The sequence below is a fragment of the Panicum hallii genome, chromosome 8 (assembly GCF_002211085.1).
Source record: "Panicum hallii strain FIL2 chromosome 8, PHallii_v3.1, whole genome shotgun sequence".
Lineage (NCBI taxonomy): Eukaryota > Viridiplantae > Streptophyta > Magnoliopsida > Poales > Poaceae > Panicum > Panicum hallii.
Window position 1 is genome coordinate 16,829,028 of NC_038049.1, and position 72,089 is coordinate 16,901,116.

The window sequence follows — 72,089 nt, forward strand, 5'->3', positions numbered from 1 at the left end:
GAAGAAAAAGATTGAAGCTTACTCTTGTAGTTTTCTTTCTTTATTTTAGAGTTTTTTCTTCTTTTCTCAAAATTCTCTTTTGAGATTCAGAGTTTAAAAACTCTTGTAACCCTTAGATGTATATATATCCACTTATGGATATAGATGCCGGTTCGTCCCTTCATCGAAAAAGGTAGGACCCAGAGAATAGATAAAGCATTTGTTTGTGTACTAACTTGCGGCTGGTGTTTGTGTATTATAACTTCTGCAGCAAAATTTATTTCCACTAATTAAGACATATGTACTACAACCAAAATTGACATCAGGGATGATCATGTAACGGAGTAATGTGATAGCCGAGTTAGCAACAATAGGGAACACTCAAGTGCAGTATATGCTATTTCTGTCTCTATTCACCTCGCATCGTCTGCTGTCCTTTGTTATCTATCCATAAATAAATAAGAAATATGTGCCAACAATGCTTGCAGAGGGAGACAGATGGTATCGATTTACGCGATGCATAGCTGCTTAATTGCAAAGATGAATGCAGGAAATGTATATGCATTGTTGTCATCGATACGAGAGGCATGCTGATGTATGTATATGCGTGCGTGTATATATAGAACACCCTATCAGCGCAATGTCTAATAACAAGCGCAGTAGTGAAGGTTCTCTTGCCCTTTAATTTCTTCTCCCTCTGATCTGCAGGTTGGTTCTATGCATTATTAGCCTCAAAACAGTGCATTCCAAGCAATTTATTTAAATGTTTTCAATGTTTTTCTCAGAGAAACATTGAAACCTGTCTTTGTTCGTCACTCATGCATGTTAAATTGCTTTTTACTGTTTTGAATTCGCACAGGATTTGGGGGAAACATGAACAACGTCCCGAAGCTGCAATCGTGGCCGGACTTGGTGGGCCAGCATACTGACTATGCCACGAATGTTATACACCAAGACCGGCCGGATCTGCGTGTTGTTGGCCATTTAGAGGGTCATGACCCGGAGCCAGAAATCGAAGAATTAGACCGTGTCATCATCTGGCAATTCATTGACACCAGTTTCAACTCCATCGTATCTCGAGTTCCAACGCAGGGGTAGCTTGCCCTTTTATTCTGGCTCTTCATTTGAGCCCTATACTTTAAAAACTTGGATAAACTAAATAACACCACGCTGCAATTGCCATGCATTCAAGCTTTTCTAGTTTACCTAGCTAGATCTGCTTGCCCGCTGTGTGAACCTTCCATCTTCATACTCATGTTTGTTTATGGTGCCCGGAGTACTTTGTTTGTGCTACCAAATTAGTAAATGATGTGTTCTGCCAATTAATTTGATATCCATCTTTTCTAGAGTACGTGCACACATATGCACATCATTACTTTTGATTCACTGGTGCTTGTAGTACTCATGTTTGCATTAGGTAGAAGGCAGCAGACGGTAATTACCCCTTCTGCTGCAATCTTTGTCTCTGCTTTTGTTGACAATAAAATTTGACGCCTGGTGCAAATGATCATGTGATTGAGTAATGTAGTAGCCAAGCTACAGGTATTTTGAATATTTAATTGTTCTAATTAATTAACTACAAGAGAACGGTCTATCGGTCAAGAGCAAATATAGCGGTCACTTTAGCTTGAATCAGTACCCGGTTACAACTACCATATCCGTGGTGATGATATTAGTATTGGATTGTGCTAGTACCCGTTACTAACGCGCAACGATTAGTACCGGGTCTTGGTATGACCCGGTACTAATAGTCCTCGGCGGAACTAGCACCTGGTCGTGGCTTGACCCGGTACTAATATTCGACACGTTAGTACCGGGTCAAGGCACGACTCGGTACTAATGCTTGGCGGGCCTATTAGTACCGGGTCACGCCAATGTGTGCAAATGAGTATCAGGCCTATGCAGCAAATGCTAACCCGGTACTAACGAGTGCTCTTTGGTATTGGGTTCTAGCATGACCCAGTACTAATTAATTTTGCGCCTAAAAATACCAAGCACCCTCGCCAACCCCGAGCGCCATGAACTCAGTAGTTGTTCATGGCAGCTCAGTGAGGGGATGGGAGGGGGAATTTTTTGACTCAACCAAAGGAAAAAAAAAGGTTAACAATTTTTACATGCTCTTATTTTTTTAGCTACAGATGTAGCTAGCAACTAAATTAGTTTTGAAATGTTATAATTTTTAAAAATGCATTTTTGTTATACATGTGATAAGTTAGCTATAGTTACTTTTTTTTTGTATGTATACATGTAGCTAGCAATTAAATTAGTTTTGAAATTAAATGTTAGAGTTTTTAAACATGCATTATTTGAAACATGCATTAGTCACTTATTTCATTTTGTATGCATAGGTGCAAGGTAGCTGATAAATTAAACTTGTAACATATTTACAGAGATGGCTCTATGGGCATTCGGTCATCAATTTCACAGAGGCGTTACAGCATCTAATTATATTTCACCATGATTTCATCCATAACATTCAAAAGTCTCCACTATATGTCTTAGTAGTCTTCATAGCAGTATCTATAAAACCCTCTCTGTATCATCCATTTGTCCGACACAAGCAATTAGTAGATTTACTCTTTATTTTTCAGATGAGTCATCAATAGATGTACAATGCGGACCGGCGCATCATCGAGTTTATTAATGGCATGCACAAATTCATCAATCCATCCAAGGCCCACAAGCTGACGGGTTTGATTCGTTGTCCATGCCGAATCTGCAAGAATGAGAAGGGTTACTCTTCAACAGGAACACTTCACGCACTTGACAGTCACTTATTCCAAAATAGTTTCATACCTAATTATATTTGTTGGACTGAGCATGGAGAAAGAGGGGTTATGTTGGAAGATGATGATGAAGAAGAAGAGGACAACATTCCTAGCTTTGCTAATGAATACAATGCCTTTGAAGATAGTACAATGGGAGAGCTGAAGCAGAGTTTGCGGAAGATGACCTTGGTTAGGTGTTGGGTGATACAAAGAAAGAGTGCGAAAGTGAAAAGGAATCTAAAAATTTGAAGCGTTTGATGGAGGACTACAAAATATTGTTGTACCCAGATTGCAAAAGGGGATAAAATAGTTGGGTAGCATATTGGAATTGTTGCAATGGAAGGCATCAAATGGCTAGTCGGATAATGGATTCGAGGAGTAGTTGAAACTTATAAAAAAGCTACTCCCGGAGGGTAATACATTGCCTGAAACTACGTACGAAGCAAGACAGGTTGTCTGTCCTCTAGGACTAGAAGTACAGAAGCATCCTCTATCGTGGTGAGTATGAAAATTTTGAGATTTGTCCGGTATGCAAACCATCTTGGTATAAGATCCGACGAGATGATCCAGGTGACGTTGAGGGGGTGCCTTCCAAGAAGAGAGTGTCTATCACGGAGATGTGGTATTTTTCATAACCCCACGTTTGATACGTTTGTAAATGAAAAAAGCATGCTAAAATACTGCGATAGTACAAAGAAGATCGTAAGCAAGACCAGATGTTGAGACACCCCGCTGATGGTAAAGTAAGACTAGATGTTCCAGTGGAGAAAAGTATATAGAACATTCCTAATGTTTGCAAATGATGCAAGGAACATAAGATTTAGCTTAAGTACGGATGGCATGAATCCTTTTAGTGAAATGAGCAGCGGTCTTAGTACTTGGCATATCGCACTTTGTATATACAACCTTTCTCCTTGGTTGTGCATGAAGCGGAAGTTCATTATGATACAAGTGCTTATCCAAAGCCCAAAGCAATCTGGTAACGATATTGATGTGTATCTAAACTTACTGGTTCACAATCTTCTATTGTTGTGAAAAGCGTAGGCTGTTAGTATGTGGAATGCGCACAAACAAGAACATTTTAACCTATGTGCATTGTTGTTCATAACCATCAAAGATTGTCCTGCACTTAGTAACATGTCTGGATAGTCTAATAAGGGATATAGGGCATCCACCCATTGTTTAGACGAAACTGACAACATATATATGAAACACTTTTCAATGAATGTATGCCGGCCATTGTCGATTTCTTCCTGCCAAGCACCCATTAAGAAAGATGAGTCTGCATTATAATGGAAAGGCAGACCATCAAACTATGCCAGGTACCATTATGGGAAAGTTGTATTTGAAATGGTCAAAGATATAAAATTAGTCTTCGTAAAAGGAATTGGTAGCAAAATAGTGCCAAGTGATAACGTCCATGCACCTCTATGGAAGAAAACGAGTTTCATTTAGGACTTATCTTATTCGAAAGTCTTAGAGGTCCAAAACACAAATGACATGATGCACCTCATGAAGAATCTTTACATGAACCTGTTTGTCTTCCTTGGTACGTATGGGAAGGCAAAAGATACACCGCAAGATCTGAATTGTATGAAACAACGAGCTGCCCTACATCCATTAAATTGTGATAAAGGACGCCATGACTTACGTCATGCCTACTATACTCTAAGTAAGGGAGAAGGGAAGTATGTTTTAATGTTTCAACAGTATCAAGGTTCCATCAGCCTACTTCTCGAATATAAGGAGATTACTAAATATGAAAGAGAAAAGTCTCACACACCTAAAGTCTCATGACTGTTCACGTGATGACACAATTGTTTCATATCTATATTACTATAAATCTTTCTATCTATGTCAATTTGTCTTCTATATCTATACCTATTTCTAAAGCACGTAAGGTTTCCACCTAAATTTTTGGTTGGTCGGCCTTGTGTTATTGACAGGTGGGTCTTAGTCCACCCCGTATGCGAGTCGGACTAGCCGTCCGTCCACGACTCGATCACGTAAATCCCTACACAAATTAATGTATGGGCAACTGTACGTATCCAATACTTATACCAACTTTATCCGTAGCAATGCACGGGCATATTTGCCTAGTACTATAAAAACGAGTTCTTTCGAAAACAATTCTAAGCTAGGTATATTCCTCTTGATATTTTCTCTAAGAGCAGATGAATCCGAGAAACAATAATAGACTTTACTTTTGATAATTTTCTTTCGTTTGTCTAACTTCTCATTTTATTTGTGATAATCCTTTGTGCTGAGAATATTGTAAAAACTTGGCTATGTGCAGTAGTGCCAGAAGCCTGAGAAAATTCCTTTTAATACTCAAGTTTTCATTTGGTAGGACCCAGAGAATAGTTAAAGCATTTGTACCGTCTTACGTCTGGTGGTTGTAAAAGGAGTTGGATAGGTACCAATAGCTAAACTGGGGTAAAAATCGGATCCAACGGCCTCTTTATTTCCCAATCCTTGCTATATCGCTAGCCATCCGTGGCGCCCCGCTAGCAATCTTTGCCGAGATCCACACGGCCCGCACGCTCCCACGCCCTCCCCCTACTTTCCCACGCACCGAGATCCACCAGCAGCCATGGCATGCCCCTCTCCTTTCCCTCACCAGCAGCAGCGCAGCAGCCTCCCTACCTCTTCCCTTTCTTATCCACCAAGCAGGCCCAGGGAGCCCTCCCTCTCTCTCCCATGGAGCACCTCCACCAGCGCTGCACCAGGGCCCGCCGCGGGCGTGGCCAGCGGCCGGGCCCGTCCTGGCGCGGCTGGGCTCGGGGCGGCAACGCAGCCGACCGCGACCAGGCAGCCAGTGCGGGGAGGCTCCAGGCGTGGCACAAATAAGAACATTTTAACCTATGTGCATCGTTATTCATAACCATCAAAGATTGTCCTGCACATAGTAACATGTGTGGACAGTCTAATAAGGGATATAGGGCATGCACCCATTGTTTAGATGAAACTGACAACATATATCTGAAACACTTTCAAATGATTGTATGCCGGCCATTGTCGATTTCTTCCTGCCAAGCTCCCATTAAGAAAGATGAGTCTGCATTATAATGGAAAGGCAGACCGTCATACTATGCCAGGTACGGTTATGGGAAAGTTGTATTTGAAATGGTCAAAGATATAAAATTAGTCTTCGGAAAAGGACTTGGTAGCAAAATAGTGCCAAGTGATAACGTCCATGCACCTCTATGGAAGAAAACGAGTTTCATTTAGGACTTACCTTATTCGAAATTCTTAGAGGTCCAAAACACAAATGACATGATGCACCTCATGAAGAATCTTTACGTGAACCTGTTAGCCTTCCTTAGTACGTATGGGAAGGCAAAAGATACACCGCAAGATCTGAATTGTATGAAACAACGATCTGCCCTACATCCATTAAATTGTGATAAAGGACGCCATGACTTACGTCATGCCTACTATACTCTAAGTAAGGGAGAAGGGAAGTATGTTTTAATGTTTCAACAGTATCAAGGTTCCATCAGCCTACTTCTCGAATATAAGGAGATTACTAAATATGAAAGAGAAAAGTCTCGCACACCTAAAGTCTCATGACTGTTCACGTGATGACACAATTGTTTCATATCTATATTACTATAAATCTTTCTATCTATATCAATTTGTCTTCTATATCTATACCTATTTCTAAAGCACGTAAGGTTTCCACCTAAATTTTTGGTTGGTTGGCCTTGTGTTATTAACAGGTGGGGCTTAGTTTATTCCATATGCGAATCGGATCAGCCCTCCGTCCACGACTTAATCACGTAGACCCCTACACAAATTAAAGTACGGGCAACTGTACGTATCTAATACTTATACCAACTTTGTCCGTAGCAATGCATGGACATATTTGCCTAGTACTATAAAAAATGAGTTCTTTTGAAAACAATTCTAAAGCTAGGTATATTCCTCTTGATATTTTCTCTAAGAGCAGATGAATCAGAGAAACAAAAATAGACTTTACTTTTGATAATTTTCTTTTGTTTGTCTAACTTCTCATTTTATTTGTTATAATCCTTTATGCTGAGAATATTGTAAAAACTTGGCTATATGCAGTAGTGCCAGAAGCCGGAGACAATTCCTTTTAATACTCAAGTTTTCATTTGGTAGGACCCACAGAATAGTTAAAGCATTTGTACTGTCTTACGTCCGGTGGTTGTAAAAGGAGTTGGATAGGTAACAATAGCTAAACTGGGGTAAAAATTGGATCCAACGGTCCTCTTTATTTCCCAATCCTCGCTATATCGCTAGCCATCCGTGGCGCCCCGCTAGCAATCTTTGCCGAGATCCACACGGTCCGCACGCTCCCACGCCCTCCCCCTCCTTTCCCACGCACCGAGATTCACCAGCAACCAAGGCGTGCCCCTCTCCTTTCCCTCACCAGCGGCAGCGCAGCAGCCTCCCTGCCTCTTCCCTTTCTTCTCCACTAAGCAGGCCCAGGGAGCCCTCCCTCTCTCTCCCATGGAGCACCTCCACCAGCGCTGCACCAGGGCCCGCCGTGTGCGTGGCCAGCGGCTGGGCCGGCGCCGGCGCGGCCGGGCTCGGGGCGGCGATGCAGCCAACCGTGACTAGGCAGCCAGCGCGGGGCGGCTCCAGGCGCGGCACGGCACGGCCCAGTAACCCGCTTGCGGCAGATCCAGACGGATCCCGACGGGGCGGACGCCGGCGGTGCGCCTCGCCATGCGGGCCACCAGCCGTGGGCCAAGTCGGGCGGGGCCGGCCACCGACAACCGAGCCACCCCGACGCGGCCCCTGCTGGTGTGGGGAGTAAAGAGGGGGAGGGGCATCGGCTGCTGGTGCTTGAGGAGGCAGAGGAGAGGGGCGCCAGCCGTGGAAGGGGAGGTAGAAGATGAGCTGCTGCTCCTGCCGCGCGTGAAAAGGGAGCTCGCGTGGATGAAGAGTGTGTTGGAGTGTACCCAAATATAGAGAGGTATCTTGGCTAAATGGAAATATGAAAAATGAGATTTGGCTAGACTTTTGGAGTTGCTCTAACTTCTGCGCTGCAAAATTTATTTCCTCTAATTATGACATCTGCACAACGAAAACTGACATCAGGGATGATCATATAACCAAGTAATTAATGTGGTTGCCGAGTCAGCAACAATAGGGGACACTCAAGTGCAGTATATGCTATCTCTGTCTGTCACTACAGGAAAACGGCTAACTTCCGAGGGCCAGAATAAAATTTCGACGGCCCCGTCGGAAGTTAATTAACTTCCGACGGCTACCAAGCGAGCCGTCGGAAGTTTACTAGCTTCCGACGGCCGAAGAGCAAACCGTCGGAAGTTTCTTAACTTCCGACGGCTGCAGTTCCAGCCGTCGGAAGTTCCTTAACTTCCGACGGCTTAGGGCGTGCCGTCGGAAGTTAGGTGCCACGCCGTTACACCCGGGCCGGGCTCGCGTTATCTCCTGCTCTCCTCGTTTTTCACCAAATCTCATCTCCCGCCGCCGCTTCGCCGCCTGTCCCCGCCGCCCCGGGCCCCGTCCGCAAGTCGCAGCACAAGTAGTGGCGACGACAGCGTGGAGGTTGTAAGGCTGCGTGAAAGAGTAAGACAACAGGAGCTACAGCAGCAGTGGTTCCAAGCTCAACTTGCACAACAGAATGCAATACTGCAGGTAAATCTTAATTGTTAAAACTTAGGTTAAGTTACATTCTTGCTGACAAATTTGATCTTTCAGCAAATAGCGAGCCAACAGAATATACAAGTGCCACCACTGGTACCTCCACCTTTTGCATAGGCCGGTTGGCCATCAGCTTCACCTCAGGTATGATAGTCAATGATTCAAATGTTAGTTCATAGTCATTGCAAAATATGGTCACTCTAAATAAATATTATCCAATTAGTTATCTTTCAAACTAATCTTGTCCATTTATCTTTTATAGCCTTTTCACACCCCACCACCTAACCTTGCGGCACCGGGAGACTCACACGTTCATCCAACATCGAATTGGGCGGATCAATTCATTGGAAGTGGCGGATCAGTTCAACCAGGTGATGGAGACGACCAAACTTAAGTGAAACATTGTTGTTCTATGAATTTGTATGAAGTTGTATGAACCAGGTGATGGAGGCGGCCAAATTTCATCGAACTTGTATGAAGTTTTTGAACTTTAATTATGAACCTCTGAAGTTTACGTATGTGGATATATGAATTGTGTACTTGCATGCAATTTCTGATCGTGAATTATAATTGTGGATGGTGAATTATAATTGTGGATGAAATTTGATTGTATATAATGCTTGTGGTTGCTTTTTGGGCTCTAAATTGCTCTGTTTGCTGGGTGACCTTAACTTCCGACGGCTTAGAACAAAACCGTCGGAAGTTAGACGTCTCAAACTTCCGACGGCTAGGCAAACCGTCGGAAGTTAACAAACGGACGTAAGCTGCCGTTTGCCAGGCTAACTTCCGACGGTTTCACGGGCCGTCGGAAGTTTGAGAAACTTCCGACAGTTTTGTTCTAAGCCGTCGGAAGTTTAAAATTTCCGACGCCTTACAGCCGTCCAACAGACTTCCGACGGCTTAGCTCTAAACCGTCGGAAGTTAAGTAACTTCCGACGGTTTAGCGCTAACTTCCGACGGTTTAGCCGTCGGAAGTTGCGGTTTTTCCTGTAGTGTGTGTATTCACCACGCATCGTCTGCTGTCCTTTGTTATCTATCCGTAAATAAATAAGAAATATGTGCCAACAACGCTTGCAGAGGGAGACAGATGGTGTCGATTTACGCGATGCATGGCTGTTTAATTGCAAAGATGAATGCAAATGTATATGCATCGTTGTCATCGACACGAGTGGCACGTTGATGTACATGTATGCGTGAGTGTATATATAGAGCACCCCTATCAGTGCAATGTCTAATAACAAGCGCAGTAGTGCAGATTCGTTCTCCATCTCATCTGCAGGTTCGTTCGCATGCATTAACCTCGCAACAGTACATTCCGTGCACTTTGTTTAAATGTTTTCGTTATTTTTTTAAGAGAAACATTGAAACTTGTCTTTGTTTGTCACCCATGCATATTAAATTACTTTTTGTTGTTTTGAATTCGCAGGGGATTTGGGAGAAACATGAAGAACATGAACAATGTCCCACAGCTGCAATCATGGCCGGACCTGGTGGGCAAGCATACTGACTACGCCGTGAAGGTTATACACCAAGACCGGCCGGACCTGCGTGTTGATGGCCGTCTGGAGGGTCATGACCCGGAGCCAGAAATCGAAGAATTAGACCGTGTCATTGTTTGGCAATTCATTGACACCGGTTTCAACTCCATCGTATCTCGAGTTCCAACCCAGGGGTAGCTTTGCCCATTTATTTTCATTTGAACCTGATACTTATGGAGCTTGAATAAACTAAATAATTGGACCCAGCAATCGCCATGCATCCAAGCTTTTCTAGTTTACCTAGCTAGATCGGCGTCCACGGTGATGTCCATGATACTTTTCTTGTTGCACCAAATTAGTAATAAATTGAATAATGAATCATACGTGTGTAAGAGCATGTAATTTACTATATCGTTTCCAGATCTACGTGAATGCATATGCACACCGTTACTTTTGATTCACGAGTGCTTGCAATACTCAAGTTTGGATCAGGTAGGAGACATAAAATAATTATAGCAACAGCACCAATTTGCGACCGCTGGATGTGTATTACCCTTTCTGCTTCAGTCTTTGTTTCTGCTTTGTTTACCATAAAATTTGACAACTCCGGGGGTGATCATGTGATTGAGTTAATGTGGTAGCCGAGTTACATGCTGTATTTTGAATACTTAATTATGCTAATTAATTGTTCCATGGAGATGGTGATGATTAGATGATCAAACTAATTTGATTTTGGCCATTAGTAAAAATTTTTGGTTGATAATATAATGATCAGTTTAATCAAAACAGTAGCAAGAGAAACTACATGCCTTTCAGATAGATTATGCGGGGACAATGATGTTTAGAAGTAGAATTGGCACGATAGTAGTTAAAGTATCACCTTAGTATTTAATTGATCAGCTAGATAGCTGTGATGAATATAGATTGCTAATGGCTCAGCTGCTTGACGACCATGAGACTCAGCTGGTTCGTCTCAGTAATGTAGAAAAAAATTTCCAGCAACATTCCTGATGCGGCATACAAAAAGTTTCCCAGTAGCTTGCCAACAAACGCCGAGCAGCCAGTCCGTTCGTCGGGAAAAATTTTATTTTCTCTTGACACGCTCGGCTCAACATGCGGCTTCCTCAGCACCTGGACTCTATTCTTTTCTCTTGACGATCTGTTCGCCTGGGATATCGTTCGACTCGCGGTATCTTCGTCTGCGACTTGACGTGGCAACTAAAAGGTCATAATCATAATCATCAGGGAGGGTATTTGGACAGTGCAGAATGTTGTACTTGATCATAATCATCACCTAGCTTGTTATTCCAAATAAAAGGTTTAAGCTTGGTTCCTAACAAAATGTTGTAGAAGTGGACATGCAACTAATTGGCCACGTAAGGGAAGGCGTGATGAAGGCAGCACAGGTTTACGAGTTTTATGAATGAATTTTATGGAGGAGCTGACAAAGTGCCATTCTTAAAGATGGATTGCACCAATGTGATTGGTTACCAATGCAAGAAGTACTTAGAATCCAATAATACGCAAACACTACTGCAGAAGATGCTTTCACCAACGGCCTATCACCGGCGGATGACGTACTTTCGCCACCGGTTTAGTAGAAGCTGGGGCAGCTACAATTAAAACTGGCGGTGATTCTTCTTTTCACTGCCAGTTGGAGGCTAAAACCATCGGTGAAAGTATCACCATCGGTTTTTCACACCACCTGGTGTTGTTCCTCGACGCGGACCTCATCCCTTCTGTTTATTTAGTGATCTTCTTATTATGGATATGTGCTGTGCGGCTTTGGATATGTTGCGCCGACACTGGACATGCGATCGTGCCCTAAGAGGGGACGTTTCATATTGCGCCGACACTGGACATGCGGTCGTGCCCTAACAGGGTACATTTCTAGATACGAGTCAGTGTGCGGGTATATAGTGCATGGCACGTGTGGGTACAGATGGGATACACGGCATGACATATGGCGCCAGAACTAGACGTATGGCCATAGATCGAGTTGGACCGACGAGGACGTCGGTTCCTTTCAGGGGGTGTATGTGACACCCGGTCCAATTTGGATATGGTCCAGTAGTGGTCCATGAGTGCTGCGTGCACATGTTTGCATGGCATATGGCGCCAGCACTGGACGTATGACCATAGAGTTGGACCGAAGAGGATGTTGGGTCCTTTGAGGGGTGCATGTGATACCCGGCCCAATTTGGATATGGTCCAATAGTGGCCCATAAGTCTTTGACAGCCATAGTACCTTCGGGTTGACCCATGTAAAGGGAGGACAAAAGTGTAAGCAAGATAATATATATGTGGGTCCGCCCCTCGAAAGGGCTGGGCTGTCTGGCTTTGGAGGACTCGGTGTGACAACATTGTTTACATTTTTTTGTTTGGTAGGTAGTGTCATCCCAAGTATGATATCAGGCTATCAGCATAGTCCCAAACCTATGAAGTTAAGGCCAATATTTCTTGGGAGAAATATTGAAACACGTCTCTGTTCGTCACCCATGCATGTCCAATTGAATTCGCAGTGGATTCATGAGAACTAGCAAACCCACGATCACACATTATAACTAACAAACCCACGAACACACATTGCAACAATTCAATAAAATGAACTAACTTACTTAAGAAACATCTGGTTAGTCTTAGGGAACTTTTAGAAGCTCCTGCCTGGATGTTGTAAGGCAACCATGAGAAGCATAGATCAAAATAAGCAGAAGCAAGAGGAGGAGCAGAGGAGGGGGGGCCTTGGCGGGCGAGCGGCTGTTGCAGGGAGGAGCAGAGGATGGGGGGCGACCGGGAGACGCGGATCTTCCTCCGAGGATGGGGGGTGGCGACTGGGACCGGCGGGGGTGGAGGGCGACAGTGCACAGGGCGTCGGGCCGGCCCGAGGAGGAGGTGTAGAGGGGGGTGCTGGGTGGCTGGCGTGGGGTGGCGGCCGGGAGTCGGACTGGGAGGTTGGGATGGGTAGAGAAGGGAAACCCTAGAAATGTTTTATATATACAAATAGTTGGACCCACATGTCAGCGGGTCTGACGGGTTTGTAGGTTTGGGTATCAATTTTTCAAACCGGTTAGTAGATATCCGTTGGGTTTAGAATTATACACGCACCCGTACCCGCAGGCACAAAGCTGGACCTGTATCCGTGCTTGCCGGGTTCGGTATCCGCGGGTATGCGGATATTCTGTACGCGTTGCCATCTTTAGTGGATAGGAGGAGGGCATCGGGGCAGAGAAGGGGGTAGGCAGCGGGCTGTAGCAAGGGAGAGTGCGTCGAGGCGGAAGAGGTGGGAACCGTCGGGAGGCTTGCGGGGTGGGAGGCGGGTCGGGGGAGGCTCAAATCGCACGGGGAGACGATCGGATGACTGATGTGCTGAGTTGGCAGAATGACCAAGGGAGGTAGGGGTAAAGATCACATCAAAAATTTATCTCCCAATTAATTTTTTTCAGGAGTAGAGATACACCAAGATGGGCTAGACGTGCGGGTTGTTGGCCGTTTGAAGGGTCATGACCCAGAACCTGAAATTGAAGAATTAGACCGTGTCATCATATACGTTGACGTCCATTTCACCGCCAAAGTGTCTCGGATTCCAATCAGGGATAGCCTGCCATTTATGTTGGCTCTTCATTTGCACCCGATACCTCGAAGGCTGGAATAAACTAAATAATGTGAGCCCACAATTGCCATGCATACGAGCTTTTCTAGTGTACCTATCTAGATCTGCTTTTATGCTCTCAACATTCCACCATACTTTGGTTGTGGTACTAAATTGATAAGTGGACTAATATATATATATATATAGATATGTAATATATATATATGCACACCGTTACTTTTGATCCATGTTTGATTGTGTGAGTTTCATTCTACATAAATGATGTGTCACTTAAGCATATATGATGACATGGCGGTTTACAATGTTTCTAACGCGCTGAAACTCTTCCACGTATCTATTGAGAACTAGAGTTTCATTTCATCCAATTACTTGTCCAATTAAATATTTTCACATCATGTCTGAATTAAATGCTATGGCTTAGCCTTAAAAACAATAAGATGAAACCTTGCATTATAGGGATTGTTTCATTCGTAGTTAATTTCATTCAACTTTGGACGGTGTTACTGGCTTGGAAACAGTGAAACAAAACCGGCCGCTAAGAATGACCAATACTCAAGTTTGTATGCGGTGGGTAGCGGCGAATAATTAAAGCATCTGTACTAAATCGCAGCCAGCGGGTGCATGTGCTTTATCCCTTCTGCTGCAATATTTGTTTCCGCTTTGTTGACAACAACATTTGACATCTCGTGTGGATGATCATGTGATTAAGTAATGTGGTAGCCGTCTAGCCGAGTTACAAGTATTTTGAATATTTAATTATGCTAATTAATTATTCATCGTGATGGTGATTAGATGATCAAACAAATTTTATTCATAGTGTTGATAATATAATGATCAGTTTAGCAAGAGAACCTAGATGCCTTTCGGAGTATGACCAGTGTCTAATTGGTCAGCCAGCTACGTGATGATGAATATATATTGCTAATGGCTTATTAGTTTAATTAGAAACGAGAGGGAGAGATTGACTACCGTCAAACTCAGCTAGTTCGTCTTCTTGTGTGGAGCTGAATAGCTGATCCGACACCAAGACTAGACCATTAGAATTACCCGCCATGACAGGCAAGACCTGCGTGGTTGTTTGGTCCTTGGTTGACCCTGGCTTTTGATAGAATCTGGTATGATCGAAATGCATATACAGAACGTCTGCTTTGAAGTTTAGATGAGGGATTATGACTTTGGAAAGATCTGATCCAGGAAAACCGATCATAACGGATTTCTGAAACGGCCAGATCGGTTTTAAGTATGTAATCTGAGTTAGGAGTTGTATTTTATCTGATATAAAATTTGTTAGGGTTTCGACTCCTAATGGCGTAAGACTTCCAATCTCTAAATATAAATATAAAGGGCTACAGCCAATTCAGGGTATCCAATCGATCAAACACAAACCTAGCTTTTCTAACCCTATACAATTGTTTTTCGTTTTGTCTCTACGGTATTTGAGGATGCTCTCGGTGTTTTGCTGACCCTAGAATAACTCAAGATGCGCCTGCTCCAATGGGTACATCGGATCTTCGTCGGGCACCCCGATGAAACCGGCCTTGCTAGCTTACCGAACCAGTTTGATTGGTTTGCGCAGCAGCACTGCAAGATACGCCCCCATCATGTTGTGGGTGACGTGCTCAGTATTTGATGCAGTATGCTTCTGCGTTAATATACTTTTTGGCAACTCCGCTAGGAAGAAAAAGCCGGTTGCCATGGCCGATAAGATACCTTAGATCAGTGAGGTTGATGCCGAAAACATTGTATGGCCGAGGTTTGAGCATCTCTCGATCAAGAATCAGAAGGCTGTTGATGATATAAGAAGAAGATCCGAGAAGAGAAGGAGAACGAAATCTGAAAGTAGGAAGAAGAAGGTATGAAACATAATATGTCACACTTGTCCGTGAATGGACAAGGAGCTTTCATGAAGATCAAGGATGTCATCTACGATCCTCTATTCCTCCACAACTTGAGGTAAAACCCTATATGAGTAAACAACCTGTTCTTGAAACAAAGATTGGTAATATTGTTGATGGCGCTGTTGCTGCTCATTTAAATAATAAGCTTGAATCTGTGGAGCAAAATATTTATAGTATATTTGATGCTCTCTTTAGTCAAATAGAGATCTAAATTGGTATAAAGTCAATCAATAGTGATAAATATGCATCTACTTCTAATTCTCATAGAGATCTAAATTGGTATAAAGTCAATCAATAGTGATAAATATGCATCTACTTCTAATTCTCATACTCTTAATACCTAGGTAATGCATTAGAGGATATATCAAATTGGCAAGCAAATAAAATTCCTATGGGAGCACCAATAAATAATATACAAAGCCGAACTATCATTGATGATTCGGCTAGTGAAGGGATTTCAGCTATTGCTACTATTGCTATGGTAATTAATTTGGCCAACCAAATGCCTAGCTGAATTAATGAACCAATTTCACACATAAAATTTTATATAGCTCACCCCTAATGTAAGTGTGCCATATAGGCCAGCAAGTTCGCTGTGACATGTTTCTGCACCCCCAAACCTTGCACAAGCTAATTAAGCCTATAGTGCATCAATTGCAAATTGGCCTAGCGCCGAAGATTTTTGATCAAGTCACCTTCAAAGGAGTTGACTAAGATCTTTAGGTACTTTTTGCAAGGAACCTAAAGTCAAATGTCCATATCCTTAGGGGTTTGGAATTCCTGAATTTTTTAAATTCGCTAATGATGATGGTAGAACCATATTAGAGCATATAGACCAATTTATTATACAATATGGTGAAGTTAGCGATAATGATATTGACAAGTTTAGGTTATTTACAATCATGCATATTATGTGGGCCTCGTGCTTAGAAAAAAATTTAATTGAGAATAACACTGTCTTTTTTTTTTGAAACGAGACACTGAGTATACCTGTGGAGTCTAGAGATTTCTTAGATAAGGAAAATTTTATTGATCTCAGATAATAACATCAGTGATATGATCAAACATAAACTGGTTCCAGCCTCTGCCACAAGCACACAGCTAAAGAATAAAAAGAAATCAAACGATATGACCACTATTATACCACAGCGAGTAAAAGACAAGTCTTTAGCATCACCCATGAGGCCATGACCAACTGCAACCCCTGGACCCAGTGAAAGCCCGTCTAAAGCAACGTCTCTGAAAGAAAACGACACGCGCACCAGCCATTGCCATGGCCCAAACCACAAGAGATAACTTAGTGAGATCTCTTATTACTCTGACATCGCTTGGGATGCCCTCATCATCAGCATCATCATCGTCGTCATCATCCAGGTAGGGGCGCTAGAAGTTTCCATCAGGTATGCTTTCGAAAGCGTCATCAGTGGCTATGTAATCTCTAGAGCAACTGTGCTATATTTTGCGCTTTGAGGACACCAGGTCTTCCTTTTGTACTCTAGTGCTTGTCGTTGATCATTATATCTACAGAAACCTTCCACAACATTGGGCAGCATCTCCCAGATCACATCTTGTTCAACCTGCAGGAGGTACGGAGTGATAGAGTTGGATATTCGCGTGAATAACCATCGATTGATTGAGGTAAAAGCGTTGCAAGTATGTAGGCCAAACTATCCTATCTGACCTCGTGTTGATTTGTGGAAACAGATATCACGAGGAGACACGTGTGAAGCACGTGATGCGTGCGTGACGGCAAAAGGCTGCAAAGCACGCGCACCAAACGGGAGACAGGAGAGCCAAGGCCACCATGCGCCAGGGCGATACATGGCACACCAAATGAGGATGAAAGCCATTCTGCAGAGGCGAGCATGATCTCCCTAACAGGCGTAGAAGAATGCAGTATGTCACTTCATCCTCAAGCGGCACAAAGAGACGTGCCTTCTGTTTTTCAGTGAACTTCAACCACTGATTATTGTTAACTTGCTTGTTTCTTTTTCTTTTTGAAAAATATGATCTGTGATAGGTGATGGAAGTAGTGGTAGTAGAGCCCGTGGTGGTGCAGCCCGCCGTTCAGGAGTTAAGATATTGGAGGGCCAAGCTGTTCTATCCGTCCAAGATCAACTAGGAAGAAGAAGCCAACTCCTAAGAGAGTCTCTCAACTCTAAAAGGTCAGTTTACAATGCTCCTAACACCTGCTCAGATTTCATTTGCTGCACAATTAGAATATTGTTTGAACAAAAGCAAGAGCATGCTTTGGCCTTTTAGAGATTTTTTGTTTCTCAGATTTTGAAATATTTCATGTCTATTTTGTAGGCCTCCATGGAGAAGATGTAGCTATGACACTCCTTGTTGGTGCATGTTCTTTGTCCAAGTTTTTTTTTTTGGTTTTGAAGTGCCCTCCTGTATTTTGCAACGCAAATGATGTTCATTTGGGATCTACATTGGTGCTCTGTGCTTCAAGCATGTACTGTGGACTGTAATATGTGGGACACTAGCAGTCTGGGACTGCATTTAGAGTGATGGATGACATCGACACATTGAGATGCCTGAATCTATCTAATCTGTGCTATAACATGTCAAATGGTCTTGTTTGTTTGTCTGTTTTTTTATACAGTTATGATGTAGGGTGGACTAGACATAGTTTCTAGTGAAATTCTACAAAATTTTTTAAAAAAATTGAATTTATTTGAATTTGATCCGAAATTCCAGAAATATCGCATTTTTCGCTGGGCACTGATTTTTTTCATTCCGGAATTGAAAACCTTGGGAGCCGTGGCGATGGAAATTAAAAATGAAATATTTGAAAGCATGGAGATGCGGGGGATCGAACCCCGTGCCTCTCGCATGCAAAACAAACTCTACCATTTGAGCTACATCCCCACGACTAGTAACAAGATGTAGTACATATACCTAAACACAATATGCTTACTAATCTTTTTGCACCAACCAACAGAACAGAGCAACCAGAAAACTGTTGATGGCAGCCTACTTATTTGCGGTCAAAAATTATGATCGCTGCAGACAAAAAAAAAAGCAAGTGGAGGAAAGGGAAACAAATGTCCCTGCAGACACGTAGAAGTCAACAGAAAGACGTTGATCCTGATGTATATATTCGTAAGCTGGTTCTGTACACCTACTGTATTCAAAATTACAAGCTCATTCTATATACAAGTTCCCTTGCGCTCCAAAGAACATACAAATTGAGAAGATCTAAGAAAAGAAAGAAGTTGAACGTTGCAGATTTCGCTATACAAAAATTACAGGAAAAACGAATTGTATACAGCGAGGAATGCCTGTGTAGTTTGTGCAGATTGTCTTGAGGTACCATGATTGTCTTGAGGTACCATGATCTTGCAGGGTCTAAAGTTCGCTCTGCTTTCTGTGCTAGCTGTGCGGGTGATTAAAAGTATTTAGTACCGGCGATCTGACAGGATGGAGTCACTCCAAGAAAGCATGAAATCGCGCACAACAGATGGCAGATCTGCACAAAAGAGTAAGTAATACATTATATTCCTAGCAAGGAGAAATGTTCCCATAGTGATAAGATCAAGTAAACAGAATTTGACTGACTGACCTTGGAGAACCTCGAGGGCAACTGAAGGCATATCTATTTGATCTTCAACCAGTCTGTACACATCAACAAGCTGCAAAAAAAGAGATGAGTTGCATTCATTCACTGAGAATTATGTCAAATTTATTTTTATTTTATAGGGACACAAGCAATTTACAGGATGATTGAACAATCTATCTATAGTACCTCTTCTACATGCAACTTGGAGTCTTCAGTGAAAGCCAGTATAAGTTGTCTCCTGATCCCAGCATCGATAAGGAACATCCGTGCTCCGTCCTTTATTGTTTCAGTGAGATCAAGTTTGCTCTCCAGCTGTTGACTTCTCACAGCTTGCCTGATAGATCAAAAGAACAGAAAAATTCTAGATCGAACAAACATATGCAGGATGGCAAGACAGTGGTTCCAATACTCACGAACTGTTTTTTTTCAGTGCAGGATTGCTGCTCATCTTGGACACATTCTCCTTGGCAAGAACTATAAGGTTTTCTAGTCGTTTCCACTGGAATGCCCCATCTTTGAATAATACCTGCACAGAAAAGATATGAGGAAATAATGCTAAAAAATATAAAAGGCACAAGCAATTGTAGAATCTGAAAAGTAGATGCATAATGGTGCACTTCAACATGCACTTGAAACTCGCAACTTTTCCACATTCACAGAAGAGTTTCCATTTATTTCCCAGTAATAATGCTTAATTTGACTATTTGGTTCACATAGTCTTTGCATTTATGTCAATAGGTGTAGAGACGTACAGGGATTGGGAAACACCACACACACATCTCTAATAATAGGGTCTACACAAGTTACCTGAATCAGGCGTTCTCTCAGAGCAGGGTTTGGATCTGTCAACAGACGCTTTGCTACATATGGATATGCAACCTAAATATGAGGAAACATAGAGAAAAGAATGTAAGTAAACACAGAAATGCAAATTGGTGTTTCCATGAGCTCAAAGGCAGCACACACCATACCTCAAGAAACTTAAAATCAGGCTTTAGTGTGAAGCAAATTCCTTCTTGCGTCAACAACGAACGGATAACCAAGGAAAACCTTTCTGGAATGCGGATTGGGTAGTTGTAGACGAGCTGATTGAACTTCCCTGTGATTTTAATTAACATTAAAAAATGAAGTATATTTTCCTTTGGATATTTTGAAATATCTGAACATATAACATGTTACAAAAAAACTTCTCATTAGTGGAAGGAAAAAAATGTGTACTATACATGAATAAGCAACCATACAGAAATGCAGTAAAAAATAATATTCACAATTCATATGACCAAGTGCTAAAAAAAATAAAGTAACAACACATTGAGATTTGAAAAAACAACAACTTGTGTACGGCGTGAGAAAAAGAAACAAACAAGCTTTAATTTGTCAGCGTCGACACAATTCTAACCATATCAACATACCAGTCACACTCCGGAAATTGAAATCTGCCAAGCCTTTTCCAGCTGAGTTTTGCCAAATGGCTTCCAGAGCTGGAATAATTGGGGCTACATCTGTTCCACTAGCGAGGAAACCCAGCCTAGTGAAGTCATTTGCCATTTCAGCGTAATCTTCATTGACAGCATGAACAACAGCATCGATTAGGATTTGTTTATTTTGCTGCACATAGGAGATAACAATGAAAAAACAGCATGTTAACCACTTTTTGTTTCCATGTATAACGTGCAAATGTGACACTGCAAACATGAGTTCACAAAAGAGAAGGAATACCATTTCGTGAAAAGACATTTGATGCAGCATTATCAGATACAAGGTAGAAAATGTATATATATAGACAGGAAAAAAAGCAGCAATAACAATGTAACTAACTGTAAGTGCAAAGAATTCTACTACTAGACAAGAGCATTTTACAGACCTGGCTAAGGACGGCCACATTGCCAAAGTCGACATATGCAATCCGACCATCACGCATTGCAAAAATATTTCCAGGATGTGGATCTCCATGGAAAAGACCAAATTCAAGTAACTGACGCAAGGCAGCACTTACTCCAACTGTGAGAAAGCCTTCCACATCAATTCCAGCTTCTTTTATAGCCTGCATGAATGAATTTGGAATCAGTGCTGCTAAAGATTCACCATGAACTATTGCACATTTGAAATAAACAAACAACTTTATGGATGGTCAAACCTGTGGGTTCGTACATCTAATTCCATCTATCCACTCCATCACCAGAACACGAGAACCTGAGAGCTGCTTGTACACTTGAGGTATCTTAACAGTTGGATCATCCTTAAAATTTTCTAGGAAATCCTCGATATTTGTAGCTTCCTAATATGATGCAAAAGGCAATTAAAAACATTAGCCTCCTATAAACTTATCAAAAAGGAAGCAAAGATAAGTAATTTAATGTTGAAACAGAATAAATGCACTTTCTATTAGGAACATGACAGCGGTAACAGCTAATTTGCTAAATTGACAATGACAGTTAAATGCTACAAAGATACTTACAAGAGTGTAATCAAGTTCTTCCAAAAGTTTTTCACCAAATTCATCAACAATAAGCTCTGCGTTGCACCCTAATTTCTGAAGACTAATCCCATTCAAAAATGAAGCCAAAGTGCGGAACAGAAAAAGGTCTCGGTATATTATTGGTTCAATCCCTGGTCTCTGAACCTGCAATTTCAATGACATAAATCAAATAGATAAGTATTGATTCCCGGAGCACATTTAAGCATTTGGTTCATGATATGCGAAGTGTACAGAGACACAATTACCAGGGTATACTTATACAGTTATACTCATCCTTTTTTAAAGACCATACTTAGAAAAAAAATAATGTGTCTAGATACAAAAAGAATAGTAAAGGTAATAAAAGAAGTAAACTGATAACAGAAACAAAGTGAATATAGGAACCTTAATAGCAACATCCTCGCCAGTTTCTCTTAGTGTGGCGCGGTAAACTTGGCCCAAACTAGCAGCTGCTATTGTCTCTGATGAAATTTTGCTGAACAATCTCTCTAGAGGCTGTCCAAGTTCCTCCTCAATTATGGCAAAAGCCACCTACCAAGTATTCAGCAACAAACTCAACTTGGTTAATCACTCTAATTTCATCTGCACATACTCTAATATTATCTTGAAGAACAAATATCTGCTGCAACCATATACCTGGTTAGGGACTGGAGGAACATCATCTTGCAAGATGCAGAGTTCATTCATATAATCCTCTCGAATAATATCAGGCCTGTTTGCTAGAACCTGAAGACCAGAACCAAAGAAAGTTAGGACGATTGTGTAGGAAAGATAGGACCAGTGATTCCTATTGTACAATGAGATGTATCCTTTATCATCAAGGCTAAATGATATGACCTGTCCTGCTTTGATGAAAGATGGCCCCAGATCACATAAAAGATTGCGAAGCTGGCGGGCGCGATATGGAACAATTTCTTCATCCCGTCCAACCAAGAAATCATACATTAGAGATGACCAGTAAAATCCGAGTTTCCAAATTATCTCCACTCCCCGACTAGCGAGGGATAGTATGGAGCCTCTTGAATCCAATACCTTTTTCCTGACCTAGCAATTGTAGAAATGCACACAATTAAAATAACTTTTAGCAAGTCAATCCTATAAACATAAAAGCTTGCAGATTTCAGTACCATTTCTGGAGTGTACTTTCGGAATGGGATACAAACACCACGTTCAATATCAAGTTGCTCCATTGCACTGCTGGTTTTGTTGCTGGATATACTTTTGAGACCTGAGCTGCTGCTGCGTGGAAGTTGGGTTACGCTTTGAGATGAGACTGGAGCACTAGTTGATGCAGCATTCATGACACAGAGGGTTGATCGCCTTCTCCTTTGGGGTGATGTGGAGATTGACCTCACAAATCCATCGTATGATGCTCGTCTGTTAGGAGTTACTGTTTGAGACCACTGCGCTGAAGTCCAGATACATGCCGTGCAGAGCTCCATCTTGGGCCTCAAGTTCCGATATCTAGAAGAGATGGCAAACTACATCAGCAAACTTTAATCGCTACTTATGGAGCGTCATTACAGCACTACTTTCCTAAAGTTAATTGTATAAGAATAAGAATAACAATCTGTCCATCTGTCTCTGACCTTTTTTTTGTGAATATTAACATCAGATTAGGTGACATTTTGAACATTAGTTTGTGCAGGTTCGCAGTTTAGAAATGGCAACAATTGAGCATGGAGAAGGGAAGCTCTCTCGGCTGCCATGGACTGAAATCCAACTCTCCTATGTAGTTTTTTTTTGGAATTTGGAAAGAACATTCACGGACTCAAATGCAGATTTCTTCATTCTGCTACGCTGTTGCCTTGCCAAACAACATTTTTGATAGGTAGACATGCAACTAATTGGAAATCACCACCTCAGGTGCATTAAGGGTGGTGTAATCAGGACACAGTAAACTTCAAGCAAGATATAGCACATAAATGCAAATTGGCGCTTAGCCATACACTATTAAACCTCCAAAACAAAAATTACTTGGTTAGTTTCTCCTAACAATTGGAAAAGGGGGAAATAGAGAAGAGAAGAAGGGCCCGTCCCCACGTTTTTCCTCCCCGCTCTCTCCCTCCCCGCCGGGGCCGCCAATTGACCCGCCGGCCATCGCAGGTCTCCCGTGCCGGCACCGACGGCGTGAAAACAGAAAGGATAGAGCAGCAACAGAGGGAGCTCTGAACACTCACCTTCGGCGCTTGCCGACACAGTCGCCGGCGACGGAATCGGCGGCGAAAACTCACTCCTGTCCGCAGCTCCCACGAATTCTTGGGGGCGAACTCGATGGATTCCTTCGGCGCCGAGCCGCGCACTCTCTCGCGCGCTCTTGTTTACCTGGACACGCCCTCGATTTGGGTAGGGAAAAAAATGGTTTTCTTTTCCTTTTCTTGGCACCCTTTCTGTGGCGCCGAGTGGAGGAGCACACGCAGCCGTGGCCATGGCGAATTGGCGATTGGCGAAGATGGGTGGAGTCGATGCTGGCCACTCAGTGTTACGGCGTGGCCACGTCACCCGTGCCCAAACTAGGGGGAAGCCTTGCTACCCACAGCCACAAGTACGGTGCCCGCTCCCTGATCGCTTCGAGTTGGACCACGGGAAATTTCCAAATTGGGGAAATAGATAGGATTTGGACTGAACCTTGAGCTTCCGTAATTAAACACTCCATACATTATCTTCCACCTCCGTGGGACGAGAAATATCTAGCTTTCTCTGTCTTTAGTGTTTTTTTTTCCGGGTTGGGATACTGAAGATACTCAAAAGAAAAGGCTTGGGCTAGCGTTTGGTTCAGGCAAACTGTGTTATGAGACGCGCATGTTGAAATTTGATAAGCATTTTCAAAAAAATTACCAAATACTCTCTAAGAATCCCCAAAAAATTTCAATTGTATCTTAGAATATTGTGTTTCTTTGTCAGAAATATCCATTTTTCTAACAAAGCACTAAAGTTAGACATCAACCAAACAAACTACGCTATGCTTTTGCGGGTATATTGGGTGGCATGATTTGATTCTCACTTAGGATAAGAACAGAGGATAATGGGACCACAGGAATCTTCTGAGCAGAATCAACGCCGGCGCCCAGCACTCCTCAAGCCAAGTCACGTCAACCACCCCCTCCACTTCTTTTTACTCTGGGTAGTATGGTTGACTAAGGATACAGATACTTAAGAAAGATAATTGTAGGTATTACCCGCTTGCTTCGGGTACCGGCTTACACATGGTCTGCCAAGCATATCCGGCTATTAGCTCTACGGCCAATCCAAACGTGGGGGACTAGGAAGGACGGACAGGGATGTCACCACCGCCACCTACCCCGATAGACTGTGGGAAAGAGTAGCAAACAAAGGTGACTTCAAGTCTAGACACCACGTCTACGCTATCGATCACTACTTCTAATCCCGGCAAGACTCTGCCTTAAGACTCAAGTCCTAGGCTAGAAGCAAACATCCAAGGACAAATGATGATCCCACAAGCGAATGATAACTAGAACTTAAACTTGATAAGTACTCACTGCCGTAGACGAACCCAGATACTTAATCAAAAGAGGTTCGTATCCGCCGAGATACAAGTAGAGGGAGGCCGACAACTCCGGCTCTCCTCCCAAACTTCTCCACACACTCCCTAACCTACTCTACAAAGTAGCTCTAAAAGGGTGGAGCCCCCCTACTTCTTATCTTCTCCAAAATGGTGTGTGTTGAATGAGGGGGAGAGGGCCTCCTTTTATAGCCTCCCAGGGTGGTTCCCGCCATCTTTAAGTATGGAAACCTTAGCCATGGCCTTGAGGAAGTGTAGGGGGTAATCCACGTCAAAGTGCACCTGGACAGGAACACATCTGGGTTCGGCCGACCCTAGGTGAACCTCCCAGGCTTTGCATTCCTCTGGTTGGCTGGCAGGTGGGCCCTGGTGTTAATCCTTGGTGATTCGTGCCTTGGTGCGCCTGTTTGGTCTGCAAGATGGGCCCTTGAATCTGTGTGCCTGCCTCTGATTGGTTGGAGGTGTGTTTCTTGGCCTCTTGGGTTGTTTGTTCAGGATGTGGGCCCTCTAATTCATGTGCTTGCATAAAATGCTCTGAAATATACTTTTTTGTTTGTTTGAACATGGTTTTCCTCTGTATGCAGACACGTTAGATAGGTTTTGTTGTGATTTGGATCCTATTTGAGCAGTTTTGTCCACTTTTGCACTTTGTCCCTGTCTTTATACATATTTACGTATAGGTCCCCGCAAGAAGGAGTTGATTGACGTCCCGGACGACCAGAAGTACCCAAGAGGCCCAGGAAGACTATGAAGAGATGTCAGGTTCATGCCCATCTATAATCTAAATACCCATTAGGCATTTCTTGCTAGATATGCTATCGCTTTATTTTCTGTTATGATGAGATGAACCTGCATAGCCTACTTTTATGCCTAAACTCCTTGTACTCCTATTTACCACATTGGATCTATGAGATGCCTTGCCTTGCATGTGTATGTGTGGTATATGGTCAAGTAGTCTTGGCGTGAGTGGAGATACACTTCTGAGCAGTTGGTGATTAGGAGCTTCTAGCTGGGCCGACTGAATTAACCTGATCCTCGGATCTGGGGCTTGGTGTGTGTTGGGCAGACCCTATGGAGTACTTGTTGCGGGTACATTCTTTCTGATTACTTGTGATACTTGAGGAGTTTGGGGGCCATACCTGTAATGGGTGCCATCGATGGACCATTGCGGCGGATACACCTTGTGATGAAGATACTCACCTCGGCACTTAAAGCTGAGTTAGTGGACCTGGAGATGGAACTATATCAAACATGCACACCACTTATCCATTATGCAGGTGGATCCGGTTCGAGCTAGCTACGCACGGCACCAAGCCTATAGGAGGATAGGGTATCAGTGTAAGGGAAGGAGGTGTTGACCTCACGTCTCCCGAGTAGCAGGATTCTGTGGGATCCCGGTGTAGGAAGGCTTCATAGTCCTAGGGCGACCTCTCGCGGGAGAACGCACCCCAAACTCGGTAAATCAGGATGGTGGCCGTAGCCGCTAGTTTCATTACAGTAGACCAGTGTCTCATCGTTCAGTTAGGTTGCTCCTGGCTGGCTCCGATTCGAGTGGGTCCAAATGTACAACCCCTGCAGGGTGAAAACTATACGTATAGCCACATACTCGGTCATGTACAACTCTTGATCTAGTTTCACTTTCATAGATTAGTGTTACTGATCTTCTACCTCCCTCTAGTGATGAATTCCTTCCTGGGGTAGCTGAGGTGCGAGGAGAGGGAGTTCTCGCACCGACTTGGTGGTTTTGGAAGGTGTGTCTAGACCGGAAACCCGGGATGTCGGGACAGCCCGTGTTAAGGTGTTTTGGATGATGATATAAACTCGCTTGCAGCTTGCATAGGAAAACCCCAGCCTTATCCTTTGGCTACTTTTTATACCCTTGCATTCCACTTAAAGCTTGCATGCGGATGGAGACATGAACCTATCCCGTCCTTGGCGATAGTTTGGTAGATGCAGGATCCGACCCGAAGATCAAGCCCGACGATGATGGATGAAACTAGGACAGCCCGTGCTACACTCAAGTTTGCCTGTGGAGGAGAGACACCAAGATGAAAGATGACCAGAAGCTTAGTTACTGCTTCCGTTTTCTATTTATTTCATTTAGCCCAAGGGGCGTGTACTAGGAAACTCGTAATACAATCATCTAGATTATGTAATAATTAAATCCATGTTTGAATCTATGCGATGTATGACTGTGACATGTAATTGAAATAAGTTCTATATGCGATAGCTACTGATCCAGGGACTACCAACCGGTTCTTTTGAGGCCACTCCCTCTGTCGATAAGTACTCTGGTGAGCCTGACATTGGCCACCAATAGATCCAGCACAATGGGAAATTACCTAACTCAAAGAAGCTAGTCCACTGGTCGTCTCTTGAAAACGAGATAGGGACCTCTGACCATTGAAGTGGTCATGGTACCGCTAGCTTGATAGACAATATCTCGCAGAGTGCAAGCTTTTGAGCTCGTTTGGAGGCGAAGCCGGATTCACCGCCAAAGATGACATTGATGGTTTTTGATGTGTCTTGGAATTGACCAGCTCCCGACTTGTCCTCTGGTTAATCATCCTCCTTGTCCATGCCCTTCTTCTTGGCATTCTTGTCAAGAGGTGGGCCGTTGAAGGTTCTTCGGAGGTTGTAGCACTCGATCGCTGAATGCTTGGCATCTGGATGCCATGGGCATTGCTTTTGCAGGAGTTTCTCGAATTGCTCCTGCGCCATTCCCCGACATCTTGCCTCATGGGGGACAGTCGACAGCCGTGACGAGCTCGTCTGGCTTGTGCTTTCAGGAAGATCCCGAGTAGTCCCGCTGGCTTCCCTGCTTGTTGTTGTTGTAATCATTGCCACGCTTCGTAAAGCGGTCGCACTCCTACTCCTCTTGATCAGCCCAAGCTTGCATCATGTCACGGAGCCCGCAACGATCTTGGGTTGGTTGTGGCCATAGTCTCTAAAGAGAGTTTGGTCGGTGATGCCATTATGGAAGCAGCCGATGATGTCTTGCTCGAAGATGTTGGCGATGGTGGTGCGAGTGTCAAAAAAGTGGCAAGTGTAGGATCGTAGGAGCTCATTACATTCCTATTTGCACTGCGATAGATCGTGATGAGTACCTACTCGAGTGATATCGCCTTGGAAGTTGACGGTGAAGATAGCTTTCAGGTCATCCCAGGAGTCGATCAAGTCTTTTCTAAGGCTCTTCAGCCATGTGAGGGGAGCGGTCTCTAGCACCATGGGGAAGTGGACGACCTTGGTGGTGTTGGAGCCGCCCCGACTTCTATAGTTGTAGAGTAGCACCTAAACACAGTTGAGGAGCTTGCTTGCCGTCGTACTTGGTGATGCGGATCGGTTTGAAGCCCTCTGGGTACTGGTACTAATTGAATCGGCATGTGAACGCTGGGAAGCGATCACTATCATCCGATGCGCGATATCCTTGCTTCACATCTCGCTCTTCACGCTAGGCTTTAATGATAGAGCGGGCGTCGCGCCCCTCATTGATCTTCTAGCGAAGGTCGTCCGTCGGTAGTTCCTCGAGTCGTTGGTTGTGACTGCTGGCGGGACGCTGCCATGGCGGTTGATTAACATGGTTGTTCTGTTTTCATGGCCGGGGTCTCCCACCTGCATTGCGGCTACCTTGTGCAGCGTCATTGTTTCCTTCATTGCCTCCTCGGTGTTGACAAAGACGTCCTCCGGGTGTCCGACTAGCCTATGGTCATTGACTGCGACTCTCGCCCATTTGTTCTTCATTAGCCGGCATCGATGGAGCTGGATTCTGGCGGTCGAGATGTAGCCATGCCTTCTGAGCCAGTTGCAGACCTTGCTGCGCATGTGGTTATTGGCTGGCGACCAGAATGGCCGTGACACCTGCGATGTTGGCGATCAGGGTTTGGAAACCCCGCTCCTCAGCTGCCGCAAACTCGGCATTAAGGTTGCATCGTGCTCTGCAACCGGTGCGCTTTTGGTTCCTCAACCTGTGGGCATCACGCTCATCATTCTCATTGCTGGCGTCAACAGTGAGCTCATCCCTAGAGATTTGTCCGAGCAGCTCGTTGGGGTCGTGGTTGCTCTCCTTTCTCCACCTTCGCCATGTAGACGTGACGGTGCGAGGAGTGCTCATCGGAGCTGTAGTTGACCAGAAGGTTCTCTTCCATGATGGCGGAGAGGGACCTGCCTTCTTGAAAAGGCAGTATGTTACGGTGCGCCACAAGATGAGCGCCGTCTTTAGAGGGTTTCATGCCCTTCCAATGCATGAAGTGACCTTTTGGTGTTGAGGTGATCACCAGACCCTGATTATCGCCCATGAAAGGCTCCACGTTGTCATCAGAGTCCGAGTCATAGTCATCGAAGATCGGGGCCTCCCGACATGCGGTGGTCCCGACTTCTTCGATCTTGAGTAGGCCATCGAAGTCCTTCTCCGATGCAGAGAGGAACTTGGATTGTATGGCCTCCTGATATACAGTGGACGCGTTGTGCAACCCGAATGAGAATCAGGTATGCTGTCCCTCCGACTGAATTGAATTCGATTCGAGGAAGCTTGGTGCAACACAGGTCGAAGTCGCGTAAAAAACAGACTGCTTCTTGAGATCCCCGATGAAGCCAGGGAGCAACATCTCATCAAGATTATCGATGAACTTGTCGAGTTCGCTGCGTTTGGTTGCTGTGGGGCCTCCGGCTTCATGTTGTCGATGAGGTGCCGATAGAAATCGCCTGCACCGTCAACGACACAAACCCACGAGTCGAAGATGAAAGTTGTGCCCTCTAGGAGCACGGCGCTGTTGAAGTTGAACGTTGCCATCGAGTTATCTGGTGGATCTTCAATGAACACCCGTGTGCCAGCTGTCAGTGTTTTACTGCCAAGCCCACCGAGGGATACCCCCGAGGTGGTAGGTTGTAGGTAGGATGTCGCCGAGATCAGGAACTTGAATGTGCAAACAACATAAGATTTAGACAGGTTTGGGCTGCAATGTGCGTAATACCCTACGTCCTGTATGGTGGTTTGTATTGCCTTGGATTTGTTATGCTTTGGAGAGGGTCCCTGCCCGCCCTTATATACTCTTGGCGGATAGAGTTACATGGAATTCTAGTCCAATACTAGCTTAGAAGTCCTACTCGAGTACTACTCGGGTAGTTTCCTTCTGTTCCAACTAGTTCTACTTGCGTGCGAGTAGTTACAACAAATGTAAGGTATGGAACATGCCTCAACCCTTACTCTTGAATATTCTATGCTATGTGCGCAGTCCATAGCCCCTGGTCTGACAGACTCCTAAGCTCGTATCTGGCTAGGATTCTTTGTAACCCTGTCCCCCCAGACTATATAAGGGCGAGCAGGGACCCCCTCGAAAGAGAACAACCACCATAAAACCCTAAGGCAACACAAACCACCACATAGGATGAACGGTATTACGCTCCTTGCAGCCCGAACCTATCTAAATCTTTGTGTTTCTTGCACCTTCGAGTTCCTGATCTTGACGACACATAACCTAAAACCTACCACCTCGAGGTATCCCTTGGTGGGCTTGGCGGTAAAACACGGACACAACACAACATAATATTACATGAATATGGCTAATAATCAAGTTTTGGGGTAATGGAGACTAGTTGGTGTCCCCAAATATGTCGTTAGATTGGAATTCCATGAGCATATCATCAGTGCTGAATAAGTCCCCCAACAGTGATGGGATCTTCTCATCATTATTTTCCTTAGGAGTATCCTTGGAGCAACTGGCGTCAGTACATTCAATAGTGAAGTGTGCTTCATACTTGTCCTCTTGAACTTGTTTGCTAATAGATTTCTAGTAGAGTTCAACCAAACGCTTGGCAGTGTGGCACTTCTTAGTGATGTGGTTGTTACATCCACACCTTTGACAAACTTGACAGTTGTCATGGTGAAAATTTTTCTTTGGAAGTGCCTTTGCCTTTATGAGAATCCTTGTTTTTCTGATAATGATGCTTGTTTTTGTTGTTCCATTTTCCCTTGAAATTCTTTTGAATTTCTTGGCATTGAAGTTCTTTTGAGTGTTCTGATTATTGTAATGAACTTCAAGCAGAGGTAATGTGCCCACAAGGCGCATTTGATGATTCTTTGTTAAGGGTTCATCATATTTTTCTGTTTGGAGTAAGTCGTATATAAAGTCAAAATATTTGCATAGTTGTGGCCGCGGTATTGCTGTTGAAATAACCTATTTGTAGGGAGAAATGTAGACAACATCTTTTCCATCTTTTCTGCATCATTAAGCGGTTGATCAAAAAACTGAATCTTGGAACAAATCTTGTGGACGACAGAGTTATATTCGGCAATAGATTTGAAATCCATAAGACGAAATAGAGACCACTCTCGCCTTGCTTCGGGCGAAATGATTGCCTTCTGTTGATCATAGTGTTCCTTGAGTGCAACCCAAAGTGCTCTAGGGTTCTCTTCCATCATATATTCATTCTTGAGATCTAGGTGAGATGGTGTCACAAGAAATATAGTGTGGTTTATTTAGCTTCATCTGAAATTGGGGCTTGTGGATTTGGCTCTTCAATTGTATTATTGAAGCCTGTTAGCATGATTTTTACATCCATAAGCAAGTCAGATAGTCGCTACCATCTGCTGCAAGTTCAGCAAAATCTTTGTTGACTAAATAAGCCATATTCCTACATGAGAGATCATGTATAGGATTAATTTACTGCGGTAAACTAAATAACATGTGATGTGTAAATTTATGCAAAATAATGAAGTCAAGATGATTCTTGCAACATAATTAAGGTATATTGCATGTAATAGTGCAACTATTTTGTTTGTATTCCTACGGAAATTAATAACTTGATAGTCACAATTGATACAAATTTCATTATATAGAATATTTTGGATATACATATTGTAGGTAATCATCATAAGATGTAGACCTCTCAGTAATGGGCAAGTAACTTGCTGCCTAAAAGCATGATCTCAGAGCAAATAAATTATTGCAGCCGATGTTTAGGTCTGCATCACCTTTGTGTTTTTCCAAAAATTCAGATTTATATACCTTAATTTTCATTTTGCATATTGCTACATGATGTAGAATATAAATCCAGTGCCATATTTGTAAAGATACAAATAAAATAAATAGCACATGAAAAGATTGTTCTAAGGTAATATTTGCATAACCATTATGAGATCTACAGATCACATAATGTACACTTACTGTAGTAATCATAGCATTCATATTACATCGGTGCTAGCTTCCAAACCGGATGGTCTCGATAGCTATTTACAACATTTGTGCAAATCCATAATAGTCGGAGGAGTAAAACAGAACAATCTAAGACCTTAAATAAAAAACATGTAGGACTGGATAGTCTAAGCATGTAAATAGATAGAAATCTCGGGCCATTTTGTAAAAACTCATGGGACAGAGGAGGGCTTGGTTCGGCTCGGCTGGTGGCCTAGCTCGGCCTGCAACTGCTCGCCTGCTGTGGCATGGCTTGGCTCACTACGGGCTGGCTTCGGTCAGCCTGCTGGCTGCTCGGGTCGGGTCGGCCTCTAGGTCTGCGCGGCCTGCTTGTGGCCCGGTTTGCGGGCCGTTGTGGCTGGCCTAGGGCAGCCGAGTCGAGGCCAGCCTGTATAGAAGGGGCGGAGGAGCGGTTAGGGTTTGCCCTAAACCGCTCCCTCCTCTTGAGCCGCCACCGTCGACCGCGTGCGCCGCCGCCTCCGCTTTGCCGCGTGCTGGTGCAAGTCGTGCGCCGCCTTGGGATGTGGCTCCGCCTCCCCTCCTCCTCTTATTGCGCCACTTGCACCCTTATGTGCCGGCCCTTTCCGGCTATCGGCCTTAGCTAGCTGATTCAATGGTCGGAGGGGAGCCCCAGCGCGACGGGCTCCAAGTGCCACGCCAGATTCTGGGGCAGTGGTCCACAACCGCTGGTGGAGAGGAGGCCATCGTGGGAGCGGGCGCTGCTGAGGGCGGCGCCACCATGGCAGTGGAGGGGCGAGTTCTGCAGGTGCGGGCGCCACCGCCGATGACGGCCAGGTGGGCGCTGCTGGAGCTTGCTGTGCCACCGATGGCAGCCGAGCAGGTGTCGGTGATGAGTCGGATGGCGAGGTATCCAACATCCCTAGCCGTCGTTCAAGTGCCATCCGTGGCCACCTCAGAAGCGACAGCCACAACAAGCACTTCAGCCATGGTGTCCCGCATGGCAACGACCATGGCTCAGAAGAAGTGGCTATTCCTGTTGCGGAAGTAGTGGCCGGGGTGGCATGCAGTTCATTGTTGGCGGCCACCAAGCGGAACGATGAGAAATCCATCATCGAGTGCAAAGAAATATAAGTTTGTCGGGTCCATACTTACCCAACGAATGTGAGGCCTGCCGGCCTCTGCCTTCTTTCTTGTGCCTAGGGAGAACAACGCGACTGATAACGTTTTGAGAGTGAAAGTAGAAGAGAGATGAAAGTGACTTGTGTATTCCATTGATAGAGGACCACTGTTTATATACATGCCCAAAGGGTCAAGGCAAGGCCGGACTGGAGGGGGGCAAGGTGGGCGACCGCCCTGGGCCCCCAAATGCATGGGGCCCCCACATATGTATGCAAAAAAATATAGCAACAGCCCACGTCCATGTATTAAGGCCCAGCAGGTTTGTTTGAGGCCCAGGTGGCTAGGTGTATTAGAGTTCTGAAGTAGGATATTAGAAGTTCAGAAGACGTCTCACGCCGCGGCCATCGTTTCGTCTTCTTGTTTGCTTGTTACTCGGCGACGCGGACGGCGGATCTCACTGATCGCTCTTGCCTCCAATAGTCCGATCCCAAAACTCCCCGCAACACGCTCCACTAATCTCATCGCTGATCGCTGGTCATTCAATTGATCGTGTGCGGCGGCCTTCTGTAGTCCAGCTCCGGCACGGTGCAGAGACCAGGACAGGAAGCCAATCAGGTCTGAAGCCGATTCAGATTGGTACGTGCTGCGTACAAGTTCTTCACTGCCTTGCTAACTAATTTATCACATGTTCATCTTTTCTAATTAGTGCCTTGCTAACTGATTTGGCTACAATTGCTCTTTTCTAATTATCACATGTGTTTGTTTTTATTTTCAGCTCTTTGTGATATACTAATATCATGTCATCAAGAAAGTATCCATCTGGTAGCGAAAAGAGGAAAAGGAAAAAACATGCAGATGACTTTATAGAAACACAAAGAGGAGCTATGAATAAATTTTTGAAGATTAATCCTAGTGTTTCGACGAACCCAAATAATGAATTGGCGATCGTTGCTGTGGAGGAAGAGGAACCGGCTGTTAGGATTTCTGAAGAAGAGGAAAATATCGACATCAACGTCGATGATAACAATGTAAGTGGCCCTGATAATCCATCTAATTCATCACCTGCACAAGCACAGTCTGCTAGTCTTGATGAGGAGCCATTTTATACTCCTGAAATTTATGATCCGATAAATTGGGATAATCTTGATAATAAAGCAAGAGATATATTAGTTGAGAAAGGGCCTGTAAGAGAACAAGGTATTGAATTCCCTCTAGATAATGCATCAAGACATTTTTCATATGCTCATTATTACAGAAAATTAAGCAATGGAGAGGTACATGATAGAAAATGGCTAGTTTATTCAAAGCATGTTGACAAAGTTTTTTGCTTCTGTTGTAAGGTCTTTAAGTATCTCGGTAACAAGAGTCCAAGTTTCTTAGCACAAGATGGATATAGAAATTGGAGGCATATCAGTGAGAAGCTTAGAGAACATGAAAATAGTGTTGAGCATATTAGCAATATGAACAAGTGGAATGAACTACGGACTAGATTGCAGAAAGAGGAAACTATTGATAAAGACTTGCAGAAGCAAATTAATAAGGAGAAAGAACGTTTGAGGCAAGTTTTGCTAAGAATAATAGCAATTGTAAAATTTCTTGGTAAACGCAACTTGGCTTTTAGAGGAAGCATTGAGCAACTTTACAGTGGTAGTAATGGCAATTTTTAGCCTGTGTTGAGATGATTGCTGAATTTGATTTGGTAATGCAAGACCATCTTAGACGTATTCAGAACAAAGAAATGCATTACCATTATCTCAGTCCTAAGATTCAGAATGAGTTGATAGTTCTTTTGTCTTCTAATATTACAAGGTCTATCATAAAGGTTGTTAAAGAGGCCAAGTATTTCTCTGTTATCTTGGATTGTACTCCTGATGTCAGTCATCAAGAACAAATGACTTTGTTAGTTCGTTGTATTAATTTGTCCAATGGAAAAATAAATATCGAGGAGTACTTTTTGGGGTTCTTGAATGTGGATGACACATCTGGTTTGGGGCTTTTCAATGTGTTGCTTGATTCTATGAAGTCATTTGGCCTAAATATTAATGATATAAGGGGTCAAGGCTATGATAATGGTTCCAATATGAAAGGCAAACATCAGGGGGTGAAAAAGCGGCTGCTTGATATTAATCCAAGAGCATTGTATATGCCATGTGCTTGCCATAGTCTTAATCTTACTCTTTGTGATATGGCAAAATCTTGTGGGAAAGCTGTTTCATTTTTTGGGATTGTTCAATGCATATATGTGTTATTTGCTGGTTCAACCAAAAGGTGGAATGTTTTGTGTAAACATGTTCCCACTTTTACTCTGAAATCATTGTCAAATACTCGTTGGGAGAGTCGAATCTCAAGTATTATAGCAATAAGATATCAAGCAAAGGAGTTAAGGTCTGCTTTGTATGAGTTAAGTCATTCTTCTGATATTGAACCTAAGGACAAAAGTGATGCAAAAAGTTTATTTGATGCACTTGGCAACTTTGAGTTTCTGCTTGGTATGGTTATCTGGCATGATATTTTATATTCTATAAACAAAGTGAGTAAGAAATTGCAATCGCCAGACATGTGCATTGACTCTGCTTTGAATCAAATACAAGGTATGGTGCAGTACTTTGAGGCATACAGAAATGAGGGGTTTTCTTCTAGTCTGATCATTGCAAAAGGCATTGCAACTGAAATGGGTGTAGAGGCATTGTTTCCTATAAAACGTCGTGCCTTAAGAAAGAAACAGTTTGATGAAAATAATTGTGAAGAAGAAATTCTAGAGGGTGAAAGGGCTTTTGAAGTGAAATATTTTTTGTTTGTAGTTGATATGGCAATCACTTCATTGAAAACCATATTTGAAGAACTCATGGTGTTCAAAGATATATTTGGTTTTTTATTAAGCTCAACTATCCTGAAGTCATTGAATGATACTGAACTAGAAGAGTCTTGCACCAAATTTGCAAACACTTTCTCTCATGATGGTTCATCTGATGTTGAGGTACATGATCTTATTTCTGAGTTGAAGATTTTAAAATTTACTCTACCAGATGGCATATTGTTTGCTATGCAGATATTTGAGCATGTCAGAGATTTAGATTGTTATCCTAATGTCTCAATTGCTTATCGGATATTATTTACTATTCCTGTGACCGTTGCATCAGCTGAGAGAAGCTTTTCAAAAGAATTTGTTGGATGAGATTGATCTCAATGGTATAATCGATGACTTTGTATCACAAAATGTTAGAAGAAATTTTTAGCATGCTATCATGTAACAAGTAAGGGTTTATAACTATACTTTATATTTGTTATCTTATAAACTTTAAAGCATTATAAAAAATTATTGAATGTTTAATAATATGTGTTTATTATTATATATATATAAATATATAATATATACACATATTGATAGATGGGCCTCCATATTGGATTTCGCCCTGGCCCCCCAAAAAGTCAGGAACGGCCCTGGGTCAAGGGCCCAAGGGACACCCCTTCGGGATTGGCCCTTTCGTAATTTGTAAGCAACTAATGTGATGTCATTAATCACTAATTAACTAACTATAATAAATTGATCACTAATTCTGATTTTCTTCATAACAAATTCTACTCTTCTTGCAACAATAGCATACAAGTCATATCTGAATTCTTCAGAATTACGAGAGCATTCACAGGGAACTCATGGACCAAACAATCACTGCCTCTCCTATGCACTCCAGCATTTTTCTAGAGCTTGAACCAAACATAACTATCGACAATTGGAGGTCTAACCAGGTAATTTTGCAATCAATGAATAGATTTGCATGATTTCAGGACTCCTCCATGACCAATGAGGCCCACTCTTTGGCTAAGCTATCATTTGGTCGTACTTCTTTTTTTATGAAGTTTCATGTCTTTATTAATCTCAAAGTAGTTAAATTTTGAAACCTACATCTCTAATCTAATCTTTATTGTTTCTTGTTTATTCTTCAGGCATCAACACCTTCCCCTGTTCTCTCTTTATGAAGTCAGAGAGGTTCTTCATTCCAAGCAAGCAGGACTGACATAGGATCTTTTTCAGGATTGTAAATAATCCTTTTATTTTCAAAAAAACCGTATTCCTTGATATTTGCACGTTCTCACCGAGGCCATACGTATCCCCATCACATACGGAGTACTAAGCGCTACGCTTGTACGTACACATGTCGGATTTTGAACGTATAAAACACCGTAGGCTTACACCACGACGCATGACACAAAACGTGGCAGTAGACGGCGCGACGCCGCGTTCCGGCGCGCCACAAGGAAGGCCGCCCCTCCGCCGCTGCCGCCATCCCCTCCCTCACCAGGGCCGCGCGCGCTCGCCTCCACCTTGCAGGATCCCCGCGCCGCCACGGCCGGCACGCCGCCGCCGCGCACACGTCCGTCCACTCGGGCGCCGGTGCTGACCGACTCGCTCATCATCGTCATCGCGGCCTTGCGGTTCCCTCCCGTCGTGCGGGGCGCGGCGAGCACGGCGGCGGACGACGCCTCCTGGCTCCGGAGCCTCCGCCGCCAGGGTAGGAGCTGCTGGGCCGCCCTCTCGGGCAATGCCGTCGATGCGAAAAAGCAAATGCTCGTGCTGCGGACGAAGGGTATGTTTATATATGTAGCTCGCGGCGGCGGCGTGGATGGCAAGGGAGTTCTGGTGGGTGGTTGTCTCGTGGATGCGGCATGCAAACTGATGCATCGTCGTATTTGTTTATTGGCAGCAGGTTATAAGCTCTGGACCTCCGGTTAATTTCGTTGTGTGGTTGGAGTTGGAGCGAGTGCTGGAGCGGTTGAAAGCGTGGCGCGCTTCACGCCTCCGCGCCGCGCGCGGCCGCCGGCGCCGTTCATGCCTCCGCTAGTAAGGACAGATTTTGGCTCTGCGTCCCTGAATGCATCTCACTGGCACGTAGGGTCCAACTTGTGAGAGAAGTTAGTATGAGAGTGGTTTTCTAATGTAAATTTCATAGAGAAACTCCAACAAAAATCCTACTTTTGCCTTCCTGTTGGGCTCAAATGAGGACCTCCCATCCAGTTCTCTCTCCTATATTTTACAACGGACTTGCTAGCGTCCGGATGTCCGATGTCCGGGGCTAGCATTGGATGGTATTCATATGGTAAAACTCTATCCATCACAAAATTGCAACATAAAAAAATAGCAAATGCAACATGAGAAAATAGCATCTGCAACAAAAATTAATAATAATTGCAACATTCAAAAAGTGTACTAAAAAACTTCTCAGCCATCCGACAAGAATTGAAAAACCCGCCGCAACATGTGCGTCGTGTTGCTTGAAACGTCCAATGTAGTAGCATCAAAAAATACAACATCCCAAACTAACTACTGCAACATGTGGGAGCATTTTGTGCAACATACTGGAACATCACGAAAAAAAACCATCTAACATCGAATTGTCATCTCATAAAATATTCAAAATTTCTTCATAATTGCAGCTTTATAGAAAAGCTATAATAAAAACGGATTGAAATATTTGCAACACCTCGAATCAACTAGTGAAACTTTACAAAGCTATCTATTGGAGCATCCCGAATCAACCATGCAATATCAAAAAATACCAGCTACCCCCTTTAGATTTGATCGACCTTTCTGCTAAAAGTACCCAGTTCAACATCAACAAAGAAGTTATGCAACATTATAGATCAACCAATGAAACATCTCAAATCACCGTGCAGCATCAAAAAAAAAATATTACTACAACATCACAAATTACCTACCGCAACATCATTAAATCAACTATGCATCCTAGTGGTCGAGAAACAGAGGAGCACCGACATGTCCTCATCGTGCTCGAGGATGAGCACATCGCTTATAGAAAGCAAGCAGCATGCAGCTACTCCGGGCATAAGGACCTGCAACATGACAAAAGCAAAAATCACAAACACATAAGACCGTGCAGCCACAATAGTAGCACTGTTGGCCGTCTTATCTCAATAAACTCGACCTTCAATATTGTATGAAATAAACCTTTTTTAGCAATAAAACTTTATCTAACAAGTTTCATAAGTTTTGATGTTTACTAGTATGCAATACTATTTTTTAGCAATAAGCCTCTATCTAACAAGTTCCATAAGTTTTGATGTTTACTTGTATGTAGTACTGTGGCAGACAAATTTAGACCAAAATGGCTAAAATGCTAGTTTGGCCGGACTCGCTTGGTTCGGCCAAATTGGGCATGAGTCTTCTCGCAGTGATCTTCAACCATGCAAGGAAACACGCTTGGAATCATTGTGAAGTATGGGATATATAACGGTTTGATCCTAATGACCTCATATCACCATGTGGATCAATGAGCCAAAAAAGCAAGAACACCGAACTTACGTGTCCACCAACCTAAGGAGGCAATATAATCTAGGAGTCCACGAAGCAAGGCGGTGCATCAGAGAGTCAACTGAGCTAGGTATGGTTCGATCGAACTAGCCTTGGCGCAAATGGACCCAGAACTCCGTTGTTTCGATCACCAAGTATTAGTTAGCGCCGCGCTTCTCTCCGTAGCTCGATGGCTAACACTCAAAGACAAGGATTTAGACAGATTCGGGTGACTGCCCTGCGTCCGGTAGGAGTGGTGTTCTTCATGTTCTTTGCGTTCTGAGTGTTGGTGCTTACAATGGGGCGCTTAACGGGGCACTTTGTAAGCGGTGAGTGTTGCGTAGAGTTCGGATCATGAAAGAGAAGGCCCAGCTCCGCCTTATATTTCTAGCCGGCTGGGCTACAATGCGTGAGAGAGAGGGGGTTCCTCGCCCCCCGGGTTTGGCTTCCTAGGAAGGAGGTCAGGAGTATCACACGTGTCTTGCTGGGGCCCTCGGGTGATCGTGCTCCGCCTCGTCCCGAAGCGAAGTCCGCCCTGTCCGTGGCGCCGCTGGACGTGTCCTTGGTCCCATTCACGATCCCTGTGGTAGGGGATGGCGCCGTCGTACCTGCGGCACGCCATCCTGGTGCATCGGGAGCAGGCCTCTTGTCCAGTTGGTAGGGCCAGCCTCCATCGCGGTGGTCAGGAGGCCGGGTGCCCTGTTACCATTGCTGCCGGCTTGAGGCGGGGCCTGCTAGCTCGACGCGCCTGCCTCTCCCTCCACTGTCAAGAGGTTGACCCGGTACGATCTGTCCCGTTGACCTGACGGAGGGGGGTGTGACCGGCGCAACGCCGGTTGCGGCGTCATGATTGCCCGACTGACTAGGGGTTCCCCGCCGGTCCTCCGGTCCATAGGCGGTGACCCTACCCTGGATGTCGGTTGAGGGGCATGCATGCACGTCTTGTCAAGCTAGCGCAATTAATGCCTCCTCGTTACTTCCCCGAGGGATCTCGGGGTCGGGCTCCACCCCGGGGTCGGCACGGGGCACCCGATCCCGCACGGCTCGCTACGGGTCGGCAAAGCGCCACGTGTCCGGGGCCTTGCTGTTGGGCCTTTGCGTCTTCTCCCATTGATGGGCCGGTGCTGGCCGTGTCCCCGGCGGGCCGGGCTGCCCGACAGTGGAAGGCTAATTCCCGCTTAGGCCCTTAAGGATTTTTTTGAGGTACCCGTAGTTCTTATCCCTGTCACGCCTTGAACTGTGAGGCATCGACTCCTGGAAAGCATCCCCGTTGTGCACGTGGCAAGTCAGTGGGATGTACGCTTCGGCCAAATCCATCCAGTTCAGCCAAATTGGGCCCGCCAATCACCTTGCGAAACCAAACCAAGCCAAAATGATAGCTAAAGCAACCTAGTTCCCACCAAAGTGAAGTGGGATCAAAGCGAAATCAAAACCGTTGTACCCAGATTCCACCGAACCATTAGCGGTTACATTTGGGTACGACTGATTAGTGCATTTAATTCTTCATGCGCAGCGATCTCAGCTGGTACTGTGCTAACAGGGTACTTAGATCCAAGTGTTAATATTCAAAAGTGCTAAATTTTAGTACTAGCCTTTCCAAACAGTAGTGCTAATAGGGTGGGTAAGACTTTAGACAAGATTTAAAAAATTTTAGCAAAAATATAAGTGCTAATAGGTGATAAAGTTTAGCATTCAACTTTAGCCTATCAAAAGAGGTGCTAAATAAGAACTGAACTCCCTTTTCATGGTCATTTCATTGTTTGCGCATACAGAAACGATTGGAACGTCATTTCTGAATTCTGATGCAAACGAAGAACGAACAGGTCTGTACTGTTCCTACCATACACTACGGTTTCCAAAAATCGAACCTTATATACTACACGGTTTGTAAAGGAAAGAAGCAACACAGACACCTTCCGCCGTGGAGGCATCACCACAGGCAGGCATGCACGATTCTTTTCCGCTGAGGTTGCGAACCAGCTGGCCAGTCGGGAACCAGAGGCCCATGGCGTCCGCGACGACGTGCCTCTTCTCTTCTTCCAAGGACGGCATGGCGGCGGAGACGAGCCGGGGCCAGAAGTGCTAGCGGTCGCAGGGACCGAGCATGTGCGTCGTCGCCAGGGACAGGCCCCGCCTCTTCCCTTTCGCTCGGTCAAGTCAATGGTAGTGGCATCGTCTCGGCGAGTACTACAGGCATTCATGCATGCCAAATTGTGGACCCTGAATTATTGCACTGATGACAGTGCCCAAAAGCCTGCAGCCACGGCTCGGCGGAGCCGGGCAACGGCGCAAGGCGTGCTCGCAGTCTCAGGCCAAGGCCTAGGCCCCGCAATGGTAGTGGCATCGTCTCGGCGCTGGATGCCTGCCAATGTCGACCGTGAATTATTGCACTGATGGCACTGCCCAAAGCCTGCAACCACGGCTCGTACGTACTGACCTCCTCCCAGAGCACAGCACACCCATCCCAAACCATTTTCACCTTCTTACCGTTACTGATTGTGCCTGCTGAGTGGTAATTGATACTATCATACATTTGTGCCTATGTAGATAAGACATCACACACTGTTCTTGTACTGCTCATACTCTACTTAGGCTTCAGAAGCTAGCTGTTTATTTCTTGAGATGACGGTCGTCGAACCGTCTTCTATTAGTGTTTGGTTGGGCTGTTTTATTACGACGTAATCAGATTGTTGAGTTGGATTCCAAATTTAGTTGCACAAAAAATGCCGACCTGTGGCGGAGCGTAGCGGAGGCCCATCGCCGGAGTCCTGGGCTGGAAGCAAAGCGGAGGCACAAGTGGCCCATGTGGTTCGACCCAGCGTCGCCTGAGGGGGGTTGCGGGGGGCAGCGCCCCCCCCCCCCCCGCGGTACACATTATATACCCGATTAGGTTTCCCCTTGATGACAATCTTCTTGTAAGCTGTCGCACGGCGTTGTAACCCGACTTTTGATATATTGAAGTTCTTGCTAACCACTTCCGCATTGGTTGGGTTTTCCACGTTAAATCTCGTGTCCCCTTTTCGGGTTGATCCGTTTACTTTCATCGTTTATTCGTCATCGTTTATAACACAGATCACGCTGCAATACGTTTACATTAATTTGTATTTGGTTGAAGCGCTACGTAATCAGCTAGCACGGGACCTGATACGGGCTAGTACATGGTGGATACGGCTTCATATATCTCATATCTAATACCATCGTATTTATCGCTCGCTGCTGTTACTGCATGCATGCATACGTCGGCATCACCGCTGTTACTACTGCACTCTCCCTGCGCGTGCTCTCTAATCTGATCACCCCTCTTTCCATTAGTGTTACAGTCTCGAAACCAAACAAAGCCTGTTTTCTCTTGCTTTGTTAACGATACCCTTGCTATCTGTTTATGTTTGCGTTACAATTTCTGAACCAAACATGTCGTTCCAAGCTGGAAGGGAAAAAAAGCAGCACATCCACGGTAGTACACGTTACTGCGTGCTTGCAGGGGCCTGGGGCCAGGTCGCCCATGTGCATCCAGTCAGTGGCGAGCTCGTTAGTTTGTGAATGCGCGTGCAGCACGCGCTGGTGTCTTCGCGTTCACTTGCATTTCATCTACTGGTAGCCAGTTCACTTGTCACCTGCCACTACCAGCGCGCTATGCTGCAACCTCACTCGCATGCCCGCGCGCGCGTCTACTTCAATCTCTCCTCTAACTAGTGAGCTGAGCTCGATCTCTGTCTCATCAAGGATCCCCTCGACCGCAGCAGTTCCTTGGATCTTCGGCCGTGCCTGGCCCGCATTTCAAATCTTGCGAGAAATCACGGATGGTTTCTCCGAGGAGCGGAAACTTGGGCAAGGAGCATTTGGAGTTATTTACAGGGTAAGCCTCGGTCATAATTTTTCTTCATGGAGTATGGACAAATATATTCTCAACAAGTCTGGCCAGCACAATGCGAGTGCTTTGAAACAATATATGGTGTTATTGCATACAGTAAAACAACAAATATAAGAAGTAGAAACAGGGTCAACTTGTACTGGGTACTGACCATATATGTTTGGCAGGGAGTGACTAGAAACGGAGATGATGTTGCTGTGAAGTTGCTTCCCAAATCCAGTCAAGACTATGGGCCGTTAAGAAATGAGTTCTATAACCTCAGGAAGCTTAATCATCAGAACATTGTACAGGTTCTGGGGTATTGTTTTGAAACAGAGCAAAAACCTATCATGCAAGGTGGAATTAAGGTGTTTGTTGATGAGATACGTGGAGCGCTTTGCTTGGAGTATATGCACAATGGCAGCCTTCAACAGCATCTTTCTGGTACGCTGCTACCCTATTTTCAGTATGTGTATATTGTAACAATACTTCTTTATTTGCAATTGATTAAGAATCTTTTTGTTTACTGCTGCAGATGAGTTCTCTGGACTTGAATGTCACACACAAAATAATCATGGGGACTTGTGAGGATCTAAATTATATTCATGAGGAGCTGAAAGAACCTATTTACCACTTGGACCTAAAACCTGACAACATATTGCTAGATAAGGACATGGTGCAAGATTGCTGATTTTGGTTTGTCCAGGATCTTTCGTGAAGAACCAACACGAATCACACAAAATCCTTATGGAACACAGTAAGCTAAAAGTCTCAGCTGAACATATAATTTTTCTAATCGTACAAATTAAGTCATGTGTTTTACAAATTGGTCATGTATGATGCAATGCAGAGGGTACCAGCCACCAGAATACATCAACAGAGGTGAAATATCAGGAAAATTTGACATATTTAGCTTGGGTGTCGTAATGATAAGGATAGTGTCAGCACCCAAGGGCTACTCCAAATGTCTAGATATGTCTTCGGACAAGTTTATTGATCAAGTGAGAAATAATATTTCTTATTAACAGGCCTCTTTTTTTAATCTAATACTATCTCATATTTACATTGGAATAGTACATATCAGCATAGCTTGACAGTTCAATGTATCAGGTCCTAAAGAACTGGAGGAACAGGTTGCAGGCGACATACAGTAGTGGTTCCTTGGTTGAAGCATATTGCCACCAAGTAAATACATGCATTCAAATAGCATTATTATGTGTGGAGGAAGATAGCCAGAAAAGGCCCAACATAGGGAAGATCGTTGAGAAGCTGAATGAGATTGACAGTGCCATTGGCGAGGTAATTAATATCATTTGAGAAGGCATATAATGGATAGCTAGGTCAGGATATAATTTCAATAAAAGCGAAATCAAGTCATCAGTTCAGTTAGTTATTTTTTTCTAGTATATTAGTAATTGTTTCACAACACTCAACAGTATAGATCCCTCCAGGATTCAGGAACTCAATAATATACAGCAGTTTTCCAATCATCTAAAACTTATAGTGACTTATATTTAACCACCACTTCCTCTAATCAAAATTATATACATTTTATGATTTGTATTCATATAGAAATAATTATTGAGAATGACTGCACCATACTAATATTAGTTGAAACATCAAGAAAAAACTTTCAGAATATACATTTTTATTTAACTTTCACATTTTAAACAAATTGTTACTCTAAATATCATCTTGAAAATTGTATCAATAACTTAACAACATTATTAATCGAATTGTGTAGTTTGTTGACAAACCAACTGAAATATTGTAGCTTCCCCAGAAAGTTTCCGGAATGGCAATGCATAATAACAAGAATATAGGTATGAGAAAGGAATCAGAGGATATCAAAGGACAACATCAGAATATTAATTTGATGACAGGCCCTAGTTGCAGTGAGCTAGAAGCTGTTGATGCACGAGAAACATCATCAAACGCAGTAGAAGAACTCATTGTAGTGAGGACAGAAGAGAAATGGAAAATAATAGCTTTTTTATTACTTGAAAGCAAGTCAAAAAAGATCGTCATCCTTCCTATATATGGTATTGGAGGCATTGGAAAGACAACTTTTGAAAGATTGATTTACAATGATCCAAAGTTCAAATATTATTCTCGGGTATGGATCCATGTGTCCCAGATATTTGACTTGAATAAAATATATGAGTCTATAATTTTGAAGCTATCTGAAAAGGAGAGTCGGGCTAATGAAAGGCAGATGATAAATAGTTGCCTTCTGAAGCTACTATCTGGTAAGAAGATTCTGATTGTTTTAGATGACCTGTGGGAGGATGGTCAATTCCACCTGCAGGAGTTGAAGGATATGCTATATCATGCTGATAGCAACATAATTATTTTAGTAACAACACGCAGCCAACGTGTTGCCGGGATAATCTGTACTAACCTTCAACCATACAAGATATTACCCTTGACAAATGACATGTGCTGGGATATAATAAAACAAAGAAGTGCTTTTGAAGCTAGAGATGACAAAAAACAGTTGACAGATATTGGAAGGGAGATTGCCCAAAAGTGTGGAGGTGTGGCTTTAGCAGCTCAATCTCTGGGCTTCACTTTGCGGTCCATGAATTTTGATCAATGGATGAAGGTGAAAGACAGTGATACCTGGAATGAACCTGTTTCAAACGATGCATCTTTGCCAAATTATGTTCTTGCATCTTTGAAGTTAAGTTGTAGCCACATGGGTTCAAGCCTGAAGAAATGCTTTACCTACTGTGCAATCTTTCCAAAAGGCAACAAGATAGCTAAAGATGATGTAATTTATCAATGGATTTCTTCGGATTTCATCAAGCCAACAAAAATACTCTCAGATATGCAGCTTGGTAAGAAGTACATTATGCAGCTGCTGGGACTGTCTTCCTTTCAACATTCAATGCCACCCACATTTCTGCATACCAGTACTACCTTTGAATTATTCTTACTTATAATTCAATCAGTTGAAATAAAACTTACATATTATGATTTTGAAAAGTCAACTAACTTGTAGTTCAGACTTCTTTTTTTAAAAAAAAATTGGTCAAAACCCTAAGAGACACGGTTTATTAGGGCTACTCTTATGTGGTCTCGGACCTAAATCTACACAGTCATGAAGCATGCTTGTACGGGAAGCATCCAACCAAGCCAACCATAAATAAATACCTGACCCTGCGTAATGTTAAATTAGCCTATTTGAAATATCGAATCAAAGTTTGGACCTTGTTGAATCAGTTGTAAGAAATATTGAATCATGTATCAGATGTGGAAAAATCTAGATGAAGTGGGGCATAAAGCTGTTGGGGATCGCCTCCTCCGAAGGTAACGACCGGAGGTCCTGGGCGAGGCGAGCCAGCGCGAAAGATCACGGGAGTAACCTCTGATCTTCCTTTTATTCCTGTCTAAGTCATTTTTAAGGAAACAAAGATTAGGAGATCGAAGGTCTTCAAAGGTTCCAGGCATGATTGAACAAGAAGGTGGAAATCTCCGACCTCCGACCGAAGGTCCTTGGTCACGAAGAGGGAGGCTGTAACGCCCGTGTTTTTATCTTATTTAAATTGTATTACCAATCACTCGCTTAAAAATCTTTTAAATCCTTTCCGCCGCTCGAGCTCCCGAAGCCCACCTCCCGATTTTCCGCCGTCCCGACATCGTGCAGTCTCTTCCTCTTTTCCGCGGAGCCGCCCGTCCCTTTTCCTTTTCCACCGGCCCCGCCGTCCAGTCGCATCACCATCGTGTCGCGGTCGGCCGCATGTGCCTGCCCGGCCGCGATCGTCGGTGCCGCGCGCATGTCCCCTCCTTTCTTTTCTCATATTTTGTTCAAATCCATTTTATTTCTCTTGTAATTCATTTTGTTCAAATCCAATTTTTTCCCATACTCCTTTTTTTCCTTCCTTTTCTTTCTCTTCTCCTTTCTTTTTTTCTCCCAGCGCTGGCTTCCTCTTTCTTTTTCTTCCCTGTGCTGCCTGCTCGAGCTGTAGCCCGCTCCTTGCGCACACGCGCGGGCCAGCGCACGACTCGCCGCTGCCCCCCGTTGCTGGCTGTGCACGCGCGCTCGCATTGCGCCGCCCGCGTCACGCCACGGCCGTCGCGGCTGCTGCTGCTCGCTGTGCCACTGCGTGTTTGCTGCCCGTGCACGCCAAGCCGGCGTGCGACCCGCTGCTGCGCAGGCCCGTCTCCGTCCCGTCCCCTCACCCTCGCAGCTTGCGTCTTGTCCCTGAGCATCCCGGCCGCCATTAATAGTGAGGTTCCTGTACTGCCCGTGACCCTCCCATGTAGGCCATCTCCCCTCTCCCTCTCGGCCTATAAATCAGCCCCCGAGCCGCCCCTCACTCCGCCCACGCTGCCTTAGCACCTCCCCTCCTCTACCTCGCGCTGCAGCTCGCCGCCGCCACTCACCATTGCCGGCCACCACCCATCTTCATGGACAGCCCTCCGTAGACCGTCTCCGCACGAGGTGAGGGGCGGAATCAGACCCCCTCGGCCTCCTCTCCGTTTTCCACTCCTCCCCGGGCGTCGCCATGCACCAGGGGGCCGGCGCCCATGGCCTGGCCCCCCATCCTACCGTTCCCCTCCCCCTCCTGTTCTGTATCGAGGAAGAAGAAAGGCAGACTTGTGCATAACCCCCTCCACTTTTTCTTCTTATGCAGTCCGCAGCCCTCCACCTCCCTCTCTCAAATATTTAATCAGAGCTCCTTCTATCTCTTTATTTCATTATAAATAGGTCCTCGTCCTTTTAAACTACTCTCTAAATGACCTTTAACTCATCATTTCATGCGATATTTTGTTCCGAATCGATTCCAAACTCCACCACGCATCATCTCCAAATATTTTCTCCAAGTCTCACAATCCACATCCGACAAATATAATAGTCTTTTCTAATTTTTTATCGAAGCTCCCTATTTCCCTCTCTTTTTTTAAGCTCGTCGGCGTACTCTATTTTTATTGTGTGATTGTTTGTGTGTCGTAGCCGACGGTGTGACCGAGGAGGAGCAGTACGGCGAGCCGGAGCCCGAAGACCTGTACCTCGAGGAGGAGCTTCCGAAAGGCTTTGAGGACGGCAAGTCCAATCCCATCCTTTGATGCATATTTATCCTAATTTTATAAACACAATCTATTGGCCTGTTTTATAAAATGCATTATTTTATTGCAAGACATGGTTGGATAGCCATCCCTTGATTGCTATGACTATTTCATGATGACCTAGGTTGATGTCTATATAGGATTTGCTCTGTTGGACGTTAACTACTGCTAGAGATGCTTAGGACCTTTTATTCCCTTTATTATATTTTAACCATGACCACAACGCGCTTTATCGAAAATAAAGGTGTGAGTGTTCTAAAAGATAAAACGGGATTTCGGAAAAATAAAAAAAAGATATAACCTGATGAGATGGATGGTTTTTCCTGTGTGAAAATGCCACTGGTGAGCTTGTACCTTTGTGGTCGAGCATGGTTGGGAGATGTCCATCTTGTCAATGTAAGGATGAACTGAGGTGTCATATTGCCTAACCCACTTATCGTACAACCACTCGACCGTTGTGTGGGTAACGGCTTAGCATAAACCCCACTAGTTGTTCTGCTAGCCAAAAGGAGAGCTGGTGAGCAACGGGAGATCATGGAGAAGGAATACGATCTATGTGAGTTATGTCCCGGTTATAACTTTGTTGATAGGTCATTAACCTCATGGTTGCTTCCGTATTGGCTAGTTAGATTCAGCTAAGGTGGGTAATGGCTTTGTTAGGATCCGCAGCGACACTAAGCTTGAAATGAACCGGATTCTCGAATCGAGGAACCCGACTCCCTGTATCGTCGTGATAGTCCCTGAATCAAGCGCTATCACATACAGAACTCACTTCAGGCATAATATCACAGTCATACTCATTGTGAGGTCAAACACGGGTTTAATTATTACATAAATCCAAAGGATCTGTAGTACGGAATTTATTACAAGCCTCTCGGCTAGATCGAACAAGCAGAAGGCGCAAAACGGTAGCTAGGTTTTCGGCCGTCCTTCATCTTCGGGAACCTCCTCCACAGGCGACTTGAGCGTAGCTCGGGCCTCAGTCGTACCATCCGTCATCGTTGGGGTCGAATTCCAGATCGGATCCTGCATCGTACCAGGCTATCCCCAAGGATTGGGATAGGTTCACGTCACCATCTGTATGCAAGCTTTATTGTGGTCTACACTACGGATATTCAAGAGTTCAAGAAGTAAGGCTGGGGTTTCCCTATGCATGCAATATATATATATGAGATTACACATCTCCTTTCATTTCCGACTCGGGCCCTTCCGGCATCTCGGAGTCCCGGTCACACACACCTTCCAAAGCCACCAAGTCGATGCGAGGACTCCCTCTCCTCGCATCTCAACTGCCCCCTGGCAGGAAAAATATTCTAGAGGGAGGTAGAAATCATGAGTAACACTAACTAATAAGAGCAACAGAGGAGTAGAGATGTCCATAACCGAGGACGCGGCTATACGTATAGTTTTCACCCTGCAGGGGTTGTACACCTGGACCCACTCGAATCGACACTAGCCGGAGATCAGCCGACTAGTATACGAAACACCGGTCTACAGAAACGGAATTAGGAGCCACGGCACCATCCGGCTTTCCCGGGTCTTGGGCGCATCCTCCCACGGGAGGTCGCCCCGGGACTGTGAAGCCTCCCATGCGTCTCGGGGAACGTGAGGTCAGCACCTCCTTCCCCTGCACCGATACTCGATCCTCCTACCGGCTTGGTACCGCGCTTGCTAACCCCGGACCTGGCCCACCCTCATAATGGGTAAGTGGTGTGCACGCTTAACAAATTCCCACAAGTCATGGTTACTCTCACCCGGTCCTTAACTACCGAAGCGGGCATCTTCGTCAAAAGCGTATCCACCACGGTGGTCCGCAACTGCACCCTTAACGGGTGCCCCAAACACCTCAAACACGTAACCAAAACTGTACCCGCCACAGGTACTCCGTAGGGTGTGCCAAGATACACACCCCAAGCCCTCGATCCACGATCGAGTTAGGTTGCCCACTTCCGGCTAAAAACCCTAATCACCAACTCCTGAAGAGAACCACTTCACTCACGCCAAGACGTGCGGGGAACGGGCGCGCGCGGGCGGTCGCGGTGCGGGGAACGGGCGCGCGCAGCGGTTGCGCTGCGCTGTCGCGGAGCGGGGACAGGCGCGCGCGGTTGGCAGGTGACGTGAGGGAGCGGGGCCGCGGCGAGGGAAGAAAAGAGGAAAAAGGGAGGCGGGCGGTTGGAGGCGCCTGTCGCGAAGCGGGGCGACGCAGTGGAGGCGAGCGAGCGGGAGATCCAGGGGTCGCAGGCGAGAGGAAGGGGAAAGCTGACGGGTGGGTCCCGCCCGTCAGTTGCCCCGGGTGGAAGGGAGGCGAAGCGTCGCGACGGGTCGCGAGGCTGGGCTGGGCCGGCTTGCGCGGGCTGGCGCGCGTGCGGGGGAGGAAGGGAAAAATGGAAAGAGCGGTTGGGCTCGGGTTGCGTGGGCCGGTGGGCTTGTGGCCCACTAGGGGTGTTAGAGTTTATAGTTTGGATTTGAATTTGATTGGCCTATTCAAATTCAAATCCCACACATTCGAATCCAACAAATTCGAAAGTCCAATCAAATAACATGCATCAACTCCTGCAAACCAAGATCATACACAAAAGTTTTTGAAATTCACGATTTTTGTTACACAAACCCTCTAGGGTTTAACATGGAATGTTACAGACTCCCCCCCTCACAAGAATCTCATCCCCGAGGTTAAAGGTTTACCTGATCCTCGAAAAGGTGTGGGTATTTCTCCTTCAGTTCGGACTCTTTCTCCCAAGTGGCTTCCCGTTCAGTGTGATTACTCCAAAGAACCTTGCAGTAGGGAATGGAGGTCCTCCTAGTCTCCTTATCTGCCCGGGCCAGTATCTTCACGGGATATTCGACATACTCGAGTGTTTCTTGCAAGTCCACTGCCTCTGGGGGTATTGTCTCATCCGGCACCCGCAAGCATTTGCGTAGCTGAGATACGTGGAAAACCGGATGTACCCCAGCAAGTCCTTCTGGTAGCTTCAGTTTGTACGCCAATCCTCCGATCCTTTGGATGATCGGATACGGTCCAACGAACCTCTTGGTGGTTCCCATTGACATGGAACCTCTTGGTGCCTCGGAGTGGTGACACCTTCAGGTACACGTGGTCTCCGACCTCAAACGAGAGGTCCCTCCTTCTCTTGTCGGCGTAGCTCTTCTGTCTGCTCTGCGCTATCTTCAGGTTTTCCCTGATCTTGGCAACATTTTCCTCAGCTTCTACGATAGAGTCTGGACCAAAATACGATCTCTCCCCGGTTTCTGACCACATCAGTGGTGTTCTGCATTTTCTGCCATAAAGTGCCTCGAAGGGTGACATCCGCAAACTGGCCTGGTGGCTGTTGTTGTACGTGAACTCGGCATAGGACAAACTCTTTTCCCAGTCACTCCTGTAGGCTAGCACACATGCTCTAAGTAAGTCCTCGAGTATCTGGTTCACTCTCTCGGTCTGCCCATCGGTTTGGTGGTGGAAGGCGGTGCTGTAATCTAGCTGAGTCCCTAGGGATTTGTGCAAGCTCTACCAGAATTTCACGGTGAATTGAGGGCCTCGATCTGATACTATGCTTCGTGGTGCCCCGTGGAGTTTCAGAATGTTCTCTATGTACAGTTCGGATAGTCGGCTCACGGGGTACGTGGTCTTGACGGGGATGAAGTGTGCCACCTTTGTCAGGCGATCAACGATTACCCAAATGGAGTCATTGCCCTTCTGAGTCCAGGGTAACCCTGTTATGAAATCCATGCAAATGTCATCCAACTTCCATACGGGAATATCAAGTGGCTTCAGCAGACCGGCAGGGCGCTGGTGTTCTGCCTTGATCCTTCTACAAATGTCACACTTAGCCACGAACTCGGCTATGTCTGTTCTCATGTCGTTCCACCAGAAACGGTCCTTCAAGTCTAGGTACATCTTGGTGCACCCTAGGTGTATGGTGTACTTGGAGTTATGCGCTTCATCCAGAATTTCGGCACGGATCCCTTGATCCTGGGGGTACACATATGCGATCCTTCAGCCATATGGTCCCTTGGTCGTCGACCCTGTAGTCGGTCGCTTTTCCATCTCGCATTGCTCGCTTGAGCTTCTGAAGTTCTGGGCATCGTCGCTGTGCTTGCCTGATTCGATCTTCCAGATCGTACTTGACTGTCATCGTGTTCAGGTGTCCTTGTTCTACTATTTCCAACTTCAGTCTCTCGAGTTCATCGCACAGTGCAGGCTGCTCGTCACGAACCATCAGATTGCTGCAATAGTGCTTCCTACTTAAGGCGTCTGCTACGACATTAGCCTTGCCGGGGTGGTACTGAATATTTAGGTCGTAGTCCTTGATCAGCTCTAACCACCTCCTCTGCCTCATATTCAGCTCTGCCTGAGTGAAGAAATACTTCAGACTTTTGTGATCGGTATAGATGTCGCACTTGTTGCCAATTAGGTAGTGCCTCCAAATCTTCAAGGCGTGCACTACAGCTGTGAGTTCAAGGTCGTGGGTAGGGTAGTTTTCCTTGTGTTTCCTCAACTGTCGGGAGTCATACGCCACAACTTTGCCATCTTGCATCAGCACACAACCCATGCCTTGATGAGAAGCGTCACAATAGACTACGAAGTCCTTCCGGATGTCCGGAAGAGTGAGGACTGGGGTAGTAGTGAGTCGGGACTTGAGCTCTTGAAAGCTGGATTCACACTTGGATGACCATACGAACGGTACGTTGTGCTTGAGTAGCTCGGTCATAGGCTTGGCAATCTTGGAAAAGTTCTCAATAAATCGCCGGTAGTAGCCTGCCAAGCCCAGGAAGCTCCGAATATCGGTAACGCTCTTCGGCTGCTGCCACTCGGACACTGCTTCAATCTTCTCGGGATCTACAGCAACCCCCTCTGCAGTCAACACGTGGCCTAGGAAGGCAACCTTCTCTAGCCAAAACTCGCATTTACTGAACTTGGCATACAGCTGGTTCTGCCTCAACCTCTCGAGTACTATCCTCAGGTGCTCAGCGTGTTCTTCGGCTGTCTCGGAGTAGATCAAGATGTCGTCGATGAAGACTATGACGAACTTGTCCAGTTCTTCCATGAACACTTTGTTCATCATGTTCATAAAGTAGGCGGGTGCATTGGTCAGTCCGAAGGATACCACGGTGAACTCGTACTGGCCATATCTGGTCACGAACGCTGTCTTCGGAATGTCACACTCCCGAATCTTCATCTGATTGCATCCGGATCTCAGATCAATCTTGCTGAAGAATTTGGCCTTTCTCAACTGGTCAAGCAGATCATCGATTCTGGGCAACGGATACTTGTTCTTGATGGTCACAGCGTTCAGCGATCGGTAGTCGATGCATAACCTCATGGTTCCATCCTTCTTCCTCACGAACAACACGGGTGATCCCCATGGCGATGCACTAGGCCTGATGTACTGTTTATCTAGCAGGTCCTTTAGCTGATTCTTCAACTCGGTGAGTTCTTCTGCGGACATGCGGTAGGGTCGCTTCGCGATCGGTGTCGTCCCTGGCACAAGGTCAATCACGAGCTCGACATCCCGGTCCGGTGGTAGACCTGGAAGCTCCTTGGGAAACACATCAGGATACTCGCAAACCACCAGCACGTCTTCGAGTGTCCTTTTCTCCAAGTTGTTCAAATTGTACACCTGAGGCACATCTCGTGACTTCAACGGTTCCACCTCGATCTTCTTCCCACTAGGGTGTTCCAGGGTCACCAACCTGGGCGAGCAAGATATGACACCCTTGTGTGCAGTCAACCAGTCCATCCCCAAAATAACATCTATCCCCTCTGAGGGCAGTACTGTCAGGTCAGCTGTGAATGGCAGTCCCTTAATCATGATTCTCACTCCCTTACATGCTAGTGTGCACCTATGATCCCCTAGTGGGGAGCTAGTGATGATAGGATGGCTTCTCGGGGTCATCGGAAGGGATTTTTGTGCAACACACTTCGAAGAGATGTAGGAGCAAGTGGCTCCAGAGTCAAATAACACCAAAGCTTTAAAGCTGTTGATAAGGTACTCACCTGTCATGACGTCGGGGGCATCCCGGGCCTCCTCCTCAGTGAGGTGGGTGAGGCGGCCACGGTCTGCGGAGCGCGGAGCTTGAGCGGGCCTGCCGGCGGAGCCTGGCGCGTGAGCTGGGGTCGAGGTCTTCTTCTCGGGGCACTCATAGGACTTGTGGCCCGGTTTGTTGCAAGTGAAGCAAACAAACGGCGTCGAGCCACTGTTGGTCCTCTGTGCCGGCTGCTGGCGGTGGTAGCTGCCTCCTCCCTGGTTCTGTCCTCCGTGGGTCCTGTTGCCGGAGTAGTGGTTGCCTCCCCCACCGTAGTTCCTGCTCGGCTGACTGGAGCCGGAACGGAAACCGCTCCTCGGTGGCAGAGGTGGCGCGTTCCTTGCCTTCTGGAAGGGCCGGTCTCGTACCTGGTGGTCGGTCTGGCGCTTCTTGTTGCGTTGACGGTCTTCCCATCCCAGTCTCTCCCTCTCCACAGCAATGGCACGGTTGACCAAGCTGCGGAGCGAGGGGTACTCGCATCCCGTCACGATCTGACGGATGCCGTGGTGTAGTCCTCGGAGAAACCAGAACTGCTTCTTCTCCTCGGTGTTGGTGTCGTCGGCAGCGTACCTCATCATCTTGGTGAAGTGGCGCTCGTACTCCTCCACCCTCATCATACCCTGAGTCATGGTACGGAACTCCTAGGCCTTCTGGATCATCACTTGCCGGGGCACGTGCTACTCACGGAATGCCCTGGCAAACTCCTCCCACGAGATGTGTGCTGGGTCATGATGGGAGTCACAGTAGCTGTCCCACCATGACTTGGCGGTACCCTCAAGTTGGTGGACGGTGAGTGCGATGCACTCTTCGTCGGTGCAGTTGGTGAGGTCCAACTTGGTCTCAATCACCCTCAGCCAGTCATCAGCCTCCAAGGGGTCCTCGGCGTAGCTGAAAGTCGGGGCCTTCAGGCGGATGAACCTCTCGATCTTGCGCTGGAGGTCCTCTTCAGGCGGGCCATGATGGTTGGCCCCGTGGTTCCTCTGATCCACTGACTCGGCCAGACGCTGGAGTAGCTGAGTCTGCCTATCCATGATCTCTGCGAGTGTCGGCGGTGGTGGCAGTGGCTGCTGTGCAGGCTCGGCGTCGATTTCCTCATCGACCTCCTCCTCATCGGCTTCGTCTCCACGGCGTGCCTCCCCAAAGGCGCGAGGTGCGGCACCTGCGGCAGGTCCTCTGCCTCTTCCATGCCCTGCTGCCGGGGCACGTGCTGGGGCAGCACGTCCGCGCCCATGGCCAAACGGGCGGCCTCGTCCGCGTGCCTCGGCTGCGGCTTCCTCCTGGGCGGCTTGCTCGAAACGGGCCATCAAGCGATCGGATCTCCGGATCAACATTTCTTGTATAGGGTGAAGGGGGAAATTCTCTCCTGTAAATGTCGGCACTCACCACCCAAAGTAAAAGAATACACACATGGGCAAACATGCCAATTATCCGAAAAAGATGCAAGAATAAAAGCCATAACATTTTAAAATGAAAGCAATTATCGAATAAAATAATGCGAGAATAAAGAGACATAACATCCATCCATTTAGACATCATTCAGGCAGTACAAGGAATCACTGGTGTTATCTCGAGGTCAACACATAAGCCTTCAAGATAACACCCCCAACTCACACTCTAAGAATACATCGTGAATGCTTACAAAAAGAGTGGCGACTCCTATCGTGTCTACTTGGACTCGTGACATCATAGGACGCTAGCCGGAAACATGTCATCGGCTCAGAACAAGACTCATGAGAACTCTCGCCGGAATGGACCATCGGCGGCTACTTACCCTACATCTACCCCTACCTAAGACACTGACTCACTCCCTAGTAGAAGGTGACGCGTGGCTTCTTGTAGGACAGCACGCGCTTGTACTCCTCCGGGTAGTCCTCCGGGAAGATGGCGTCGATGGCTGCGACGGCCTCCACCACCTCCTCGGTCTCGATCGCGGGCGGCATCTCCTCGTGAGGGCACAGGTGCAGGCGAAGCTCCGTGGGGATGAGCTTGAAGTCCTCCTTCCTCACCAGGGGCTGACTCTCCTCGGGTAGCTGGTTCCTCAGCTCGTGGATCTCATCGACGCGGATGGAGTCGGAAATCTCCCACGTCTGCAAGGCGCGTGCAGCCTTGTCGCGGAGGTACACGGCGGTGCGGGTCAGCAAGGCGATGTTCTTCTTGTTCCTCTCCAGCCGGGTCTCCAGTTCCTTCACCCGGTCCTCCACCTTGGCCTCGAAGTAGCCGTGAAGGGTCATGAAGTCCTGCTGGTCGTCCACCTAAGTCTGCAGCTGGCGGCACTCGGCCTCACTGTCGGTTGCCCAGTCCTTGAGCTTGCTGATGGTGGCGAGGTAGTCCTTCTCCTTGAGCTCCCACCCGGCCTTCTCCTCCCGGAGCTTCTAGAGCTCGGCCTCGGTCTGGAGTAACTTGGCTTCGGCGGCCATCCTCTGCTGGGTCTCGATCTGTCGCATCATGTTTGCCTCCATGTAGCACACCTTGCTACGGCGGGCCTCTACCCGGGCTGCGGTGTAGATCTGGTTCCACCCCTGAATCTCATGCTGCAGGACGTGGATGTGCCTCACACTATCGTAGAACCCCTGGTGGAGCTGCTCGCTCTCCGAGGAAAGGTTCACAGCTAGGTGGTCCAGGTCATAGAGGTAAGAACCGGTGGTGTGGACTATGGACTGGTCCCCTCCGGTCTCCTGAACCGAGGCAGAGTACATCTCCAGGTAGAAGGCCTCGGGATCCTCATTGGGCAGGACGGCTCGAGGTAGTAGGCGGAAAGAGGAGTCCGCAAACTTGGTCTGCCAGAACTGGGCGAGTAGCTCCATCGTCATCTTTCGAGCGGCTGACTGGATGGCTGTCTCGGTGAGCACGCCGAAGCTGTAGACCATCTTGCCCTCGAAGTCGGGCACTGCGGGGTCTGGCAAGACGACGAGTGTGGCGATCTTGGAGTGGTATGGGAGGGCGGTGGTCGACTTCAGGGAGAGCTTGACGTAGGCCAGGTCGATGCCGATGTGCTCCACCACGCGCTCGAACCACTTGAAGACACCCCTCTGGTGGTACTCCGCGTACAGCTCGAGGTCATGGGTCACACTCTCCATCGTAGTTGCCATCGCGGTTGCTACCCTGCGTAGGAACGTGAGAATTGAGTCAGTGTAGGTAAGAGAGTAACTCAAGAGTGGAGGAAAACTGAGTCAAGGTATCGACGAATAATAGTCCAAGGTATTATAGTAAGTGGATAGATTCGTATAGATTTCCCTAGGTCTACCGACCATGTCTAAGGCTCGTGCTATGGTCAAGCATGGCTCTGATACTAACTGAAATGAACCGGATTCCCGAATCGAGGAACCCGACTCCCTGTATCGTCGTGATAGTTCCTGGATCAAGCGCTATCACATACAGAACTCATTTCAGGCATAATATCACAGTCATACTCATTGTGAGGTCAAACACGGGTTTAATTATTACATAAATCCAAAGGATCTGTAGTACGGAATTTATTACAAGCCTCTCGGCTAGATCGAACAAGCAGAAGGCGCAAAACGGTAGCTAGGTCTTCGGCCGTCCTTCATCTTCGGGAACCTCTCCACAGGCGACTTGAGCGTAGCTCGGGCCTCAGTCGTACCATCCGTCGTCGTTGGGGTCGAATTCCGGATCGGATCCTGCATCGTACCAGGCTATCCCCAAGGATTGGGATAGGTTCACGTCACCATCTGTATGCAAGCTTTATTGTGGTCTACACTACGGATATTCAAGAGTTCAAGAAGTAAGGCTGGGGTTTCCCTATGCATGCAATATATATATATGAGATTACACATCTCCTTTCATTTCCGACTCGGGCCCTTCCGGCATCTCGGAGTCCCGGTCACACACACCTTCCAAAGCCACCAAGTCGATGCGAGGACTCCCTCTCCTCGCATCTCAACTGCCCCCTGGCAGGAAAAATATTCTAGAGGGAGGTAGAAATCATGAGTAACACTAACTAATAAGAGCAACAGAGGAGTAGAGATGTCCATAACCGAGGACGCGGCTATACGTATAGTTTTCACCCTGCAGGGGTTGTACACCTGGACCCACTCGAATCGACACTAGCCGGAGATCAGCCGACTAGTATACGAAACACCGGTCTACAGAAACGGAATTAGGAGCCACGGCACCATCCGGCTTTCCCGGGTCTTGGGCGCATCCTCCCACGGGAGGTCGCCCCGGGACTGTGAAGCCTCCCATGCGTCTCGGGGAACGTGAGGTCAGCACCTCCTTCCCCTGCACCGATACTCGATCCTCCTACCGGCTTGGTACCGCGCTTGCTAACCCCGGACCTGGCCCACCCTCATAATGGGTAAGTGGTGTGCACGCTTAACAAATTCCCACAAGTCATGGTTACTCTCACCCGGTCCTTAACTACCGAAGCGGGCATCTTCGTCAAAAGCGTATCCACCACGGTGGTTCGCAACTGCACCCTTAACGGGTGCCCCAAACACCTCAAACACGTAACCAAAACTGTACCCGCCACAGGTACTCCGTAGGGTGTGCCAAGATACACACCCCAAGCCCTCGATCCACGATCGAGTTAGGTTGCCCACTTCCGGCTAAAAACCCTAATCACCAACTCCTGAAGAGAACCACTTCACTCACGCCAAGACTATCCATCCGTATCCCACACATACACATTCAAGGATTTACAAGGCATTTCATATAATCAACAAGTAGGATAGGTTGGCAAGGAGCAAGGTACATAAAAGAGGCCATGCAGGTTTATCTTGATATATATATACACATACTGCGATAGCATATCTACAAGCAATGCCTAATAGGGATTCAAATCGTAGATGGGCGTGAACCTGGCGTCTCTTCGAAGTCCTCCTGGGCCTCCGAGTAGTCCTGGTCGTTGGTCAGCTCCTCGCGGACGGGTCCTATTCGTAAATACGGGTAAGAGTAGGGACCAAAGTGCAAATGTGCACAAAATGCTACAAATAAGATCCAAATCACCACAATGCCTACTCTAACATGTGGTTCATGATTTTAGAAGAATTATGAAACTGGTTTCATAATTTTCGGAGGTCCGGATAATTTATTATGAATTTTCTAAGGAAAAACCTATTTCTGAAATTAATAAAATAATTTTGGAAAAGAAAGCCATTAAACAGAGACACGTGGCAGCACCAGGGTGTGCCACGTGGCATGCTGACGTCAGCATGACGTCATCAGGGGGGGTCCGGGTATGCTGACGTCAGCAGTGGCCCATGCTGACGTCAGCGTTGACCGGTCAACAGTCAACGGTCAGGGGGTCCACGGTCAACGGCCCCACTGGTCAGCCTCGGCGCGAGGCTGACAGGTGGGCCCCTCGGGTCAGGCCTGGGATAGGAAAAAAAGAAAAGAGGCCTTGGTTTGGACCTGGGCTGAAAGTGGTGGTGGGCTGGCTCGAAACCCAGCTAGGCTTGGCTAGGCTCGTGGTGTCAGCTCGGCCTGCAGCTCGACAGGCCGGCTCGGGCAGTGGGCTGGCTGGGCGCATCTTGGGCCGGCTCGGCTTAATCCCTCGCAAGCCAGCTTCTCTTCCTCGTGGACTGTGCTCGTCGCTTCGCCTTCTCCTCCTCGCGGCCCGGTGGCTTCTGGTCTCCTCCTTCGCTGACAGGGCGGTCCCATGTGTCGGCCCCCGTGGGATCAGGTGCGGCGGGGTTCGGGTCCGGTGTGGCAGATGGGTGTGCGTGTGTGCGTGTGGGCGCCGCGGCGCGTGTGCGAGTGAGGACGCCCGAAGGGTGCTCGGGGAAAAGCCTCAACGGCTTGGCCGCGACGCGAACGCGACGTCGCGGCCGCGTCGTGGGGGCTGGGCGCGCACGGCGAGGCCGTGGCGCGGGCATGGCGAGGCAAAGCTGTTTGGTCAGTGCGGGGTATGCGTGCGTGTGGCACGGTGAAGGCGACGGCGGCTGCGGGGTGCGGAAGCGGCGCGTCGGGCTCCTGCACAAGAAGACGACACGGCGGCCGGAAGGGAAAAGGGGCGCCTAGGGTTTTCTACAGAGGGCTCCTCGGCGGCCCATGGCTCACGCCGGCAGCAGGGGGAAAGGAAAGGGATGGCGGCAGTGTGGCTCACCGGTGGGGCTGGAGCAGAGGATGCTCGGGGCTGCGGAGAGGCGAGCTGGCGGGTCGGGGCTGTGCAGGGAGCGCAGCTACATCGGTGTAGTCGTACGGGCGCAGGTGCGGTGGAGCTCCGGTGGTGGCGGCGGCGTCCTCCTCGGGCTCTTCTCCTCCTCCTCCTCCTCTCTCTCTCGGGTGTGACTGCGGAAAGGGGAAGATGGCGTAGGTGGCTAGGGTTTCTGGGGTGGCGGCCGAGGGGTCCTTATACGCGGCGTCGGGGCTCGAGTGCAGCTGCGGCCGAGGCCTTTTTGGCATCCGCGCCGGGACGCGTGGTGGCATCGCGGCGCGGAGGCGCGCGGCTAGGGTTAGGGTTCGCGGCGCGGGCGGTCGGGGAGCGGGGAACGGGCGCGCGCGGCGGTTGCGCTGCGCTGTCGTGGAGCGGGGACAGGCGCGCGCGGTTGGCAGGTGACGCGAGGGAGCGGGGCCGCGGCGAGGGAAGAAAAGAGGAAAAAGGGAGGCGGGCGGTTGGAGGCGCCTGTCGCGGAGCGGGGCGACGCGGCGGAGGCGAGCGAGCGGGAGATCCAGGGGTCGCGGGTGAGAGGAAGGGGAAAGCTGACGGGTGGGTCCCGCCCGTCAGCTGCCCCGGGTGGAAGGGAGGTGAAGCGTCGCGACGGGTCGCGAGGCTGGGCTGGGCCGGCTTGCGCGGGCTGGCGCGCGTGCGGGGGAGGAAGGGAAAAAAGGAAAGAGCGGTTGGGCTCGGGTTGCGTGGGACGGTGGGCTGGTGGCCCACTAGGGGTGTTAGAGTTTATAGTTTGGATTTGAATTTGATTGGCCTATTCAAATTCAAATCCCACACATTCGAATCCAACAAATTCGAAAGTCCAATCAAATAACATGCATCAACCCCTCCAAACCAAGATCATACACAAAAGTTTTTGAAATTCATGATTTTTGTTATACAAACCCTCTAGGGTTTAACATGGAATGTTTCAAAGCTGTTCGTAGTGCGGTACCCTACTTGTGGGTAAAGTGTACACCCTCTGCAGAGTGCAAAAACTATTCGAATAGCCATGTCCACGGTGTTGGATGAGTTACGGCATGGTCACTTCAATAGATATTTTGGGATGATTGGTTTTGTGGCGTGAGTTGTTTTGAAAGTGGCCGGCAGTTGTGCCGTGAGCTACTGTGGATGTGGAGTCCGGTAGCATTAAAACTTGGATCCTTTGTGTAGGATCAACCCCACTTATTATTTGATTACTACATAAATATTTTTAGAAAGTTCTTTTATTAAATGAACCCTTGCATGTGTCAGACGTTGCTTTATCGCAAATGAACCCTAGCCTTATCCTTGATATATCCTGTGCATGATCTTTATTATCCCCCTCCGTGGGTGTGGTTGGACTTGTTGAGTATGTATGTACTCACTCTTGCTTAGTTTTTACAGAGGAGGATACAAACTTCATTCCTGAAGATGTCGAGTAGGTCGCCGTCCTGTACCCAACCTTGCCTGTGGTTCAGGGTCTCCACAGGAAGCTTACCATGGCGTAAGACTCTGATGTTATCTTAGATTTTGTTGGCACTTTAGTTTGGCTTTTAGTCCTTATGTTGTCCCTCATGATAGTGGTGCTCCAGTGCCCACTACCTCAACAGTTTGTATGGTAATGAACCATCTGATGTAATAAATGTGTTATCAGCCTTCTGGGACTGATATTTGTATCACATTTAGTCACCTCTGATGAGGGGACACTTCAGGTGGTATCAGAGCCGTAGGTTGGCCGTAGAATGTGACCCTTAGGACCGAGGATATTTTCTAAGCTGTTTCCCATTAGATCTTTCCCACTTAACTCACCTTTCCACACGGCACTTACCTTTGGCCCTTGTCTGGTTCCAGATAGCTGACAATGGATGGAGTGACGGAATCTGCCCCGCAGAGTTTGGCCTCTCTAAGTTATTGCTACTCAGCCTAGAACGCATCAGAGTTGTTGATCCACTGGAGTGCACCTACCGGGAGTACAACTTCAGAGGCACCCTTCGGTGTGACCTGATGATCTTCGTGGGAAAAAGCACACTCTACCCCGACGTGGATCCCTGGTTCATCTCCATCACCGGCTTTGGGTTCCCAGACACCTGCCGAAAGGCTGCCCGAAAAGCCCTGCGACGCATACGCATGGTCTATAAACATCATCTTCAGCGAACTCCTATGGGATTTTTTCCACCTGCTGGAGTTAGAGGACGCTCATGGATTGCCCGGATGAGAGGATTGGGAAGGGAAGAAGAACTAGAAGATACGGTTTCCCACCTATCCATTTACCTCACCGGCCTAGACCAACTTTACCGCGAACAGGCAAAACAACTGAAGCACCAAATCCGCAGGGTAGAAAAGGCAGAACAAGAGTTGGAAATACAATGGAGGAGAACAATAGAAGCTGAGGCACAAGCTGATAGTTCCCTAGCCTCTCTCCAAGACATATGGCGAAGCGACGCTCGAGAAAGGGAACGTATCGAGGCACGCAGAAGAGAAGCTGGATTACTGGAAGGAGAACCCGAAGAAACCCATTGGGATAAGGGCACTCAGACCGAAGATGAGGTATTGGAGCAATGTCTTCCACCAAAGAAGTGCCCTAACCGGATCAAGGAAGAATCCCCTTGGGAAGAGTAGAGTACCTAAGCTAGAGCTATCATCCTAGTAATAATGTATCTTTGGGAGATGTACCCGACCCTGTTGAAAAATAAAGACTTTGTGCTAGAGGACTGCGAGTAGATCGTGTCTGCACCCAAGCTGATCGAGTGGAGCCGTGATGGTTGAAGAGCTAGTCCTCCATGCCGTCATGCTAGTCGTTATCCTATGGTTGTGCTGTGTAGCTCTGTGTTGTCGCTTTACCCCTCGTGTACATGTTGAATAAAGCTCTGTATGACTCTGGACTCCACTTGATGTAACATGTATTATGCCGAAGACCTCATTCGGTATTTAATGCATGGTTTAGCCTTGATCTTTGGGTCGGGGCGCTTCAGGTTTAAAAGATTTTTAAGCGAGTGATTGGTAATGCAATTTAAATAAGATAAAAACGTAGGAGTTAAAAACCTACCCCACTTAAAATGAATCTCGTCCTCGAGATTCGGCTGGCTACTAAATAGATGGGGAAACTCTTTCTTCAGGGCATCTTCACGTTCCCATGTAGCTTCTTCCATTCCGTGTCTACTTCACTGAACTCTGCAAATCCGTATTTCGGAGTTTCTTGTCCTTTTTGTGATAGTGTCCAAAATCTTGATAGGTACTTCCTGGTACCGAAGATCTGTCTGTAAATCTATTTCTTCTTCCGGTACATGCTCTTTCTCGGGTACCCTCAGACATCTTCTCAGTTGGGATATATGTAATACTGGGTGTATGTCAACCATTCCTTCTGGTAGCTCTAGACGGTATGCTATGGCTCCAATTTTCTTCTGTACTCAGTACGGTCCAATGTACCGAGGGGCTAGTTTCCCATGTACCTGAAATCTTCGAGTCCCTCGAAAAGGTGAAATCTTGAGATAGACGAAGTCTCCTAGATTGAAGCTTATTTCTCGTCTCTTCTTGTCTGAGTAACTCTTCTGTTGAGATTGAACGGCCTTCAGTTTTTCTCTAATTTCGGCCACTCTTTCTTCCGCTTCCTTTATGAGTGCGGGTCCAACTAGGGCACGCTCTCCAACTTCTGACCACATCAGGGGGTTCTGCACTTTCTCACATAGAGAGCTTCAAATGGTGACATGCCCAAGCTTGCTTGATAACTGTTGTTGTACGAAAACTCAGCACAGGGTAAACTTTGTTCACAATCCTTGCCATAAGTAAGGACACATGATCTTAGCATATCTTCTATAATCTGGTTCACCCTTTCTGTTTGACCATCAGTCTGCGGGTGATAAGCTGAACTGAAATCCAACTTGGTGCCCATGGCCTTATGCAAACTTTTCCAAAACCTAGAGGTGAATTGGGTTCCTCTATCCGAAACAATTCTACTAGGCACACCATGCAGCTTCACTATGTTGTCCACATAGAGCTGGGCTAGCTTTTCTCCACCATAATTGGTCCGTACGGGTAGGCAGTGAGCGACTTTTGTGAGCCGGTCCAATATCACCCATGTGGAGTCATGTTGTTTCTGTGTCTTGGGTAAACCCACTACAAAATCCATTCCTACCTCATCCCATTTCCAAACCGGGATGGGTAAAAGTTGCAGTAATCCTACTGGCTTCTGATGTTCAGCCTTGATTCTTTGACAAGTATCACAATCGGCAATGAACCGTGCAATGTCCACTTTCATTCCACTCCACCAATACTTTTTTCTTATATCCACATACATCTTGGTGGACCCTGGGTGGATGGAATATGCCGAGTTGTGGGCCTCATCCATAATAGTCTGCCAGAAGTCTCCTTCCTTGGGTACACAAATTCTACCTTTGTACCATAAGGTTCCTTTGTTATTCACTCTAAAATCCGGTGCCTTGTTCTCTCTAGTATGCATGCGGATTTTCATCAAGTCCTTGTCTGAACCTTGGGCCTTTCTAATCTTATCCTCCAAAGTGGGTTGAACACTCAACTTGCGACTGGAACCATAGGCGGTGATGTGCACATTTAATCGTGCCATTTCTTCTTGTAGGTGAGCATCCTTAAGTCCATAAGATTTCCGGCTTAAGGCATCTACTACCACGTTTTCTTTACCAGGGTGGTAATGAATTTCCACATTATAATCCTTAACTAGTTCTAACCACCTTCTTTACCTTAAGTTCAAATCTGGCTGGGTGAAGATGTACTTCAAGCTCTTATGGTCTGTGTAGATCTCACACTGATTCCCAATCAGATAGTGTCTCCAAATCTTGAGGGCATGCACTACGGCTGCAAACTCCAAATCATGGGTTGGGTAATTCTGCTCATGAGGCTTGAGTTGTCGGGAAGCATATGCCACTACTTTCCCATCTTGCATAAGGACACATCCTAATCCTTGAGGGGATGCTTCACAGTAAATGACAAAGTCTCGTTGAATATCCGGCAAGTTTAATACCGGGGCGGTTGTCAGTCTTCTCTTTAACTCCTGGAAGCTTCTCTCACATGACTCAGTCCAGGTGAACTTCTTCTCTTTCTTGAGTAGTTCTATCATGGGTCGGGCTATCTTGGAGAACCCTTCAATAAATCTCCGGTAATATCCGGCTAAACTGAGAAAGCTCCTGATTTCACTGACATTGGTTGGTTGCTGCCAATTGGAGACTGCTTCGACTTTTTTGGGATCCACTGCTACTCCTTCTGTGGTCAAGATATGACCAAAGAATGCTATTTTCTCAAGCCAAAATTCACACTTGCTGAACTTGGCGTAGAGCTTGTGTGCTCTCAACTTTTCCAAAACCACTCCTAGGTGCTGCTCATGTTCTTCGACACTCTTAGATTAAATAAGTATGTTGTTAATGAAAACTATGATAAACTTATATAACTCTTCCATAAACACCTTATTCATGAGGTTCATGAAATAAGCAGGTGCATTGGTGAGTCCAAAGGACATCACTGTAAACTCATATTGCCCATAGCGGGTGACGAAGGCCGTCTTCGGAATGTTACTTTCCTTAATCTTGAGCTGATGATATCCTGACCTTAAGTCTATCTTGGAGAAGTACTTGGCTCCCTTCAGCTGATCAAAGAGGTCATCAATTCTGGGAAGAGGGTATTTGTTCTTGATGGTGACTTCATTTAGTGCATGGTAATCCACGCACATCCTCATGCTTCCATCCTTCTTCTTGACGAACAAGACCGGAGCTCCCCATGGTGATGAGCTCGGTCTAATGGAACCACTTTGGTGTAACTCTTCTAGTTGTTTCTTTAGTTCTGCCAATTCAGAGGCTGCCATCCTATAGGGTCTCTTAGCTATAGGGGAGGTTCTAGGGACCAGGTCAATGACAAGCTCTATATCCCTATCTGGCGGCATTCCCGGGAGTTCTTCAGGGAAAACATCTAGGTATTCATTTACTGCTGGAACTTCTTTCAAGGATTTAGCTTCCATACTAAAAACTATTGGGTCCGGTCCACTTCCCCGAGTATGGCAGGTTACTTGTACTCCTTCTGGGTTGGTTAGGTGTACCACCTTGTCAGCACAACTTATAAGGCCATTGTGCAGGCTTAGCCAATCCATTCCAAGGATCACGTCTATATCTTTAGACTTAAGTACTACTAGGTCTGCTAGGAACTCTACCCCACTTAAAATGATCCTTACCCGAGAATAATCCAGTTGACACTTAATGTCACCTCCAGGCGTTCGGGTTAATAGGGGTGTTTTTAGTAGTACTGTTGGTATATTGTGATTTTCCACAAAACTTGAGGATACAAATGAATGTGATGCTCCAGAATCAAATAATATTGTTGCCAAAACTGAGCTGACTAGAAACTCACCGAGCACTACACCCTGAGCATCCTGAGGCTCTTGCGCGTTGATGTGGTTCACGCGGGCTCGTCCGAAGGACTGCTGGGGCGGCCTCATCTGCTAGTTGTTGTTGCCGGTGTTGTTGCTGCGGATGGGTACACGATTGGCTCCTGATAGAGCTGGCCTTGGTCCATTCACCGAGTTGGAGAAGGCTGATGCTGCCGGCTTGTTGTTGGCATATGGATAGTTGGCAATGAAGTGCCCTGTCTCACGGCAGTTGAAGCATGCTCGGGCATTGTTGCTGGTAGTAACTTGGCTTGCATTGCTCTGTGGGGCCTTCATGGTGTTCTAGCTCTTGAATTGCCTGAATTGGGTGTTGGGGGCCTGAGAGCCAGTAGCTTGTGACTGGGTCCTGTACTGCATAGGGGCTTGGGACCTAGGCACTGGAGAGCCGAAGTGCCTCGGCTTGTGGAAATGGTCCTGCTGGCGAGCCTTAGTTTCCAGGAACTTACGCTTATTGTCTCTCTTTTCCTCTGCCATGGCTCTCTTGGTGATGATAGCCATGTTCATCAGTGTGTTGAAGTCTGGGTAGATGCATGGGGAAAGCAGCTTCTTAAATTCTGGATCCAAACCCTTTTTGAATATATCCTGCTTCTTTTCATCCTTGTTTACTTCCTCCGGTGCATAGCGAGCTAGTTCTATGAACTGATATGTGTACTCCTCAACGGACTTGTTGCCTTGTTGCAGCTCACGAAACTCATCTGCCTTGCGCTTCATGGTGGCTGCTAGGATGTGATAGCGACGGAACTCATCCACAAATTTCTTCCAAGTGATAATGGAGGCATCCTGAGCAGTTGCACAGTAGTTCTCCCACCAAGCTAAAGCAGTTCCAGTGAGCTGGTGAGCAGCCAAACAGACCTTGTCACGGTCTCCATGCTCAAATGGCTTGAGTTTTCTCTTGATAACATGCAGCTAGTCATCTGCCTCCAAGGGGTTGTTGAATCCTGCAAAGGTGGGTGGCTTGGTCCTCAGAAAAGCTGTCAGTTTGTCATTTGTACTCTGCTCACGGGGCCTTGGGTTGGTGATGACATTAGTCAAAGCTTCCAGTAGGAGGTTCTAGTTGTTCAACACTTGCACCAGGTCAATGGCCGGTAGGGGTGGGGCCTGACGTGCTCCCACTTGGCTTTCTCCGTCCTGCTGGCTTACTTCCTGATCCTCCTGATCTTCATGGCCGGGGACTTGTCCTTGCACACCCTGCTGCCTCTCCGCACTTGGAGTGGTACGTGCCTGACTTTGGGAAGTCCTGGCGTTATGCCTGGGGGCCATCTGTGGATTGGGTAAAACTTTTATGAGACTTAGATTTGGAATTAAGTGATGTTTAAATTATTTACTTTCATATTTTTGAAAAGGCATAATCCACCTCCTGCCGACAAGCACATAGACTAACAAGCATCAAGCACAAACAGTTTTATTTATTAAGCTGGGGGTACAACACTTGGGAGGGCACAGCCAAAACACACACTACACAGTCGGGTACAAAGGGCACAACAGATGGGAGGGGCACAACTCTAAGCTTGAGGCCAGGACGGCTTCATTCCTAGGGGCATCTCTGAGGCATGCTACTCACGGGGTGAGCCGTCTTCCGGGGCGGAGTGCACTTCCAGTGGGATGAGTAGCTCTTCCTCGTCGTCCTCGAGGATCCCATTTACTCGGGGCTGGTCGATAGCTTCTTCTTCTGCGGCCGCAGCTAACCATTCGGCACCTTCGGGTGGACCTTGCGGGGTCCCAAAAAGTCATCCCCATCCTATGATAGGTTTCCAATTAGGACTTGGGTCTCCCCGATTGCCGGGACGGGCATTCCACTGCTGGTCCATTCTTGCATACGCCGATCCTGGATCTGCCTGAGGTTCTCATGAGTGACAGCTTCGCTACTGTGACATCCTGGAACAATTTACCAAAGAAATCATACGCTAAGAATATCTTTTTCAGAAACCTTTTTGTCGAAGCCCTAATTCCCCGGAACCCCGAACCAACACCCGAATCCGACCGCTGTCACGCCCCCCTTTTTCTCCTCGCGCAGCGTGCGAATGTCGCGAGCGCGTGGCCGACCAACCGCGGTCGCCGCCGCGAATATCGCCGGCGCGTGTCACCCCCTCCTCTGTTTCCTGTCAATGAGAGGGGGAAGAAGGAGGGCAGATTTGCCCAAAGCCCCCTGTCCTTTCCCCTATTCTTTAAGGAACCCCCACCCCTCTTTAGCCTTTTCCCAAAGAAACCCCTTCAACATTCCTAATTGCAAATAAACCCTCACCCATATAAACACACCCTTATCTTTTTCCAGGATAACCCAAACCTTCCCCAAAATTCCAAATGAGTCCTTTTCAGTAATTACAAACAAGTCCCTAGACCCTTGTTTAGACCCTAACACCCCGTTAACTTATCATTTTATGTCCCAAACGATCTCTGATCGACCCGAAACTTTACCACGCCCTTTTTACTATGGTTTCGACCATGCCATCAGGAAACCACCCAAAAATATGATCCCTATCTCCATAACTAATCTGTTTCTGACTCGAACTCAATGATAAAAGCTTTTAGTTCATTCGATTGATTGGGTGCCTGTTTGTTTGCGTCGTAGGACACAGAGTGAACGAGGAAGGCCCCGACTGTGATCAAGTGAACGAGGACCAGTTCTGCGACCTCGAACCCGAGGGACAGTGCTTCGATCAGGACCTCCTGCAAGGATTTGATGATGGCAAGTTCAATCCCGCCCTTTGATGCATGTTTCTATCCTAGTTTTTATCAACACAACCCATTGGCCTGTTTTATAAAATTGCATGTGTTTTGTTTGCTGAAAACATGGTAGGATAGCCACCCCTTGATTTGTGATAACCATTCCTTGACCACCTGGTTTTATAAAGAAAATGTGTGCGTGTGTGGGAGGGATAAATTTGGAATTTTGAAAGATGGGTTTACACGGGATGGATGGCATTTCTGTGTGATTTGCCGATTAGAGTGCTCGTGCCTGTGTGGCAGGGCAAGGAAAGGAGATATCCATCTTGTCACCCCTAAGGACCGAGTTGATGTGTCATCTCACCTAGCTTCCTGTCGTGCAAACCACTTGACCGTTGTATGGGCAACGGTTTAGCATAAACCCCACTAGTTAGTCTGATAGCCATCAGGAGAGCTAAGAGCAACGGGTGATCAAGGAGAAGGGATAAGCCCTGTGTGACTTATGCCCCGGTTAAACCTCGGAGATAGGTCGAATGACCCCTTGATGGATCCCGTGGTGGCTAGTCAGGTCTAGCTAAGGTGGGTAATGGCTTTGCTGGGATCTGCACCGACACTAAGGTGATCGTGCTGTGGTACCCCACCTGTGGGTAAAGTTGCACACCTTTGCAGAGTTAAAATCTATTCGAATAGCCGTGCCCACGGTATTGGGCAAGTTACGGTGTGGTCACATAACTAGTGTTTCTCTCTGGGAATGGTTGGACTGGTGTGAGTTGTTTGGAAAGTGTCCGGCAGTTGTGCTGTGTGCTACGGCGGACGGGTGTCCGGTAGCAGCTTAAAATTTGGATCCTGTGTGGATCAATATCATGTGCTCCTTGGTACTTAAAAACTTGTTTTGAAAAATGTTTTTAAACAAACCTTTGTATACAACCGAGTTTTCCGCAAAAGAACCCTAACTTTATCCTTGGACTGTCCTGTGCATTGATTTCTGTTATACCCCCCCGTGGGTGTGATTGGACTTGCTGAGTACGTTTGTACTCACCTCACTCTTACTTTTTACAGCAGAAGACCTAGACTACCTCCCCGAAGACGTCGAGTAGGGTTTCGTCCTGCACCCAGTCTTGCCTGTGGTTAGGAACACCGCTGGAGTTCCGCATGGCACAAGACTCTGATGACCCTCTTTTCGTAGCTAGTGTAGTAGTGTGGGTTTTAGTTGTAATCCTCGCGATAGTGGCGCTTCACTGCCCATTACCGCGTAGAGTTGTACGGTGATGTACCATCTGATGTAATAAAAGTGTTATCAGCCTCCTGGGACTGATAAAGCATCACTTTTAAGTCTTCCCTGATGGGGGGACGCTTCAGGTGGTATCAAAGCCGTAGGCTGGCCGTAGGACGTGACCCTAGAAACGAGACCCTTTTACAGGCCCCAGGACTTGTTCTGACTTAGCTCTTTTCCTGCACAAACACTCACCACTGGTTCTTGTCCTGTTCCAGATGGCTGACAATGGATGGGTTGACGGAATCTGCCACGCAGAGCCGGCCTTCCTAAGTTATTAATACTCAGCCTGGAACGCATCGGAGTTATGGAACCACCAGAGTATGCCTACCGAGAATACACCTCCAAGGGCACCCTTCGGTGCGACATGATGGTCTTTGTGGGAAAAAGCACCCACTACCCTGATGTGGACCCCTAGTTCATCTCCACCTCTGGCTTTCGCTTCCCTGACACCTATCGAAAGGCCGCCCGTAAAGCCCTGCGACGACTGCGTGTGATCTACAAGCACCACCTTTAGCGGACTCCTATGGGATTTTTCCCACCTACTGAGGAAGAGGACGCACTTGGATTGCCCGGATGAGAGGACTCGGAAGAGAAGAAGAAGACCTAGAAGATACGGTCTCCCACCTATCCATCTACCTTACCGGCTTGGATGAACTCTACCGCGAACAGGCGGCACAGCTGAAGCAGCTAATCCATAGGGCAGAAAAGGCAACGCAGGAACTGGAAGAACAATAGATAAGAGCCGCACGCGCTGAGTATTCCTTAGCCGCCCTCCAAGCCCAGATGCAGGAATACGAAAACCGCAGAGAAATAAGTGGATGGATAGAGGAAGAAGAGGAACCCGAGGAAACCCATTGGGATAAAAGTACTCAGACCGAAGATGAGGTGATGGATCGGTGCCTCCCAATAAAGAAGCGCCCTGTCAGAATCGGGGAAGAATCCCCATGATAGGAGTAGCACTCCAAGCTAGAACCCTACCCTAATAACCATGTATCCATGGAAACGGTACCCCCCATGTTGCAATAATAAATGTTACCTACTCCCTTTTGTACCTGTGCAAGATTGTTTACCCTGTCCTTGTTTCAGATGGCTGAGGAAGGATGGACCCAGGGCAATTGCCAAGCTGCACCTGGCTTTCCCAGCCTTTTGATCAACGCCCTGGAAAGCCTTGGCGTTACAGAATGCCCAAGG

The 72,089-nt window shown here is 46.5% G+C and overlaps 1 protein-coding gene and 1 pseudogene across 1 annotated transcript; one reads left to right on the forward strand and one right to left on the reverse strand.

The window, feature by feature from the left end:
- Window positions 1–18,449: 18,449 nt before the first annotated feature.
- LOC112903170 (protein ACTIVITY OF BC1 COMPLEX KINASE 1, chloroplastic-like) lies at window positions 18,450–23,831 on the reverse strand. Its single transcript, XM_025972390.1, has 15 exons — window positions 23,601–23,831; window positions 22,548–22,884; window positions 22,258–22,464; window positions 22,057–22,146; window positions 21,805–21,951; window positions 21,400–21,564; window positions 21,079–21,219; window positions 20,806–20,985; window positions 20,354–20,549; window positions 19,913–20,040; window positions 19,749–19,820; window positions 19,355–19,467; window positions 19,128–19,275; window positions 18,945–19,014; window positions 18,450–18,851 (listed from the first exon to the last, which is right to left on the reverse strand). Exons 2-15 carry the CDS (start codon window positions 22,860–22,862, stop codon window positions 18,781–18,783), a joined length of 2,043 nt encoding a protein of 680 aa, XP_025828175.1. The 5' UTR covers window positions 22,863–22,884; window positions 23,601–23,831; the 3' UTR covers window positions 18,450–18,780.
- A 19,300-nt stretch (window positions 23,832–43,131) lies between these two features.
- On the forward strand, window positions 43,132–46,328 carry LOC112903651 (annotated as a pseudogene).
- Window positions 46,329–72,089: the final 25,761 nt, after the last annotated feature.

Coding starts and splice junctions, on each gene's coding strand:
- LOC112903170 (XM_025972390.1), bottom strand. CDS start 22,862: ATGGAGCTCTGCACGGCATGTATCTGGACTTCAGCGCAGTGGTCTCAA. Junction 19,468..19,748: donor TGAGAGAACGCCTGATTCAG/GTAACTTGTGTA, acceptor TTTTCTGTGCAG/GTATTATTCAAAGATGGGGC. Junction 18,852..18,944: donor TGCCCTCGAGGTTCTCCAAG/GTCAGTCAGTCA, acceptor TCTTTTGTGCAG/ATCTGCCATCTGTTGTGCGC.